This window comes from Triticum urartu, chromosome 4 (genome assembly GCF_003073215.2).
Source record: "Triticum urartu cultivar G1812 chromosome 4, Tu2.1, whole genome shotgun sequence".
NCBI classification, from domain to species: domain Eukaryota; kingdom Viridiplantae; phylum Streptophyta; class Magnoliopsida; order Poales; family Poaceae; genus Triticum; species Triticum urartu.
The window spans coordinates 472,258,681-472,330,769 of NC_053025.1; the positions used below are offsets into that span (position 1 = coordinate 472,258,681).

Consider the following 72,089-nt stretch of genomic DNA (forward strand, 5'->3'; position numbering starts at 1 on the left):
CTGCTTACCAGCAATGTCTTACTTTGATTCGGCGGTATTGTTGGATGAAGCGGCCTAGACCGACATTACATGACCACGTTCATGAGACTGGTTCTACCGACGTACTTCGCACACATGTGGCTAGTGGGTGTCTGTTTCTCCAGTTTTAGTTGAATCGAGTTTGACTACGCCCGGTCCTTGTTGAAGGTTAAAACAGCACACTTGACGAAAAATCATTGTGCTTTTGATGCGTAGGTAAGAACGGTTCTTGCTAGAAGCCTGTAGTAGCCACGTAAAACTTGCAACAACAAAGTAGAGGGCGTCTAACTTGTTTTTGCAGGGCATATTGTGATGTGATATGGTCAAGACGTGATGATATAAATTGTTGTATGAGATGATCATGTTTTGTAACAGTTATCGGCAACTAGCCGGAGCCATATGGTTGTCGCTTTATTGTATGAAATGCAAGCACCATGTAATTGCTTTACTTTGTCACTAAGCGGTAGCGATAGTCGTAGAAGCAATAGTTGGCGAGACGACAACGATGCTACGATGGAGATCAAGGTGTCAAGCCGGTGACGATGGTGATCATAACGGTGCTTTGGAGATGGAGATCAAAGGCACAAGATGATCATGGCCATATCATATCACTTATATTGATTGCATGTGATGTTTACCCATTATGCATCTTATTTTGCTTAGTACGACGGTAGCATTATAAGATGATCTCTCACTAAATTTCAAGGTATAAGTGCTCTCCCTGTGTATGCACCGTTGTTACAGTTCATCGTGCCGAGACACCGCGTGGTGATCGAGTGTGATAAGCTCTACGTTCACATACAATGGGTGCAAGCCAGTTTTGCACACGCAGAATACTCTGGTTAAACTTGACGAGCCTAGCATTTGCAGATATGGCCTCGGGACACTGAGACCGAAAGTTCGAGCATGAATCATATAGTAGATATGATTGTTGGAAATATGCCCTAGAGGCAATAATAAAATGATTATTATATTTCCTTGTTCATGATAATTGTCTATTATTCATGCTATAATTGTATTATCCGGAAATCATAATACATGTGTGAATACATAGACCACAATGTGTCCCTAGTGAGCCTCTAGTTGACTAGCTCGTTGATCAACAGATAGTCATGGTTTCCTGGCTATGGACATGGGGATGTCATTGATAACGGGATCACATCATTAGGAGAATGATGTGATGGACAAGACCCAAACCTAAGCATAGCATAAAGATCATGTAGTTCGTTTGCTGTAGCTTTTCTGGATGTCAAGTATCATTTCCTTAGACCATGAGATTGTGCAACTCCCTGATACCGTAGGAGTGCCTTGGGTGTGCCAAACGTCACAACGTAACTGGGTGACTATAAAGGTACATTACAGGTATCTCCAAAAGTGTCTGTTGGGTTGGCACAAATCGAGACTGGGATTTGTCACTCCGTATGACGGAGAGGTATCTCTGGGCCCACTCGGTAATGCATCATCATAATGAGCTCAATGTGATCAAGTGGTTGATCATGGGATCATGCATTATGGTACGAGTAAAGTGACTTGCCGGTTACGAGACTGAACAAGGTATTGGGATACCGACGATCGAGTCTCGGGCAAGTAACGTACCGATTGACAAAGGGAATTGAGTACGGGATTGATTAGGTCCTCGACATCGTGGTTCATCCGATGAGATCATCGAGGAGCATGTGGGAGCCAACATGGGTATCCAGATCTCGCTGTTGGTTATTGACCAGAGAGTCATCTCGGTCATGTCTGCTTGTCTCCCGAACCCGTAGGGTCTACACACTTAAGGTTCGGTGACGCTAGGGTTGTATAGATATGAGTATGCAGTAATCCGAAAGTTGTTTGGAGTCCCGGATGAGATCCTGGACGTCACGAGGAGTTCCGGAATTGTCCGGAGGTGAAGAATTATATATAGGAAGTGTAGTTTCGGCCATCGGGAAAGTTTCGGGGTCACCGGTATTGTACCGGGACCACCGGATGGGTCCCGGGGGTCCACCGGGTGGGGCCACCCATCCCGGAGGGCCCCATGGGCTGAAGTGGGGAGGGCAACCAGCCCACAGTGGGCTGGTGCGCCCCCCCCCTTGGGCCCCCCATGCGCCTAGGGTTGGGACCCCTAGGGGAGGGGGCGCCTCCACTTGCCTTGGGGGGTACTCCACCCCCTTGGCCGCCGCCCCCCTAGGAGATCCCATCTCCTAGGGCCGGCGCACCCCCCTAGGGGGCCTATATAAAGGGGGAGGGAGGGCAGCCGCACCTCAAGTCTTGGCGCCTCCCTCTCCCCTGCTACACCTCTCCCTCTCGCAGAAGCTCGGCGAAGCCCTGCTGTGATCACTGCTGTATCAATCACCACGCCATCGTGCTGCTGGATCTTCATCAACCTCTCCTTCCCCTTGCTGGATCAAGAAGGAGGAGACGTCATCCGCTCCGTACGTGTGTTGAACGCAGAGGTGCCGTCCGTTCGGCACTTGGTCATCGGTGATTTGGATCACGGCGAGTACGACTCCATCATCCCCGTTCTCTTGAACGCTTCCGGTCGCGATCTACAAGGGTATGTAGATGCACTCTCCTCTTGTTGCTAGTTGACTCCATAGATTGATCTTGGTGAAACGTAGGAAAAAAATTTGTTTTCTGCATCGTTCCCCAACAATGATTAACATAGTGATGTTCACTATTGAAAACTACTCCATCTCACGTGATGATCGGACATGGTTTAGTTGATTTGGATCACGTGATCATTTAGATGACTAGAGGGATGTCTATCTAAGTGGGAGTTATTAAGTAATACAATTAATGAACTTTAATTTATCATGAACTTAGTACCTGATAGTATTTTGCATGTCGATGTTGTTGTAGATAAATGGCCCGTGCAACTGTTCCTTTGAATTTTAATGCATTCCTGGAGAAAGCTAAGTTGAAAGATGATGGTAGAAACTGTTGGAAATATGCCCTAGAGGCAATAATAAATTAGTTATTATTATATTTCCTTGTTCATGACAATCGTTTATTATCCATGCTAGAATTGTATTGATAGGAAACTCAGATACATGTGTGGATACATAGACAACACCATGTCCCTAGTAAGCCTCTAGTTGACTAGCTCGTTGATCAATAGATGGTTACGGTTTCCTGACCATGGACATTGGATGTCATTGATAACGGGATCACATCATTAGGAGAATGATGCGATGGACAAAGACCCAATCCTAAGCCTAGCACAAGATCATGTAGTTCGTATGCTAAAGCTTTTCTAATGTCAAGTATCATTTCCTTAGACCATGAGATTGTGCAACTCCCGGATACCGTAGGAGTGCTTTGGGTGTGCTAAACGTCACAACGTAACTGGGTGGCTATAAAGGTACACTACAGGTATCTCCAAAAGTGTCTGTTGGGTTGGCACGAATCGAGACTGGGATTTGTCACTCCGTGTAAACGGAGAGGTATCTCTGGGCCGACTCGGTAGGACATCATCATAATGTGCACAATGTGATCAAGGAGTTGATCACAGGATGATGTGTTACGAAACGAGTAAAGAGACTTGCCGGTAACGAGATTGAACAAGGTATCGGGATACCGACGATCGAATCTCGGGCAAGTATCGTACCGCTAGACAAAGGGAATTGTATACGGGATTGCTTAAGTCCTTGACATCGTGGTTCATCCGATGAGATCATCGTGGAACATGTGGGAGCCAACATGGGTATCCAGATCCCGCTGTTGGTTATTAACCGGAGAGTCATCTCGGTCATGTCTGCATGTCTCCCGAACCCGTAGGGTCTACACACTTAAGGTTCGGTGACGCTAGGGTTGTAGGGATATGTATATGCAGTAACCCAAATGTTGTTCGGAGTCCCGGATGAGATCCCAGACGTCACGAGGAGTTCCGGAATGGTCCGGAGGTAAAGAATTATATATAGGAAGTGCTATTTCGGCCATCAGGACAAGTTTCGGGGTCACCGGTATTGTACCGGGACCACCGGAAGGGTCCCGGGGGTCCACCGGGTGGGGCCACCTGCCCCGGGGGGCCACATGGGCTGTAGGGGGTGTGCCTTGTCCCATATGGGCCAAGGGCACCAGCCCCAAGAGGCCCATGCGCCAAGAGATAAGGAAGGGAAGAGTCCCAAAAGGGGAAGGCACCTCCTAGGTGCCTTGGGGAGGAGGGATTCCTCCCTTGGCCGCCGCCCCCCTAGGAGATTGGATCTCCTAGGGCCGGCGCCCCCCCCCCCCTTAGGCTCCCTATATATAGTGGGGGAAGGAGGGCCTCTCAAGACACGCCTTTGGTGCCTCCCTCTCCCTCTCCAACACATCCTTCTCCTCCATAGTGCTTGGTGAAGCCCTGCCGGAGTACTGCAGCTCCACCACCACCACACCATCGTGCTGCTCCTCAACCTCTCCTTTCCCCTTGATGGATCAACAAGAAGGAGACGTTACGCTGACCGTACGTGTGTTGAACACGGAGGTGCCGTCCGTTCGGCGCTAGGATCATCGGTGATTTGGATCACGACGAGTACGACTCCATCAACCCCGTTCTCTTGAACGCTTGCGCGCGCGATCTACAAGGGTATGTAGATCCACTCCTCCCTCGTTGCTAGATGACTCCATAGATAGATCTTGGTTACACGTAGGAAAATTTTGAATTTATGCTACGTTCCCCAACAGTGGCATCATGAGCTAGGTCTATGCGTAGTTTCTATGCACGAGTAGAACACAAAGTAGTTGTGGGCATTGATTTTGTTCAATATGCTTGCCGTTACTAGTCCAATCTTGATTCGGTGGCATTGTGGGATGAAGCGGCCCGGACCGACCTTACACGTACTCTTACGTGAGACTGGTTCCACCGACTGACATGCACTAGTTGCATAAGGTGGCTAGCGGGTGTCTGTCTCTCCCACTTTAGTCAGATCGGATTCGATGAAAAGGGTCCTTATGAAGGGTAAATAGCAATTGGCATATCACGTTGTGGTTTTTGCGTAGGTAAGAAACGTTCTTGCTAGAAACCCATAGCAGCCACGTAAAACATGCAAACAACAATTAGAGGACGTCTAACTTGTTTTTGCAGGGTATGCTATGTGATGTGATATGGCCAAAAGGATGTGATGAATGATATATGTGATTATGTGATGTATGAGATTGATCATGTTCTTGTAATAGGAATCACGACTTGCATGTCGATGAGTATGACAACCGGCAGGAGCCATAGGAGTTGTCTTAATTTATTTATGACCTGCGTGTCAACACAAACGTCATGTAATTACTTTACTTTATTGCTAACCGGTAGCCATAGTAGTAGAAGTAATAGTTGGCGAGAAACTTCATGGAGACACGATGATGGAGATCATGATGATGGAGATCATGGTGTCATGCCGGTGACAAGATGATCATGGAGCCCCAAGATGGAGATCAAAGGAGCTATATGATATTGGCCATATCATGTCACTATTATTTGATTGCATGTGATGTTTATCATGTTTATGCATCTTATTTGCTTAGAACGACGGTAGTAAATAAGATGATCCCTCATTAAAATTTCAAGAAAGTGTTCCCCCTAACTGTGCACCGTTGCAAAAGTTCGTCGTTTCGAAGCACCACGTGATGATCGGGTGTGATAGATTCTTACGTTCGAATACAACGGGTGTTGACGAGCCTAGCATGTACAGACATGGCCTCGGAACACATGCAAAACACTTAGGTTGACTTGACGAGCCTAGCATGTACAGACATGGCCTCGGAACACAAGAGACCGAAAGGTCGAGCATGAGTCGTATGGTAGATACGATCAACATGAAGATGTTCACCGATGTTGACTAGTCCGTCTCACGTGATGATCGGACACGGCCTAGTTGACTCGGATCATGTAATCACTTAGATGACTAGAGGGATGTCTATCTGAGTGGGAGTTCATAAGATGAACTTAATTATCCTGAACATATTCAAAAGGTCTTCGCAAATTATGTCATAGCTCGCGCTTCAGTTCTACTGTTTAGATATGTTCCTAGAGAAAAATTTAGTTGAAAGATGATAGTAGCAATTATGCGGACTAGGTCCGTAAACTGAGGATTGTCCTCATTGCTTCATAGAAGGCTTATGTCCTTAATGCACCGCTTAGTGTGCTGAACCTCGAATGTCGTCTGTTGATGTTGCGAACATCTGACATACACATTTTGATAACTACATGATAGTTCAGTGCTAATGCTAAATGGTTTAGAATTGAGGCACCAAAGACGTTTTGAAACGTCGCGAAACATATGAGATGTTTCGAGGGCTGAAATTGGGATTTCAGGCTCGTGCCCACGTCAAGAGGTATAAGACCTCCAACGATTTTCTTAGCCTGCAAACTAAGGGAGAAAAGCTCAATCATTGAGCATGTGCTCAGATTGTCTGAGTACTACAATCGCTTGAATCGAGTGGGAGTTAATCTTCCAGATGAGACAGTGATGGTTCTCCATAGTCACTGTCACCAAGCTATTAGAGCTTCGTGATGAACTATAACATATCAGAGGGATAGACATGATGATCCTTGAGCAACTCGCGATGTTTGACACCGCGAATGTAGAAATCACGAAGGAGCATCAATTGTTGATGGTTGGTGAAACCACTAGTTTCAAGAAGGGCAAGGGCAAAAAGGGATGCTTCATGAAACGGCAAATCAGCTGCTGCTCTAGTGAAGAAACCCAAGGTTGAGCCCAAACCCGAGACTAAGTGCTTCTGTAATAAGGGGAACAGCCACTGGAGCAGAATTACCCTAGATACTTGGTAGATAAGAAGGCTGGCAAGGTCGATAGAAGTATATTGGATGTATTATGTTAATGTGTACTTTACTAGTACTCCTAGTAGCACCAGGGTATTAGATACCGGTTCGGTTGCTAAGTGTTAGTAACTCGAAATAAAAGCTACGGAATAAACGGAGACTAGCTAAAGGTGAGCTGACGATATGTGTTGGAAGTGTTTCCAATGTTGATATGATCAAGCATCGCACGCTCCCTCTACCATCGAGATTGGTGTTTGCGTTGAGCATAGACATGATTGGATTATGTCTATCGCAATACGGTTATTCATTTAAGGAGAATAATGGTTACTCTGTTTATTTGAATAATACCTTCAATGGTCTTGCACCTAAAATGAATGGTTCATTGAATCTCGATCATAGTGATACACATGTTCATGCCAAAAGATATAAGATAGTAATGATAGTACCACCTACTGTGCACTGCCACTAAGTTCATATCGGTATAAACGCATGAAGAAGCTCCATGTTGATGGATCTTTTTGAGCTCACTCGTTTTTGAAAAGTTTGGAGACATGCGAACCATGTCTATTGTGTATATGCATGAAGAAACTCCATGCAAATGACCGTTTTGACTTCACTGATTTTGAATCACTTGAGACATGCAAATCATAACCACATGGGCAAGATGACTGGAAAGCCTCGTTTTCAGTAAATGAACTAGAAAGCACTTGTGAAGTAATACATTTTGATGTGTGCAGTCCAATGAGTGCTGAGGCGTGTAGTGGAATATCGTTATGTTTACTTCCACAGATGATTTGAGTAGATGTTGAGTATATTACTTGATGAATCACGAGTCTGAATTATTGAAAGGTTTAAGTAATTTCAGGGTGAAGTTGAAAGATCCTCGTGACAAGAGGATAAAATATCTATGATATGTCATAGAGATGAATATCTGAAATTTACGAGTTTGGCACAGAATTAAAGACATGTGGAAATGTTCACAACTAATACAGCCTGGAACACCATAGTGTGATGGTGTGTCCGAACATCATAACTGCACCCTATTGGATATGATGCATACCATGATGTCTCTTATCGAATTACCACAATAGTTTATGGGTTAGGCATTAGAGACAACCACATTCACTTTAAATAGGGCACCACATAATTCCGATGAGATGACACCGTATGAACTATGGTTTAGAGAAACCTAAGCTCATTTCTTAAAAGTTTGGGGCTGCGACGCTTTATGTGAAAAAAATTTCGCTGATAAGCTCGAACCAAAGCGGATAATGCATCTTCATGGGACACCCAAAACAGTTGGGTTATACTCCTGTCTCAGATCGAAGCAATAAGGGATGTTTCTAGAATCGTCCTTTCTCGAGGAAAAGTTTATCTCGAAAGAATTGAGTGGGAGGATGGTGGACTTGATGAGGTTATGAACCGTCTCTTCAACTAGTGTGTGGCAGGCAACAGAAGTTGTTCCTGGCAACCTACACAATTGAAGTGGAAGCTTATGATAGTGATCATGAAACTTCAGATCAAGTCACTACAAACCTCGTGGGATTGACAAGGATGCGTTACTACTTCAGAGTTGGTACCGTAATCCTGTCTTGGAAGTCATGTTGCTAGACAACAATGAACCTACGAGCTATGGAGAAGCGATGTGGGCCCGATTCGATAAATGGCTCGAGGCCATAAAATCCGAGAGAGGATCCATGTATGTAAACAAGGTAGACTTTGCAGAACGGCTCGAATGTCGTGAGGCTTGTTGAGTACAGATGGATTTTAAAAGGAGACGGACAATGATGGTAAATCACCATTAAGAAAGCTCGACTTGTCGTTAAGATGTTTCCCAACAAGTTCAAGGAGTTGACTACGTGAGACTTTCTCACTCGTAGCGATGCTAAGAGTCTGTTGGAATTATATTAGCAGATTACTGCATTATTTATGAAATCTTGCAGATAGGATGTCAAAACATTGTTTCCTCGACGATTTTCTTGAGGAAAGGTTGTATGTGATACAACCGGAAGGTTTTGTCAATCCTGAAAGATGCTAATAAGTATGCAAAGCTCCAGCAATCCTTCTAAGGACTGGAGTAAGCATCTCGGAGTTGGAATGTACGCTTTGATGAGATGATCAAAGATTTTGGGTTTATACAAAGTTTATGAGAAACTTGTATTTCCAAAGAAGTGAGTGGGAGCACTATAGAATTTCTGATGAATATATGTTGTTGACATATTGTTGATCAGAAATGACGTAGAATTTCTGGAAAGCATATAGGGTTATTTGGAAAGTGTTTTCAATGGAAAGCCTGGATTAAGCTACTTGAACATTGAGCATCAAGATCTATAAGGATAGATCAAAACGCTTAATGGTACTTTCAAATGAGCACATACCTTGACATGATCTTGAAGGTGTTCAAGATGGATCCAGTCAAAGAAGGAGTTCTTGCCTGAGTTGTAAGGTATGAAGTTAAGACTTAAAGCTCGACCACGGCAGAAGAAAGAGGAAGGACGAAGGTCGTCCCCTATGCTTTTGTCATAGGCTCTATACGGTATGCCATGCTGAGTACCGCACCTGATGTGTGCCTTGCCACATATCTGGCAAGAGGGTACAAAGGTAATCTAGGAGTAGATCACCAGATAGCGGTCTAAATTATCCTTAGAGGAATAAGGATATGTTTCTCGGTTATGGAGGTGATAAAGAGTTCGACGTAAAGAGTTACGTCGATGCAAGCTTAACACCTATCCGGATAGCTCTGAGTAGAGATACCGGATACGTATAATGGAGCAACAATTTAGAATAGCTCCAAGTAGAACAGTTATTTGAAATGGCTCCAAATATAGCGTAGTAGCTGCATCTACAAGATGACATAGAGATTTGCGAAGTACATACGGATCTGAAATTCAGACCCGTTGACTATAACATCTCTCACAAGCATAACATGATCAAACCCAGAACTCTTCGGGTGTTAGTCACATGGGGATGTGACCTTGAGTGTTAATCACATACGATGTGAACTGGATTATTGACTCTAGTGCAAGTGGGAGACTGTTGGAAATATGCCCTAGAGGCAATAATAAATTATTATTATTATATTTCCTTGTTCATGATAATCGTTTATTATCCATGCTAGAATTGTATTGATAGGAAACTCAGATACATGTGTGGATACATAGACAACACTATGTCCCTAGTAAGCCTCTAGTTGACTAGCTCGTTGATCAATAGATGGTTACGGTTTCCTGACCATGGACATTGGATGTCATTGATAACGGGATCACATCATTAGAGAATGATTGTGATGGACAAAGACCCAATCCTAAGCCTATAGCACAAGATCGTGTAGTTCGTATGCTAAAGCTTTTCTAATGTCAAGTATCATTTCCTTAGACCATGAGATTGTGCAACTCCCGGATACCGTAGGAGTGCTTTGGGTGTGCCAAACGTCACAACGTAACTGGGTGGCTATAAAGGTACACTACAGGTATCTCCGAAAGTGTCTGTTGGGTTGGCACGAATCGAGACTGGGATTTGCCACTCCGTGTAAACGGAGAGGTATCTCTGGGCCCACTCGGTAGGACATCATCATAATGTGCACAATGTGATCAAGGAGTTGATCACGGGGTGATGTGTTACGAAACGAGTAAAGAGACTTGCCGGTAACGAGATTGAACAAGGTATCGGGATACCGACGATCGAATCTCGGGAAAGTATCGTACCGCTAGACAAAGGGAATTGTATACGGGATTGCTTAAGTCCTTGACATCGTGGTTCATCCGATGAGATCATCGTGGAACATGTGGGAGCCAACATGGGTATCCAGATCCCGCTGTTGGTTATTAACCGGAGAGTCATCTCGGTCATGTCTGCATGTCTCCCGAACCCGTAGGGTCTACACACTTAAGGTTCGGTGACGCTAGGGTTGTAGGGATATGTATATGCAGTAACCCAAATGTTGTTCGGAGTCCCGGATGAGATCCCAGACGTCACGAGGAGTTCCGGAATGGTCCGGGAGGTAAAGAATTATATATAGGAAGTGCTATTTCGGCCATCAGGACAAGTTTCGGGGTCACCGGTATTGTACCGGGACCACCGGAAGGGTCCCGGGGGTCCACCGGGTGGGGCCACCTGCCCCGGGGGGCCACATGGGCTGTAGGGGGTGTGCCTTGTCCCATATGGGCCAAGGGCACCAGCCCCAAGAGGCCCATGCGCCAAGAGATAAGGAAGGGAAGAGTCCCAAAAGGGGAAGGCACCTCCTAGGTGCCTTGGGGAGGAGGGATTCCTCCCTTGGCCGCCGCCCCCCTAGGAGATTGGATCTCCTAGGGCCGGCGCCCCCCCCCTTAGGCTCCCTATATATAGTGGGGGAAGGAGGGCCTCTCAAGACACGCCTTTGGTGCCTCCCTCTCCCTCTCCAACACATCCTCCTCCTCCATAGTGCTTGGCGAAGCCCTGCCGGAGTACTGCAGCTCCACCACCACCACGCTGTCGTGCTGCTGTTGGAGCCATCTTCCTCAACCTCTCCTTCCCCCTTGCTGGATCAAGAAGAAGGAGACGTTACGCTGACCGTATGTGTGTTGAACGCGAAGGTGTCGTCCGTTCGGCGCTAGGATCATTGGTGATTTGGATCACGACGAGTACGACTCCATCACCCCCGTTCTCTTGAACGCTTCCGCGCGTGATCTACAAGGGTATGTAGATCCACTCCTCCCTCGTTGCTAGATGACTCCATAGATAGATCTTGGTGACACGTAGGAAAATTTTGAATTTATGCTTCGTTCCCCAACAGAAACTACACGGACTGGATCCATAACTTGAGGATTATCCTCATTGCTGCATAGAAGAATTACGTCCTGGAAGCACCGCTAGGTGCAAGACCCGCTGCAGGAGCAACTCCAGATGTTATGAACATCTGGCAGAGCAAAGCTTATGACTACTCAGTAGTTCGGTGTGCCATGCTTTATGGCTTAGAATCGGGACTTCAACGACGTTTTGAACGTCATGGAGCATATGAGATGTTCCAAGAGTTGAAGTTAATATTTCAAGAAAATGCCCGAATTGAGAGATATAAAGTCTCCAATAAGTTCTACAGCTACAAAATGGCAGAGAATAGTTCTGCCAGTGAACATATACTCTGAATGTCTGGGTACCACAACCACTTGACTCAACTGGGAGTTAATCTTCCTGATGATAGTGTCATTGACAGAGTTTTTCAATCACTGCCACAAGCTACAAAAGCTTCGTGATGAACTATAATATGCAAGGGATGGTTGATGACCCACAAGTGTAGGGGATCTATCGTAGCTTTTCGATAAGTAAGAGTGTCGAACTCAACGAGGATCAGAAGGAACTGATAAGCAGTTTTCAGTAAGGTATTCTCTGCAAGCACTGAAATTATCGGTAACAGATAGTTTTGTGATAAGGTAATTTGTAACGAGTAGCAAGTAATAAAAGTAAATAAGGTGCAGCAAGATGGCCCAATCCTTTTTGTAGCAAAGGACAAGCCTGGACAAACTCTTATATGAAGGAAAGCGCTCCCGAGGACACATGGGAATTATCCTCAAGCTAGTTTTCATCACGTTCATATGATTCGCGTTTGGTACTTTGATAATTTGATATGTGGGTGGACCGGTGCTTGGGTACTGTCCTTACTTAGACAAGCATCCCACTTATGATTAACCCCTATTGCAAGCATCCGCAACTACAACAGAAGTATTAAGGTAAACCTGACCATAGCATGAAACATATGGATCCAAATCAGCCCCTTACGAAGCAACGCATAAGCTAGGGTTTAAGCTTCTGTCACTCTAGCAACCCATCATCCAATTATCACTTCCCAATGCCTCCCTCTAGGCCCAAACAATGGTGAATTGTCATGTAGTCGATGTTCACATGACACCACTAGAGGGATGACAATATACATCTCATCAAAATATTGAACGAATACCAAATTCACATGACTACTTATAGCAAGACTTCTCCCATGTCCTCAGGAACAAATGTAACTACTCACAAAGCATATTCATGTTCATAATCAGAGGGGTATTAATATGCATAATGGATCTGAACATATGATCTTCCACCAAATAAACCAACTAGCATCAACTACAAGGAGTGATCAACACTACTAGCAACCCACAGGTGCCAATCTGAGGTTTGGATACAAAGATTGGACACAAGAGATGAACTAGGGTTTAAGATGAGATGGTGCTGGTGAAGATGTTGATGGAGATTGACCCCCTACCGATGAGAGGATCATTGGTGATGACGATGGCGATGATTTCCCCCTCCCGGAGGGAAGTTTCCCCAGCATAACAGCTCTGCCGGAGCCCTAGATTGGTTCCGCCAAGGTTCCGCCTCGTGGCGACGGAGTTTCTTCCCGAAAGCTTGCTTGTGATTTTTTCTCGGACGAAAGACCTCATATAGCAGAAGATGGGCATCGAAGGTCCACCAGGGAGTCCACGAGGCAGGGGGCGTGCCCACACCCTCGTGGCCAGGGTGTGGGCCCCCTCTGGAACTTCTTTCGCCCAATATTTTTTATATATTCTGGAAATAACTTCCGTGAAGTTTCAGGACTTTTGGAGCTGTGCAGAATAGGTCTCTAATATTTGCTCCTTTTCCAGCCTAGAATCCCAGCTGCCGGCATTCCCCCTCTCCATGTAAACCTTGTAAAATAAGGGAGAATAGGCATAAGTATTGTGACATAATGTGTAATAACATCCCATAATGCAATAAATATCAATATAAAAGCATGATGCAAAATGGATGTATCAATGAATAAGACAATTCCCGAGCTATGCTAAAGGCCGTGGAGGTAGAAATCAAGAAGGAGCATCAAGTGTTGATGGTTAACAAGACCACCAGTTTCAAGAAGAAGGCAAAGGGAAGGAGGGGAACTTCAAGAAGAACGGCAAGCAAGTTGCTGCTCAAGTGAAGAAGCCCAAGTCTGGACCTAAGCCTGAGACTGAGTGCTTCTACTCCAAAGGGACTGGTCACTGGAAGCGGAACTTCCCCAAGTATTTGGCGGATAAGAAGGATGGCAAAGTGAAAGGTATATTTGATATACATGTTATTGATGTGTACCTTACTAATGCTCATAGTAGAACCTGGGTATTTGATACTAGTTCTATTGCTCATATTTGCAACTCGAAACAGGGGCTACGGATTAAGCGAAGATTGACTAAGGACGAGGTGACGATGCGCGTGGGAAATGGTTCCAAAGTCGATGTGATCGTCGTCGGCACGCTACCTCTACATCTACCTTCGGGATTAGTTTTAGACCTGAATAATTGTTATTTGGTGCCAGCGTTAAGCATGAACATTATATCTAGATCTTGTTTGATGCGAGACGGTTATTCATTTAAATCAGAGAATAGTGGTTGTTCTATTTATATGAGTAATATCTTTTGTGGGCATGCACCCTTGATGAATGGTCTATTTTTGTTGAATCTCCATACTAGTGATACACATATTCATAGTATTGAAGCGAAAAGATATAAGTTTAATAATGATACTGCAACTTATTTCTGGCACTGCCATTTAGGTCATATTGGTGTAAAGCGCATGAAGAAACTCCATGCTGATGGGCTTTTGGAATCACTTGATTATGAATCACTTGATGCTTGCGAACCATGCCTCATGGGCAAGATAACTAAGACTCCGTTCTCTGGAACAATGGAGCGAGCAACAGACTTGTTGGAAATAATACATACTGATGTATGCTGTCCGATGAGTGTTGAGGCTCGCGGCGGGTATCGTTATTTTCTGACCTTCAAAGATGAAACATAAGTATGAAACATTTGAAAAGTTCAAAGAATTTCAGAGTGAAGTGGAAAATCATCATAACAAGAAAGTTAAGTTTCTATGATCTGATCGTGGAGGTGAATAAGTTATGAGTTTGGTCTTAATTTGAAACAATGCGGAATAGTTTCGAAACTCACGCCACCTAGAACACCAGAACGTAATGGTGTGTCTGAACGTCGTAACCGCACTTTATTAGATATGGTGGGATGTATGATGTCTCTTACTGATTTACCGCTATCATTTTGGGGTTATGCTTTAGAGATAGCTACATTCACGTTAAATAGGGCACCATCGAAATCCGTTGAGACGACACCATATGAACTGTGGTTTGGCAAGAAACCCAAGTTGTCGTTTCTTAAAGTTTGGGGTTGCGATGCTTATGTGAAAAAGCTTCAACCTGATAAGCTCGGACCCAAATCGGAGAAATGTGTCTTCATAGAATACCCAAAGGAGACTGTTGGTACACCTTCTATCACAGATCCGAAGGCAGGATATTCGTTGCTAAGAATGGATCCTTTCTAGAGAATGAGTTTCTCTCGAGAGAAGTGAGTTGGAAGAAAGTAGAACTTGATGAGTTAACTGTACCTTCTCCCTTATTGGAAAGTAGTTCATCACAGAAATCAGTTCCAGTGACTCCTACACCAATTAGTGAGGGAGCTAATGATGATGATCATGAAAAATCTGATCAAGTTACTACCGAACCTCGTAGGTCAACCAGAGTAAGATCCGCACCAGAGTAGTGCGGTAATCCTGTTCCGGAGGTCATGTTACTTGACCATGACGAACCTATGAACTATGAGGAAGCGATGATGAGCCCAGATTCCGCAAAATGGCTAGAGGCCATGAAATCTAAGATGGGATCCATGTATGAGAACAAAGTGTCGACTTTGGTTGACTTGCCCGATGATCGGCAAGCCATAGAGAATAAATGGATCATCGAGAAAAGACTGACGCCGACGGTAATATTACTGTCTACAAAGCTCGACTTGTTGCGAAAGGTTTTCGACAAGTTCAAGGAGTTGACTATGATGAGACCTTCTCACCCACAGTGATGCTTAAGTCTGTCCGAATCATGTTAGCAATTGCCGCATTTTATGATTATGAAATTTGGCAAATGGATGTCAAAACTGCATTCCTTAATGGATATCCCAAAGAAGAGTTGTATATGATGCAACCAGAAGGTTTTGTCGATCCAAAAGGTGCTAACAAAGTGTGCAAGCTCCAGCGATCCATTTATGGACTGGTGCAAGCCTCTCGGAGTTGGACTACACGCTTTGATAGTGTGATCAAAGCACATGGTTTTATACAAACTTTTGGAGAAGCTTGTATTTACAAGAAAGTGAGTGGGAGCTCCGTAGCATTTCTGATATTATATGTGGATGTCATATTGTTGATTGGAAATGATACTGAATTTCCGAATAGCATAAAAGGATGCTTCAATAAGAATTCAATGAAAGACCTCGATGAAGCTGCTTATATATTGGGCATCAAGAGCTATAGAGATAGATCAAGACGCTTAATTGGACTTTCACAAAGCACATACCTTGATAAAGTTTTGAAGAAGTTCAAAATGGATCAGGCAAATAAAGGGTTCTTGCCTGTGTTACAAGGCGTGAAGTTGAGTCAGACTCAATGCCCGACCATTGGAGAAGATAGAGAGAAACTGAAAGTCATTCCCTATGCCCCAGCCATAGGTTCTATCATGTATGCAATGCTTTGTACCAAACCTGATGTGTGCCTTGTTATTAGTTTAGCAGGGAGGTACCAAAGTAATCTAGGAGTGGATCACTAGACAACGGTCAAGAACATCCTGAAATACCTGAAAAGGACTAAGGACATGTTTCTCGTTTATGGAGGTGACAAAGAGCTCGTCGTAAACGATTACATCGATACAAGCTTTGACACCGATCCGGATGACTCTAAGTCACAAACCGGATACGTATTTTTAATGAATGGTGGAGCTGTCAGTTGGTGCAGTTCTAAGCAGAGCGTCGTGGCGGGAACTACGTGTGAAGCGGAGTACATAGCTGCTTCATGATACGTCTCCAACGTATCTATAATTTTTTATTGTTCCATGCTATATTATATCCTGTTCTGGACATTATTGGGCTTTATTATACACTTTTATATTATTTTTGGGACTAACCTATTAACCGGAGGCCCAGCCCAGAATTGTTGTTTTTTCCTATTTCAGGGTTTCGCAGAAAAAGAATATCAAACGGAGTCCAAACGGAATGAAACCTTCGGGAATGTGATTTTCGGAACGAACATGATCTAGAGGACTTGGACCCTACGTCAAGAAAGCAACCAGGAGGGCACGAGGTAGGGGGCGCGCCTGCCCCCACCAGGCGCGCCCTCCACCCTCGTGGGGCCCACGTTGCTCCATCGACGTACTTCTTCCTCCTACATATACCTACGTACCCCCAAACTACCAGATACAGAGCCAAAACCCTAATTTCACCACCGTAACTTTCTGTATCCGTGAGATCCCATCTTGGGGCCTTTTCCGGAGCTCCGCCGGAGGGGGCATCGATCACGGAGGGCTTCTACATCAACACCATAGCCTCTCCGATGAAGTGTGAGTAGTTTACTTCAGACCTTCGGGTCCATAGTTATTAGCTAGATGGCTTCTTCTCTCTTTTTGGATCTCGATACAAAGTTCTCCCCCTCTCTTGTGGAGATCTATTCGATGTAATCTTGTTTTGCGGTGTGTTTGTTGAGACAGATGAATTGTGGGTTTATGATCAAGTTTATCTATGAACAATATTTGAATCTTCTCTGAATTCTTTTATGTATGACTGGATATCTTTGCAAGTCTCTTCGAATTATCAGTTTGGTTTGGCCTACTAGATTGATCTTTCTTGCAATGGGAGAAGTGCTTAGCTTTGGGTTCAATCTTGCGATGTCCTTTACCAGTGACAGTAGGGGCAGCAAGGCACGTATTGTATTGTTGCCATCGAGGATAACAAGATGGGGTTTATTTCATATTGCATGAGTTTATCCCTCTACATCATGTCATCTTGCTTAAAGCGTTACTCTGTTCTTTTGAACTTAATACTCTAGATGCATGCTGGATAGCAGTCGATGTGTGGAGTAATAGTAGTAGATGCAGGCAGGAGTCGGTCTACTTGTCTCGGACGTGATGCCTATATACATGATCATACCTAGATATTATCATAACTATGCTCAATTCTGTCAATTGCTCAACAGTAATTTGTTTACCCACCATAATACTTATGCTCTCGAGAGAAGACTAGTGAAACCTATGGCCCCCGGGTCTATTTTCATTAATCTTCCGTCAACAAGCTATTTCCTTTTCCGTTTATTTTGCTTTCTTTACTTTGCATCTTTATCATAAAAATACCAAAAATATTATCTTATCATATCTATCAGATCTCACTTTCGTAAGTGACCTTGAAGGGATTGACAATCCCTTTATTGTGTTGGTTGCGAGGAGTTTATTTGTTTGTGTGGGTGTGAGGGACTCGCGCGTGGCCTCCTACTGGATTGATACCTTGGTTCTCAAAAACTGAGGGAAACACTTACGCTACTTTGCTGCATCACCCTTTCCTCTTCAAGGGAAAACCAACGCAGTGCTCAAGAGGTAGCAAGAAGGATTTCTGGCGCCGTTGCCGGGGAGTCTACGCAAAAGTCAATATACCAAGTACCCATCACAAACCCTTATCTCTCGCATTACATTATTTGCCATTTGCCTCTCGTTTTCCTCTCCCCCACTTCACCCTTGCCGTTTTATTCGCCCCCTCTTTCCGTTCGCCTTGCTCCTTCTTTTTACCCCTTGCACTTTCTTCTGTTATGTCTGAAATTGGGGAAACTATTGTCGATATGGACAATAATAATATCATGGAAAATTCTGATGCTCCTGCTGAAGAACCCCCTATCTTACATACAAAAAAGTTCCAAATTGGTAGTGTAATATTATTGGAAAAGGAGTTATCCAAGATTTCTTTACTTGTGTCGGTGCTTTGCCTTCTATGGGTAGTTCTATTCTTCATAGAACTAGTAGTATTGCAGACACTATTGCCATGCTTGTAGTTGAACTTGAAAGACAATTTATGCACATGCATCCTTGCATACAAAGGATTTTCCTAGAATTTTCTAATATTGAGCATTCTTCTGTTAAGCGTGCCGCTACTATCTTTTTAGCTCATGAGTTTAGATTTATAATAAAAGAGGCCAAAGAAATCTTTGCGCATTATAGGGTGGACGCCGGCTGTCCTCCCATAGAGGCTATCCTTTTTGATCAAGAAGAAATAATGCGTTTCAATCTCTAGACTTTGTTGCTTTCAATGAAAATCTTAGAAAAAGGGTTCCTACCAATGTTCTAGTTGATAGAATTTCTGAACTTAATAATTATTTGGCTATTCGAAATAATGAGTTAGGATATTCTCTCGAGTATAGGCTCACAAAGTTCTGTTGAAAGAATGCTTATAATGATGAATTGGTTGTGCAATACGAAGGGCCAAAGGAGGAACGTATACCTCCTAAAGTTGATCTTGGGGACTTTGGTCCCATTAAATTTAGCCATTTTGATTACTTTTGCTTTCCTCAAAGAAAACTTGTTTCCGAACATAGAGAATATGAAATGAGTTTTAATAATCTATCCTATTATGGCAATACCTAGATCTATCCTTGCTTTTATGTCTAGCTAGGGGCGTTAAACGATAGCGCTTGTTGGGAGGCAACCCAAATTTTTTTATTCCTTGCTTTTTGCTACTGTTTAGTAATAAATAATTTATCTATCCTCTATTTTGGTTATGTTTTTTGTGTTTAATAGTGTTTGTGCCAAGTAGAAGCGTTGGGAAGACTTGGGGAAAGTCTTTTTAATCTTGCTGTAAAAAACAGAAACTTTAGCACTCACGAGAATTGCTGCCATTTTTATTTGCAAAGTTCTATTTAGTTAATTATTTTTGCATATGATTAATAGATAAATTCCTCACGTCCAGAAATTTATTTTAGAATTTTTGGGGTTCCAGAACTTGCGTTAGCTACAGATTACTACATACTGTTCTGTTTTTGACAGATTCTGTTTTTCGTGTGTTGTTTGCTTATTTTGATGAATCTATGGCTAGTAAAAGAGTTTATAAACCATAGAGAAGTTGGAATACATTAGGTTTAACACCAATATAAATAAAGAATGTGTTCATTACAGTACCTTGAAGTGGTGTTTTGTTTTCTTTCGCTAACGGAGCTCACGAGATTTTCTACTTTAAGTTTTGGGTTGTGAAGTTTTCAAGTTTTGGGTGAAAGATTTGATGGATTATGGAATAAGGAGTGGCAAGGGCCTAAGCTTGGGGATGCCCATGGCACCCCAAGATAATCTAAGGACACCTAAAATCCCAAGCTTGGGGATGCCCCGGAAGGCATCCCCTCTTTCGTCTACTTCCATCGGTAACTTTACTTGGAGCTATATTTTTATTTACCACATGATATGTGTTTTGCTTGGAGCGTCTTGTATTATTTGAGTCTTTATTTTTTAGTTTTCCACAATCATCCTTGCTGTACACACCTTTTGAGAGAGACACGCATGATTCGGAAATTGTTAGAATACTCTATGTGCTTCACTTATATCTTTTGAGTTATATAGTTTTTGCTCTAATGCTTCATTTATATCTTTTAGGGCACGATGGTGGATTTGTTTTATAAAAACTATTGTTCTCTCATGCTTTACTTAGATTATTTTGAGAGTCCTACAAAACAGCATGGTAATTTGCTTTAATTATGTTAGGCATTCAAGATTAATAAAAAAATTCTTATGAGTGTGTTGAATACTATGAGAAGTTTGATACTTGATAATTGTTTTGAGATTTGGAGATGGTAATACTAGAGTCGTGCTAGTTGAGTAGTTGTGAATTTGAGAAAATCTTGTGTTGAAGTTCGTGATTCCCGTAGCATGCACGTATGGTGAACCGTTATGTGATGAAGTCGGAGCATGATTTATTTATTGATTGTCTTCCTTATGAGTGGCGGTCGGGGACGAGCGATGGTCTTTTCCTACCAATCTATCCCCCTAGGAGCATGCGCGTAGTACTTTGTTTCGATAACTAATAGATTTTTGCAATAAATATATGAGTTCTTTATGACTAATGTTGAGTCCATGGATTATACGCACTCTCACCCTTTCACCATTGCTAGCCTCTCTAATACCGCACACCTTTCACCGGTATCATACACCCACCATATACCTTCCTCAAAACAGCCACCATACCTACCTATTATGGCATTTCCATAGCCATTCCGAGATATATTGCCATGCAACTTTCCACCATTCCGTTATTATGACACGCTCCATCATTGTCATATTGCTTTGCATGATCATGTAGTTGACATCGTATTTGTGGCAAAGCCACCATTCATAATTCTTTCATACATGTCACTCATGCATCATTGCACATCCCGGTACACCGCTGGAGGCATTCATATAGAGTCATATCTTGTTCTAAGTATCGAGTTGTAATTCTTGAGTTGTAAGTAAATAAAGTGTGATGATCATCATTATAGAGCATTGTCCCAAGTGATGAAAGGATGATGGAGACTCTGATTCCCCCACAAGTCGGGATGAGACTTCGGACGAAAAAAAAGAGGCCATAAAAAAAGAGAAAAGGCCCAAATAATATATATATGTGTGTGTGAGAGAGAGAAAAAGAGATAAGGGACAATGCTACTATCCTTTTACCACACTTGTGCTTCAAAGTAGCACCATGATCTTCATGATAGAGAGTCTCCTATGTTATCACTTTCATATACTAGTGGGAATTTTTCATTATAGAACTTGGCTTGTATATTCCAATGATGGGCTTCCTCAAAATGCCCTAGGTCTTCGTGAGCAAGCGAGTTGGATGCACACCCACTTAGTTCTTTTTGTTGAGCTTTCATATACTTATAGCTCTAGTGCATCCGTTGCATGGCAATCCCTACTCACTCACATTGATATCTATTAATGGGCATCTCCATAGCCCGTTGATACGCCTAGTTGATGTGAGACTATCTTCTCCCTTTTTATCTTCTCCACAACCACCATTCTATTCCACATGTAGTGCTATGTCCATGGCTCACGCTCATGTATTGCGTGAAGATTGAAAAAGTTTGAGAACACCAAAAGTATGAGACAATTGCTTGGCTTGCCATCGAGGTTGTGCATGATTTAAATACTTTGTGTGGTGAAGATAGAGCATAGCCAGACTATATGATTTTGTAGGGATAACTTTCTTTGGCAATGTTATTTTGAGAAGACATAATTGCTTAGTTAGTATGCTTGAAGTATTATTATTTCTGTGTCAATATTAAACTTTTGTCTTGAATCTTTCGGATCTGAATATTCATACCACAATTAAGAGAATTACATTGAAATTATGCCAAGTAGCATTCCACATCAAAAATTCTGTTTTTATCATTTACCTACTCGAGGACGAGCATGAATTAAGCTTGGGGATGCTTGATACGTCTCCAATGTATCTATAATTTTTTATTGTTACATGCTATATTATATCCTGTTTTGGACATTATTGGGCTTTATTATACACTTTTATATTATTTTTGGGACTAACCTATTGACCGGAGGCCCAGCCCAGAATTGATGTTTTTTTCCTATTTCAGGGTTTCGCAAAAAAAGAATATCAAATGGAGTCCAAACGGAATGAAACCTTCGGGAACGTGATTTTCAGAACGAACATGATCTAGAGGACTTGGACCCTACGTCAAGAAGCAACCAGGAGGGCACGAGGTAGGGGGTGCGCCTACCCCCCCCCCAGGCACGCCCTCCACCCTCATGGGGCCCACGTTGCTCCACCGACATACTTCTTCCTCCTATATATACCTACGTACCCCCAAACTACCAGATACGGAGCCAAAACCCTAATTCCACCACCGTAACTTTCTGTATCCGTGAGATCCCATCTTGGGGCCTTTTCCGGAGTTCCGCCGGAGGGGGCATCGATCACAGAAGGCTTCTACATCAACACCATAGCCTCTCTGATGAAGTGTGAGTAGTTTACTTCAGACCTTCAGGTCCATAGTTATTAGCTAGATGGCTTCTTCTCTCTTTTTGGATCTCAATACAAAGTTCTCCCCCTCTCTTGTGGAGATCTATTCGATGTAATCTTCTTTTGCAGTGTGATTGTTGAGATAGATGAATTGTGGGTTTATGATCAAGTTTATCTATGAACAATATTTGAATCTTCTCTGAATTCTTTTATGTATGACTAGATATCTTTGCAAGTCTCTTCGAATTATCAGTTTGGTTTGGCCTACTAGATTGATCTTTCTTGCAATGGGAGAAGTGCTTGGCTTTGGGTTCAATCTTGCGGTGTCCTTTACCAGTGACAGTAGGGGCAGTAAGGCACGTATTGTATTGTTGCCATCGAGGATAACAAGATGGGGTTTATTTCATATTGCATGAGTTTATCCCTCTACATCATGTCATCTTGCTTAAAGCGTTACTCTGTTCTTTTGAACTTAATACTCTAGATGCATGCTGGATAGCAGTCGATGTGTGGAGTAATAGTAGTAGATGCAGGCAGGAGTCGGTCTACTTGTCTCGGACGTGATGCCTATATACATGATCATACCTAGATATTATCATAACTATGCTCAATTTTATCAATTGCTCAACAGTAATTTGTTTACCCACCATAATACTTATGCTCTCGAGAGAAGACTAGTGAAACCTATGGCCCCCGGGTCTATTTTCATTAATCTTCCGTAAACAAGCTATTTCCTTTTCCGTTTATTTTGCTTTCTTTACTTTGCATCTTTATCATAAAAATACCAAAAATATTATCTTATCATATCTATCAGATCTCACTTTCGTAAGTGACCGTGAAGGGATTGACAACCCCTTTATTGTGTTGGTTGCGAGGAGTTTATTTGTTTGTGTAGGTGCGAGGGACTCGTGCGTGGCCTCCTACTAGATTGATACCTTGGTTCTCAAAAACTGAGGGAAATACTTACGCTACTTTGCTGCATCACCCTTTCCTCTCCAAGGGAAAACCAACGCAGTGCTCAAGAGGTAGCACTTTGGAAGTAGCAAATGAAGGAATCTGGATGAAGGAGTTCATATCCGATCTAGGTGTAATACCTAGTGCATCGGGTCCAATGAAAATCTTTTGGGACAATACTGGTGCAATTGCCTTGGCAAAGGTATCCAGATTTCACAACAGAACCAAGCACATCAAGAGACGCTTCAATTCCATCCGTGATCAAGTCAAGGAGGGAGACATAGAGATTTGCAAGATACATACGGATCTGAATGTTGCAGACCCGTTGACTAAGCCTCTCTCACGAGCAAAACATGATCAACACCAAGACTCCATGGGTGTTAGAATCATTACTATGTAATCTAGATTACTGACTCTAGTGCAAGTGGGAGACTGAAGGAAATATGCCCTAGAGGCAATAATAAAGTTGTTATTTTTATTTCCTTATATCATGATAAATGTTTATTATTCATGCTAGAATTTTATTAACTGGAAACTTAGTACATGTGTGGATAAATAGACAAACAGAGTGTCCCTAGTGTGCCTCTACTTGACTAGCTCGTTAATCAAAGATGGTTAAGTTTCCTAGCCATAGACATGTGTTGTCATTTGATGAATGGGATCACATCGTTAGAGAATGATGTGATGGACAAGACCCATCTGTTAGCTTAGCATAATGATCATTTAGTTTTTCTATTGCTTTCTTCATGACATATACATGTTCCTCGGACTATGAGATTATGCAACTCCTGAATACCAGAGGAACGCCTTGTGTGCTATCAAACGTCACAACATAACTGGGTGATTATAAAGATGCTCTACAGGTGTCTACGATGGTGTTTGTTGACTTGGCATAGATCGAGATTAGGATTTGTCACTCGAATGTCGGAGAGGTATCTCTGGGCCCTCTCGGTAATGCTCATCGCTATAAGCCTTGCAAGAAATGTGACTAATGAGTTAGTTATGGGATGATACATTACGGAATGAGTAAAGAGGCTTGTCGTTAACGAGATTGAACTAGGTATGATGATACCGATGATCGAATCTCGGGCAAGTAACATACCGATGACAAAGGGAACAATGTATGTTGTTTTGCAGTTTGACTGATAAAGATCTTCGTAGAATATGTAGGAGCCAATATGAGCATCCAGGTTCCGCTATTGGTTATTGACCGAAGATGTGTCTCGGTCATGTCTACATTGTTCTCGAACCCGTAGGGTCCGCACGCTTAACGTTCGATGACGATTTGTATTATGAGTTTATGTGATTTGATGACCAAAGGTTGTTCGGAGTCCCGCACGAGATCACGGACATGACGAGGAGTCTCGAAATGGTCGAGACATAAAGATTGATATATTGGACCATGTTATTCGTACACCGGAAGTGTTCCAGATAGTTTCGGGTAAAAATGGAGTGCCGGAGGGGTTACCGGAACCCCCCGGGGTTACTAATGGGCCACAATGGGACTTGTTGGAGAGAGAGGAGGGCAGCCAGGGTAGGCCGTGCGCCCCCCCTTGCAGTCCGAATTGAACAAGGGAAGGGGGCGGCGCCCCCCTTTCCTAGTCCCTCTCCTTCCTCCCCCCCCCTTCCTTGTGGAGGAATCCTACTAGGATTGGTAATCCTAGTAGGACTCCCTCTCCTTGGGCGCGCCCCTAGGGCCGGCCGGCCTCCCCCTCCCTCCTTTATATACGGGGCAGGGGGCACCCTAGAACACACAAGTTGATCTTTTAGCCATGTGCGGTGCCCCCCTCCACAGTTACACACCTCGGTCATATTGTTGTAGTGCTTAGGCGAAGCCCTGCGTTGGTAACTTCATCATCACCGTCACCATGTCGTTGTGCTGACGGAACTCTCCCTCGGCCTCAATTGGATCAAGAGTTCGAGGGGCGTCATCTGAAGGAAATATGACCTAGAGGCAATAATAAAGTTTTTATTTATATTTCCTTATATCATGATGAATGTTTATTATTCAAGCTAGAATTGTATTAACCGGAAACTTAGTACATGTGAGAATACATAGACAAACAGAGTGTCACTAGTATGCCTTTACTTGACTAGCTCGTTAATCAAAGATGGTTAAAGTTTCCTAACCATATACATGAGTTGTCATTTGATAAACGGGATCACATCATTAGATAATGATGTGATTGACATGACCCATTCATTAGCTTAGCACTATGATCTTTTACTTTATTGCTATTGCTTTCTTCATAACTTATACATGTTCCTATGACTATGAGATTACGCAACTCCCGAATGCCGGAGGAACACCTTGTGTGCTATCAAACGTCACAACGTAATTGGGTGTTTATAAAGATGCTCTACAGGTGTCTCCAATGGTGTTTGTTGAGTTGGCATAGATCGAGATTATGATTTGTCACTCCGATTGTCGGAGAGGTATCTCTGGGCCCTCTCGGTAATGCACATCACTATAAGCCTTGCAAGCAATGTGACTACCTGCGAGATGATGCATTACGGAACGAGTAAAGAGACTTGTCGGTAACGAGATTGAACTAGGTATGAGGATACCGACGACCGAATCTCGGGCAAGTAACATATCGATGACAAAGGGAACAACGTATACTGTTATGCGGTTTGACCGTAAAGATCTTCGTAGAATATGTAGGAGCCAATATGAGCATCTAGGTTCCGCTATTGGTTATTGACCGGAGATGTGTCTCGGTCATGTCTACATGGTTCTCGAACCCGTAGGGCCCGCACACTTAACGTTCGATGATGATTTGTATTATGAGTTATGTGATTTGATGTACCGAAGGTTGTTCGGAGTCTCGGATGAGATCATGGACATGACGAGGAGTCTCGAAATGGTCAAGACGTAAAGACTGATATATTGGAAGGCTATATTCGGACATCGGAAAGGTTCTGAGTGATTTGGGTATTTTTCGGAGTACCGGAGAGTTACGGGAATTCTCCGGGGGAAGTAGTGGGCCTTAATGGGCCATACGGGAAAGGAGAGAAGGGCCTCAAGGGGTGGCCCCCCCATGGCAAGTCCGAATTGGACTAGGGAAGGGGCGGCACCCCCCTCTCTTTCCTTCTCCCTCTCCTACTCCTTCCCTCTCTCCTCTCTTGGAAAAGGAAGAGGACTCCCAACTAGGATTGGGAATCCTAGTTGGACTCCCCCTATGAGTGCGCCCCTCCTAGGCGGGCCTTCTCTTCCTCCCTCCTTTATATACGCGGGCAAGGGGGCACCCATAGACACACAACTTGATTTCTTAGCCGTGTGTGGTGCCCCCCTCCACAGATTTCCACCTCGGTCATATTGTTGTAGTGCTTAGGTGAAGCCCTGCATCGGTAACTTCATCATCACCGTCAACACGCGGTCATACTGATGAAACTCTCCCTTGTCCTCAGCTTGATCTAGAGTTCGAGGGATGTCACCGAGCTGAATGTGTGCAGCTCGCGGAGGTGCCGTGCATTCAATACTTGATCGGTTGGATCACGAAGACGTTCGACTACATCAACCGCGTTACTTAACCCTTCCGCTTTCGGTCTACGAGGGTATGTATACACACTCTCCCTTCTCGTTGCTATGCATCTCTTAGATAGATCTTGCATGATCGTGGGATTTTTTTTGAAATACTGCGTTCCCCAACAGTGGCATGTGAGCTAGGTCTATGCGTAGATGTTATATGCACGAGTAGAACACAAAGAGTTGTGGGCGATAATAGTCATACTGCTTACCAGCATATCATAATTTGATTCGGCGATATTGTTGGATGAAGCGGCCCAGACCGACATTACATGACCGCATTCATGAGACTAGTTCTACCGCCGTGCTTCACACACAGGTGGCTAGTGGGTGTCTGTTTCTCCAACTTTAGTTGAATCGAGTGTGACTACGCCCGGTCCTTATTGAAGGTTAAAATAGCACACTTGACGAAAACTCATTGTGGTTTTGATGCATAGGTAAGAATGCTTCTTGCTAAGCCCGTGGCAGCCACGTAAAACTTGCAACAACAAAGTAGAGGACGTCTAACTTGTTTTTGCAGGGCATGTTGTGATGTGATATGGTCAAGACGTGATGAGATATAAATTGTTGTATGAGATGATCATGTTTTGTTAAAGTTATCGGCAACTGGCAGGAGCCTTATGGTTGTCTCTTTATTGCATAAGATGCAAGCGCCATATAATTGCTTTACTTTATCGCTATGCGATAGCAATAGTTGCAAAAGCAATAGTTGGCAAGACGACCATGTGATGACACGTTGATAAATATCAAGATGATGGAGATCATGGTGTCATGCCGGTGACGATGGAGATCATGAGGATACTTTGGAGATGAAGATCAAAAGCACAAGATGATGATGGCCATATCATGTCACATATTTTGATTGCATGTGATGTTTATCTTTTATGCATCTTATTTTGCTTAGTACGACGGTAGCGTTATGAGATGATCCCTTACTAAAATTTCAAGGTATAAGTGTTCTCCCTGAGTATGCACCGTTGCGACAGTTCTTCGTGCTGACACACCACGTGATGATCGGGTGTGATAAGCTCTACGTTCACATACAACGGGTGCAAGCCAGTTTTGCACAAGCAGAATACTCGGGTTAAACTTGACTAGCCTAGCATATGCAGATATGGCCTCGGAGCACTGAGACCGAAAGGTCGAGCTTGAATCATATAGTAGATATGATCAACATAGTGATGTTCACCATTGAAAACTACTCCATCTCACGTGATGATCGGACATGGTTTAGTTGATGTGGATCACATGATCACTTAGATGATTAGAGGTATGTCTATCTAAGTGGGAGTTCTTAAGTAATATGATTAATTGAACTTTAATTTATCATGAACTTAGTACCTGATAGTATTTTGCATATCTATGTTGTAGATCAATAGCTCGCGTATAGCTCCCTGATTTATTCTTTGATATGTTCCTAGAGAAAAATAAGTTGAAAGATGATAGTAGCAATGATGCGGACTAGGTCCGTGATCTGAGGATTATCCTCATTGCTGCACAGAAGAATTGTGTCCTTGATGCACCGCTAGGTGACAGACCTATTGCAGGAGCAGATGCAGACGTTATGAACGTTTGGCAAAGCTCGGTATGATGACTACTTGATAGTTTAGTGCACCATGCTTTACGGCTTAGAACCGGGACTTCAAAAACGTTTTGAACGCCATGGAACATATAAGATGTTCCAAGAGCTGAAATTTGTATTACAGACTCATGCCCAAGTCAAGAGGTATGAGACCTCCGACAAATACTTTGCCTACAAGATGGAGGAGAATAGCTCAACCAATGAGCATGTGCTCAGAATGTCTGGGCACTAAAATCGCTTGAATCAAGTGGGAGTTAATCTTCCAGATAAGATAGTGATTGACAGAGTTCTCTAGTCACTATCACCAAGTTACTGGAACTTTGTGATGAACTATAATATGCAAGGGATGACGAAAACGATTCCCCGAGCTCTTCGCGATGCTGAAATCGGCGAAGGTAGAAATCAAGAAAAGCATCAAGTGTTGATGGTTGACAAGACCACTAGTTTCAAGTATAAGGGCAAGGGAAAGAAAGGGAACTTCAAGAAGAATGGTAAGCAAATTGCCACTCCCATGAAGAAGCCCAAAGCTAGACTCGAGCCTGAAACTAAGTGCTTCTACTGCAAAGGAAATGGTCACTGGAAGCGGAACTACCCCAAATACTTGACGGATAAGAAGGATGGCAAAGTGAACAAAGGTATATTTGATATACAGATTATTGATGTGCACTTTACTAGTGTTCATAGTAACCCCTAGGTATTTGATACCGATTCAGTTGCTAAGATTAGTAACTCGAAACAGGAGTTACAAAATGAACAGAGACTAGTTGAGGGCAAAGTGACGATGTGTGTTGGAAGAGATTCCAAGGTTGATAAGATCACCATCGCATACTACCTCTACCTTCGAGATTAGTGTTGAACCTAAATAAATGTTATTTAGTGTTTGCGTTGAGCATAATATGATTGGATCATGCTTATTGCAATACGGTTATTCATTTAAGTCAAAGAATAATTGTTGTTCTGTTTACATGAATAAAACCTTCTATGGTCATATACTTAAAATAAATGGTTTATTGAATCTCGATCGTAGCGATACACATATTCATAATATTGAAGGCAAAAGATGCAAAGTTAATAATGATAGTGCAACTTATTTGTGGCACCGCCGTTTAGGTCATATTGGTGTAAAGCGCATGAAGAAACTCCATGCCGATGGGCTTTTGGAATCACTTGATTATGAATCACTTGATACTTGCGAACCATGCCTCATGGGCAAGATGACTAAGACTATGTTCTCTGGAACAATGGAGCGAGCCACTAACTTATTGGAAATAATACATACTGATGTATATGTTCCGATGAATGTTGAGGCTCGCGACGCATATCATTATTTTCTGAGCTTCACAGATGATTTGAGCAGATATGGGTATATCTACTTAATGAAACATAAATCTGAAACATTTGAAAAGTTCAAAGAATTTCAGAGTAAAGTGGAAAATCATCGTAACAAGAAAATAAAGTTTCTACGATCTGATCACAAAGGCAAATATTTGAGTTACGAGTTTGGTCTTCATTTGAAACAATGTAGAATGGTTTCGCAACTCACGCCACCTGGAACACCACAGCGTAAAGGTGTGTTCGAACGTCATAACCGTAGTTTATTAGATATGGTGTGATCTATGATGTCTCTTACCGATTTACCACTATCGTTTTGGGGTTATGCATAGACACAGCTGCATTCACGTTTAATAGGGCACCGTCTAAATCTGTTGAGACAACACTGTATGAACTGTGGTTTGGCAAGAAATCTAAGTTGTCGTTTATTAAAGTTTGGGGCGGCGATGCTTATGTGAAAAAGCTTCAACCTGATAATCTCGAACCCAAATCGAAGAAATGTGTCTTCATAGGATACCCAAAGGAAACTGTTGGGTACACCTTCTATCACAGATCCGAAGGCAAAATATTCGTTGCTAAGAATGGATCCTTTCTAAAGAAGGAGTTTCTCTCAAAATAAGTGAGTGGGAGGAAAGTAGAACTTGATAAGGTAATTGTACCTTCCCCCGAATTGGAAAGTAGTTCATCACATAAATGAGTTCCAGTGATTCCTGCATCAATTAGTGAGGAAGCTAATGATGATGATCATGAAACTTCAGATCAAGTTACTACCGAACCTCGCAGGTCAACCAGAGTACGGTCCGCACCAGAGTGGTGCGGTAATCCTGTTCTGGAAGTCATGCTACTAGACCATAATGAACCTACGAACTATGAGGAAGCGATGATGAGCCCAGATTCCGTGAAATGGCTTGAGGCCATGAAATCTGAGACATGATCCATGTATGAAAACAAGGTATGGACTTTGATTGACTTGCCCGATGATCGGTGAGCCATAGAGAATAAATGGATCTGCAAGAAGAAGACTGACGATGACGGTAATATTACTGTCTACAAAGCTCGACTTGTTGCGAAAGGTTTTCGACAAGTTCAAGGAGTTGACTACGATGAGACCTTATCACCCGTAGCGATGCTTAAGTCTGTCCGAATCATGTTAGCAATTACCGCATTTTATGATTTTGAAATTGGGCAAATGGATGTCAAAACTGTATTCCTTCATGGATATCTTAAAGAAGAGTTGTATATGATGCAACCAGAAGGTTTTGTCGATCCAAGAGGTACTAACAAAGTGTGCAAGCTCCAGCGATCCATTTATGGACTGGTGCAAGCCTCTCGGAGTTGGAATATACGCTTTGATAGTGTGATCAAAGCATATGGTTTTATACAGACTTTTGGAGAAGTCTGTATTTACAAGAAAGTGAGTGGGAGCTCTGTAGCATTTCTGATATTATATGTGGATGACATATTGTTGATCGGAAATGATGTAGAATTTTCTGAAAAGCATACAGGAGTGTTTGAAAGGAGTTTTTCAAAGAAAGACCTCGGTGAAGGTGCTTACATATTGGGCATCAAGATCTATAGAGATAGATCAAGATGCTTGATAAGATTTTTCAATGAGTACATACCTTGACATGATTTTGAAGTAGTTCAAAATGGAACAGTCAAAGAAGGAGTTCTTGCTTGTATTGCAAGGTGTAAAGTTGAGTAAGACTCAAAACACGACCACGGCAGAAAATAGAAAGAGAATGAAGTCATTCCCTATGCCTCAGCCATAGGTTCTATAAAGTATGCTATGTTGTGTACCAAACCTATTGTGTACCTTGCCATGAGTTTGGCAAGGGGGTACGATATTGATCCAGGAGTGGATCACTTGATAGCGGCCAAAATTATCCTTAGAAGACTAAGGAGATATTTCTCGGTTATGGAGGTGATAAAGAGTTCATTGTAAAGCGTTACGCCGATGCAAGCTATTACACCGATTCGGTTAACTCTGAGTCTCAATCTGGATAATATTGAAAGTGGGAGTAATTAGCTAGAGTAGCTCCATGCAGAGCATTGTAGACATAGACAAATTGCAAAATACATGCGGCTCTGAATGTGTTAGACCCATTGACTAAGCTTCTCTCACAAGCAAAACATGATCACACCTTAGTGCTCTTTGGGTGTTAATCACATAGCGATGTGAACTAGATTATTGACACTAGTAAAACCCTTTGGTTATTAGTCACATGGCGATGTGAACTAATCACATGGTGATGTGAACTATTGATGTTAAATCACATGGCGATGTGAACTAGATTATTGACTCTAGTGCAAGTGGGAGACTGAAGGAAATATGCCCTAGAGGCGATAATAAAGTTGTTATTTATATTTCCTTATATCATGATGAATGTTTATTATTCATGCTAGAATTGTATTAACCGGAAACTTAGTACATGTGTGAATACATAGACAAACAGAGTGTCACTAGTATGCCTCTACTTGACTAGCTCGTTAATCAAAGATGGTTAAAGTTTCGTAACCATAGACATGAGTTGTCATTTGATAAACGAGATCACATCATTAGAGAATGATGTGATTGAGATGACCCATCCGTTAGCTTAGCACTATGATCGTTTAGTTTATTGTTATTGCTTTCTTCATAACTTATACATGTTTCTATGACTATGAGATTATGCAACTCCCGAATACCGAAGGAACACCTTGTGTGCTATCAAACGTCACAACGTAACTGGGTGATTATAAATATGATCTACAGGTGTCTCCAATGGTGTTTGTTGAGTTGGCATAGATCGAGATTAGGATTTGTCACTTCGATTGTCGGAGAGGTATCTCTGGGCCCTCTCGGTAATACACATAACTATAAGCCTTGCAAGCAATGTGACTAATGAGTTAGTTGCGGGATGATGCATTATGGAACGAGTAAAGAGACTTGCCGGTAATGAGATTGAACTAGGTATGAGGATACCGACGATCGAATCTCGGGCAAATAACATATCGATGACAAAGGGAACAACGTATACTGTTATGCGGTTTGACCGATAAAGATCTTCTTAGAATATATAGGAGCCAATATGAGCATCCAGGTTCCGCTATTGGTTATTGACCGGAGATGTGTCTCGGTCATGTCTACATGGTTCTCGAACCCGCAGGGTCCGCATGCTTAACGTTCGATGACGATTTGTATTATGAGTTATGTGATTTGATGTACCGAAGGTTATTCGGAGTCCCGGATGAGATCAGGACATGATGAGGAGTCTCAAAATGGTCGAGACGTAAAGATCAATATATTGAAAGGCTATATTCGGACATCAGAAAGGTTCCAAGTGATGCAGGTATTTTTCGGAGTACCGGAGAGTTACGGGAATTCGACGGGGGAAATAGTGGGCCTTAATGGGCCATACGGGAAAGGAGAGAAGGGCCTCAAGGGTGGCCGCGCCCCCCCCATGGCAAGTCCGAATTGGACTAGGGAGGGGATGGCGCCCCTCTCTTTCCTTCTCCTTCTCCTACTCCTCCCCTCTCTCCTCTCTTGGAAAAGGAAGGGGACTCCAAGTAGGATTGGGAATCCTAGTCGGACTCCCCCTATAGGCGCGCCCCTCCTAGGCCGACCTCCTCTTCCTCCCTCCTTTATATACGTGGGCAGGGGGCACCCACAGACACACAAGTTGATTTCTTAGCCGTGCGCGGTGCCCTCTCCACAGATTTCCACCTCGGTCGTATTGTCGTAGTGCTTAGGCGAAGCCCTGCATTGGTAACTTCATCATCACCATCGTGCTGACGAAACTCTCCCCCGGCCTCAGCTGGATCTAGAGTTCGAGGGACATCACCGAGCTCAATGTGTGCAGATCACGGAGGTGTCGTGCGTTCGGTACTTGATCGGTTGGATCGCGAAGATGTTCGACTACATCAACCGCGTTACTTAACATTTCCGCTTTCGGTCCACGAAGGTATGTAGACACACTCTACTTTCTCGTTGCCATGCATCTCCTAGATAGATCTTGCGTGATCGTATGATTTTTTAAATAGTGCGCTCCTCAATATCATCGAGCTGAACGTGTGCTGATCGCGGAGGTGCCGTGCATTCGGTACTTGATCGGTTGGATCGCGAAGACGTTCGACTACATCAACCGCGTTACTAAACGCCTCCGCTTTCGCTCTACGAGAGTACGTAGACACACTCTCCCCGCTCGTTGCTATGCTTCTCCTAGATAGATATTGCGTTATTGTAGGCAATTTTTTTGAAATACTACGTTCCCCAACAGCGTCGCCGCTGACGCCCCACAACGCGCACAAGCGGGAGTGCAGCGCGGCCAAGCGCCTGTCATCGTTGTCCTACCACCACGCGCACCACCGGCGGATGGTCATGGCCGGCCTGCCGCTCGAGGCACACGACGCCGAGGCTCCACGAAGACTTGGTTGGCTCGCGGTGCTTCCAGGAGGACGCGGGGGCCGCGGCGCAGGTGCCGGTCAGGAGCCTCCACACTCGCCATGGTGCGGTCTACGACGTCGTCCACACTTGAGGATGAGCCTTGGTCTGGCTGCGGCGCGTACATCCGTACCCAGCCGCTCCTCCCCGTCGCAAAGGTGCTTTAGTCTGGTCTGGCTCGAGTGGACGGCGTTGGGAGCACGCGAGCGCGCAAGCAAGGTGGCTTCGTTGCCGACACGGGGCTCGACCAGGTAGGGCTGTGAGCGCGGGAGCTCGAGGCAGTTCAAGGAAAGACTGAGCCACCAGTAGACGTTCGACAGAATGCCGGCCCCGTTAGACGGGTCAACGGACCCAGATAAAAAAGGAAACACAGACGAACGGACGAGCGACCCAAACAGATAAAAAACAAACAAAACGCGGGTCAGTTTAGTCGGTCGGTTGGAATTGCTAAAAAGCTATAGCTTAGGGGTGCGTTTAGAAAACAGAAAGAAAGCAAAAATACGACGAGCGGGGCCGCCATCAATTTTGTCACCCCGCCCCTTCCGAGTTTGGAAACCATGCGAGCCTGCGGGAAATTAAGGCACGCCCATCTCCACCGTGCACAGCCCGCTCCCGGGATCCGATGGCCTACACAAGTGCCACCTCACGGATCCGCGCCCCGCCCCTCTCCACCAATCCCCTCCCACCGCGCGCCTCTATATTAATCCCCTCCCCTGCTCCACCACAACACACCAAAGAAAAGTCTCCCTCGCAACAACTCGCCCATTTCCCTCCACACCAGCCCGACACCTCAAGCTCCATCCCGATCGATGGCGCCCAAGGCCGAGAAGAAGCCCGCGGAGAAGAAGCCGGCCGCCGAGGTCGCCGAGAAGGCCGAGAAGACCCCCGCCGGCAAGAAGCCCAAGGCGGAGAAGCGGCTGCCGGCGTCCAAGTCCGCCAAGGAGGGCGGCGACAAGAAGGGCCGCAAGAAGAACAAGAAGAGCGTCGAGACCTACAAGATCTACATCTTCAAGGTGCTCAAGCAGGTGCACCCGGACATCGGCATCTCCTCCAAGGCCATGTCCATCATGAACTCCTTCATCAACGACATCTTCGAGAAGCTCGCCGGCGAGGCGGCCAAGCTGGCCAGGTACAACAAGAAGCCCACCATCACGTCCAGGGAGATCCAGACCTCCGTCCGCCTCGTCCTCCCCGGCGAGCTCGCCAAGCACGCCGTCTCCGAGGGCACCAAGGCCGTCACCAAGTTCACCAGCAACTAGGGTTACGTCGCGGTGTCTCTAGGGTTCCGTCCCCGTGTTCTCTTCTAGTAGCTTTTGTGTCGCCGTCGGTCGTGTCCATGTGTATCGTTATAGGTAGGTAGCGCGCCTGCTTTGTAAATCGTGTCAGGTTGTGATGGACGGCTTTGATTTCAATTAATGGAAGAGGTTGTGTGTGACTTCTCAATCTGCTAGCTGTTGCGTCATTCTGCCAAAATAATTGGGGATCTAGGGTTTGAGGAGCTGGGTGCTCGAGCTGCCGCTGCCGCCACTGCTGCCGGTGATGTTTCGAGGAGGGACGGTGATGCGTTTGGCCTCTCGGCACCTGGGTTCCCATGGCTTCAGCACCGAGATATTTGTGAGCAGTAAGCAATCGTCCTCTGTATTCTCCCCGTTCCTGTGCTTGCATAAATGCTTGGCACTTGTATGCGATGAATTGGTGCTGCGTGATTAGGTATGGTGATGATTATTGTCTGCGACCTCTGGTTCATGCTCGAGTGTTGTTCGCCTATGACTGGGGTTGTTTGGGTGTGGATGGATTGAGCACTGGTTGGTGTGGTGACGGTCTCCTTTGCTTTCCTTTTTTCCTTATGAACATGAACATCAGCTTTAGGGCTCATTCGGTTGGGAGGAAATCAAAACGTAGGAATTAGTAGTATAGAAATTTGATAGGATGGCACTTGCCATCCTAAGGATTTGACTTGCCTCGTTCCTACGTGCAAAATAAGCTTTGAGGCCTCTTTTGGTTCATAGGATAGGATTATCGTAGGAATAAGAATTTTGTAAGAAATGAGATGACATGTATCTCAAATCCTATGATTAGGAATAGGAAACGAGATGTCATTTGGTTGACACCAAAGGAATTTTTTCATTGAGTCTAGGCTCATTTTTATTTTCCTATGAAATGTGAAGGATAGGAATCAATCCTATGTAGGAATAGAAATCTATTCCTATGAACCAAAGTGCTCTAAAGAAAAAAATCCTATAAGAATCCTATCCTCTAGAATTCCTATGAAATTCCTCCAAACCAAAGCAGGCCTGAGTGGATGTGTAGTTTTCTCCAAAAACACTGGAAATGAGTAGTATTCCTATGAAATTCCTGTACGCATTTCCTACACACCGAATGCATATATAGGAAAATTTCCTCCGGACTCCTTGTTCCTATGTTTTTCCTACAAAAATCCTTCAAACCGAATGAGGCCTTAGCATGCCAGGGAATGTTTCGAGCCTGCTACTGATATAGGAGCTTTAGAATATGATTCCTTTGACAGTTACATAGCAACACCACGGATGCTTCATACCATCTTTTGAGAACTTTATCACGGGCTGGATGGGTTTGCCTAACGTTATCTTTTCCTTGTTCTAGTGCTGACGATGTTTCACACATGCCGACTGATTATGTGTGTCGATGAAAACTAATTGTTGCTCTATGGCTAGTACAATTTGTAGCCGCAAGTTGCTTCTGCCAAAAACTTGTTGCCATTTTAGCACCTGAAATTTGGTATCTATTCTACTTGGGGGGCACTTTATCATCTTGGACGAAATGTTTGCGATGGACAATTTTAGTTTTCATCTCTAGTTTGTCTTGCTGCAAATTGTTGTGGTTGAGGGGTGCACATTGTTGACATGGACCTGAGATACACATACACAACAAAGATAGTGATAGTGATGCAGTTTGCCTCTTCATTTTAATTTGTAAGATCACCATATATGTTCGACCCCATCTGTACCAAAATACTCCCTCCGTTCCGAATTACTTGTCTTGGATCTGTCTAGATACGGATGTATCTAGACTCATTTTAGTGCTAGATACCTCCGTATCTAGACAGATCTAAGACAAGTAATTCGGAACGGAGGGAGTATAAGACGTTTTTTGACGCTGTCATAGTGTCAAAAAACGTCGTATATTTTGGAACAGAGGGAGTACCATTTATGAAATGATTTTCTACATATTCTGCTCACAGGGAATTATGCGCCAAGAATTTAACTCATTGCTGCCTTTTAAATCTGTAAATGCAGATATAACATGTAACATTTATTCATCCTTCTAGATTCTTTTGTCAGGGTTATCATTTTACACAACGGAGGAAGAATTTAAAAAGGTCTTCTCACCATTTGGCGCCATTGAGGAAGGTATCTATGCCATTTTTGAACTTGTGTGACGCTGCCACATGGAATTGTAAATCTTTGTCATTGTTTCCTACTGATACTTGAAGTTCTTATTATGTTAGTTGCATGGAAATATTTTGGTTTAATGCTGCTATCTGTTTCTATCAAATATAGTTCGGTTAGTGAGAGACAACCAAACTGGAAGGCTGAAGGGATTTGGTTTTGTAAGATATTCATCACAAGAGGAGGCACAGAAAGCTATCAAGGCAATGGATGGAAGGGTATGCACACTGCTCACCTACTATCTTGGGTGTAACCTTCAAACATCATTTGCTGGTGCTGACACATTGATAATTTTATAAACTGAGAATTCATGGTTGCCATTTACCCTAGAGGAAACTCTGCTGAAGTTCCACTGGAGAAAAAAATGGAGCCATAACTCTTTGCCGCTGATACTCCTTCCTTTGTCAACTGAAACTACCTTGTGAAGACACCTTGTTAATAGAGTAAAGTGCACAGAAACACACCTTAGGGATAATGTGATAAACCACAACTCTTGGTGACATTGCTTTTATCAAATAACCAGGACCTTTGAGGTCATTCATAAAAAAAAACTAATCTCTCATGTTTAGTCATTTGTCGCCAAAACTGACAATGCTGGTGTACTCAAGAAAACCATAGGTCATTCTTCTGAATACTGCTTAAGGGTATTGACTTCTGTAACAAAATAATTAGACCTGCAATGTGTTAAGAGGTACCTACATTATTTCTAAATTCACTAAATATGTACAGTGGTCTTATGTCAGCCTTCCTTTACCATCTTCCATCTTCCAATGATGACAAGAAGTGTACATACAGCATTTGGGCCACGTCGGTCCACCAGTCAGGTCGACTGGTAGAAGCCATGTTTCTGTGTTTACTCTTGTTAACAATGTTTTCAACATAATGTAAGGTTAATACATTCTTGTTGTAACAGAGTTGGCTCTTTATCTAAAGCATTTTCTAGTTTATTCACATGAAGCATGCGTTGGTTTTTCTCTGTTGACTAGTGAGAACGCCTTTTCAGGTAGATTTGGTTAAACTAACTTGTTTTGTGATTCATGGTTATTTTGTCTTTTCATCTACTATTTCACATATTAAGTGGCGCAATTTCCCTCAGCTGTTTTGTCGCTACATTTTACCGCTTTCTATTCATAGGCACTTAAACTAAGAACTGCATTAGACAAGGCATTTACCTGGAGAATTCTCCAAAGAGAGAAGTGGCCATCTCTAGAGCCTTAGTTGTAGAAATTACACCCCATGTATAACCACAACACGAGTTTGCAAACTTACTATGTGAACAGACCACGAAAGTCATAATCAAAGGTGTTTTAAGTAGTGTCGTAGACTGGTTTCTACCATTCGCTACTAAAATGCATTTTTTTAGGCCTTTTGTGACCAAGTCAGGAAATGCTGCAAATTAGGTAGTTTATCTTTTCGATGCAATTGTGAGGAACACATTTTCTTGGAAATAGCATCAGAATAGTCAGGAATTGCTCTGTTCAGTGTTCAGATTCTTGTCTTTACATTTGCCAAATTGACAGCCATCTTGGATCTTGTCATTTTTCCATTAGGTGATGCTTTTATCTTGACATTACCATCATCTCACTCCAAACTATTTGGATTTGAGCAGTGAAAGCCATTTGTTGTAATGACAACCGTGTGCAAATTTCATTGTTCGAGCATGATGCTAACCGGCATCGGCTTCAATATTACCTGATTTGGTGTGTTTGCAGCACCGTTTGCTTGGACTTTAAATTTCTAAACTGATTTTATCTTTTTTTTTTCAGATTCTACGCGGCAGACTGATTTTTGCAGAGATGGCAAAGGAACACGGCACCGGATAGTCAATAGGTCAGATTTTTATTTGCACCGTTGCTGAACTACATGTGTCTTTGGGCCGAACCGCCGAAGGCACTTCTCTCTTTGCATCTTGCTATCAAGAACAGGACCGAATAGTGACGGCATGCCTAGCATGTTATCCAAACAGCCATCTGTTTTTTTGTTGTTGTTGCTAGAAGCAGTTATGTTTCATGAACATATTCATTTGCTACAAAGCGGAACTGTGTAAGCTAAATTTGTTTGTGTTGGTACTTAAATTCAGCACGCCGGAGTAATGTGAACTGAAGTACGGTTATTACAGTCAAATCTGGTTTCAATAAGCTCAAGGTCTTCATCTCTGCCTTGACTCTGATTGCTCAGCTTTCATTGGGCGAGCACATGCCACAACTGCACCAGGGCAACTGTACAGTTCTAGTGCTCCAGTATCAGTTTTTTTGCTGTCTTTTGCTTCGTTTTGTATGCTTGTAAAACCTTCCGCCACGTTGGTGATTGACTGCTCTGGTAACAGCAGAAGGAACTCGGGTAGTTGTTAAGCACTTAGAAAATATTAGCCGAGCTTCCGTTTGGGGGAGACATTTGGCGCTTTGGCTTCGTTTGAATTTTGTTGAGAGTTGGGTGGGCAACTGAAAAGTGTCTCCAAAACCTGGAGTGTAATGGAGCTCGCTCCGTATCCCATATGGCGATCGGAGATATGATGACTCTACTAGAGTTGCTCTAAAGACGCAACTACAATCAAGTCCATGGAAAATTTTGCCTACCGTCACGAGACGTCAGATTTGTTCGAAAGGTGGCGTGCTTGGGAGATCGGAATGGTTGAGAGAGAGAGAGAGAGAGAGGGGGAGGGGGGGGGGGGGGGGGGCAGAGAAAGAGACGATTTACTTAGTTTCGCCTGTTGCAGCACCACGGAGTTTCGACGGCCTGTTGCAACACTGGCTGAGCTCAACGCCCTGTCTCCAAAACCCGAAGTGTAATGGAGCGCCTTCCACATCTCATATGGCGATTGGAGATATAATGACTTTGCTAGAGTTGCTCTAAAGACGCAACTACAATCAAGTCCATGAATTTTTTTTGCATGTCATGTCACGAGGGATTTGTTTGAAAGGCGGGTGCACTTGGGAGATTAGAATGGTTGGGCGGGGGAGGAGGAGGGGGGGGGGGGGGGGGGGGGGGGGGGGGGGGGGGAGAATCGATTTACTTAGTTTCGCCTGGTGCAGCACCAGGAGCTCCGACGGCCTGTTGCAGCATGACCTAGCTCAATGCCACCCCCAATGCGTGTTTTTTTTGAGAGTACGCAAATTGCGTACCATAGCTTGATAGAAGATAGAAAGCGTATGTACAAGAGTTTAGATGCATCAGAGCCACAAGTCGTCTGAGGCATGAAGGACACTCCACTCCTACTCCTGCTATCTCACACTACTACTCACACCACACGCTAACTCCTTTTCCTCCTGCGAGCGTCCACAAATGTAGCTCTTCGAAAATCCTTGTGACTAGCTCCGTGGCACTCATCCAACTGGAATTATCGCGGAACACTCGGTTGTTTCTTTGTTTCCATATGCTCCAGCAAACTAGGCTCACAAGTGAGTCGAAAGCACGACGGTGTGTTTTGTGGATGTGTTTGCGAGCAGCACCCCACCAAGTCTCCAGAGTGTTGTTGCCATCGGGTATGATTAGTGTATCTATCCTCCTCCTGGAGAAGGTCGTGAACCATACTTGCTTAGAGTAGGCACATTGAGTCATAATGTGGACTACGTTGTCCTCTTCTTGGTCGCAAAGAAAGCAAGATGAAGTTTGTTCTTGCAGACCATGTCGCAGCCTACGGTCAGAAGTCCAGACACGGTATTGCAAAGCTAGCCACATGAAGATTTTGATGGGTAAAGGCGCCCAGCACTTCCAGATCCAGCAGGCAAAAGCGGCCTTAATTGCTCCCATGAAGAGCATCTTATAAGCCGAAGCAGAAGTGTAGACTCCGCGTTTGTTCCATGGCCAGATCGCCTCATCTTGCTGGTTGGGGATGAGCTGCGTGTTCAACATGATCTCCCAAAGTCGGATCAGCTGGATTAGGCCATCAGTGGACAACTCTCCTGCTATGTCCGATGCCCATCTATGATTCAGCAATCCATCCTTCACCAATCTCTTGTTGACGGTTTGGGTGCGAATCAGTTTCTTGACATCAGGTGCAATATCATCGATCGAGGCCGCATCGATCCATCTGTCCTTCCAAAATAGCACCTTATCCCCAGATCCTAATCTCCAATGCACCAAGCTGTTGAAAGCTATCTGAACTTGCGGGTCGCAAGTCATCGGCAGACCGTGCCATGGTTTAGAAGGATCGGTGCGTCGCATCCACTCCCAGCGCAGTCTTAAAGCTAGACCGTGTCTCTTTAGGTCCATGATGCCGAGGCCGCCGAGCTCTTTAGGTCTACATACCTTTTGCCAAGAGACTAAGCACTGCCCTCCATGAATCTGCTATGTTCCTTCCCAGAAGAAGGCTCGACATCTCTTGTTCACACACTCAACAGCCCATTTTGGTGCATCCGCCACAAGAAGATGATGCGTCGGCCTAGCCATAACGACGTCATGAACGAGAACCAGCCGGCCCGCGCGAGTAATAAGTCCTCGTTGCCATCCAGGGAGGAAGTTCAAAACGTTGTCCATGATCGGTTGCCACTCCGCTCGAGTTAGTTGCCAAATAGATAGCTGCAGCCCGAGGTATTTGCATGGGAATTTGTCCATCTTCCATGGTAGGGCTGCTGCTACAAGTTCCTTGTCTCCCTCCTCCTCGCCGATCAGAATTGCCGCAGGTTTAGCAAAGTTAATTTTTAGTCCCGATGCTGTCCCAAAGATGAGCATGGCCTCTTTGACGAACCGGAGATCAGGCAGAGAAGGCCGGATAAATAGCACCACATCATCAACATATATCGAGATTCTTTGCATCGAGGAGCAGCCTGGCATCGTACTGAGGACTCCCATCTCCTGGCCTTTAGACACGATCGATGTCAGGACATCCATGGCGATGACAAAGAGAAGGGGAGAGATCGGATCGCCTTGTTTGAGGCCTTGGGCATGCATGAATTTCGGCCCAGCATATCCATTTACTACCACTCTAGACGAAGCTGTGGTGAGTAGGGTTGCAATCCATGAAAGCCAAAGATCAGGGAATCCCTTGGCCCTGAGAACTTCAAAAAGGAAGGGCCATGCTATGGTGTCGAAAGCACGAGATATGTCCAACTTAAGCATAACTCCCTTGGCCTTCCTACGGTGAAGGGATCTGGCCACTTGTCGAACTAGCACGAAGTTGTCATGCAAGTTTCTCCCTTTTATGAAAGCCGATTGGTTTGCTTGCATAAGTTCACACATGCGAGGGCATAGCCTTTTGGACAGAAGTTTCGAGCAGATTTTGGGCAAACTGTGCACCAACGTTATGGGTCTGAAGTCTCCAACGTGGCAGGCGTCCGGCCTCTTGGGAATGAGATTAATCAAGGTCTGGTTGAGCGGGCCAAAGCCATGCCCATTATCCATGAAGATCTTGTGAATCACTGCCATAATATCATCCTTGATGATGCTCCAAGCTTTCTGGAAGAAAATACCAATAAATCCGTCCGGACCCGGGGCACGGTCCGAGGGCATCTCCTTGATGGTTGCCCACACCTCCTCCTCTGTAAATATCATGGTCTGATCCTCCAAGTTCAAGGGTGTGATGCCTAGAAAGTCTAGGTCCAAAGTGTGCTCGCGGACAGTGATCGTACCCAGCAACTCCTTGTAAGTATCGTAGAAGATGTGTTCCTTGCCAATTTGATCCGTGATCAGGTTTCCCTCATGTGAGAGAGCAGGGATGAAATTCTTAACTTTTCTACCGTTGGCCACGAGGTAGAACAGTTTGGAGCTAGCGTCACCATCCTGGAGCCATATAATTCTAGACCTCTGCCGTGCAATTGTCCTCTCTAGCGAAGCTAGACCCCCCATGCGTGTTGCATTGTAGTATCCGACCTTGTATGCAGCGCTGGCGCGGATGATGTTGCTAGCCCGTGAGCTTGCTACACTAGTGCCGCTGCCATCGCAATGCCTTGTCGTCGAAGCACTCAAACCCCCCTCCTGCCCCGTCGCAGCAGACCTCGTCCGACAGAAGCACCACCATTGCATCACTGCCCATGTTACAACAGGGCCGCCATGGCAGAAGCAGCCATGCTGTCGCAACAACACGAACAGTGCTGCAGACTGTGTTTACTCTTGTTAACAACTGATTTAACCAATGTGGGCCATGCTACGATTTAACCAAAATAGCCCTACTAGCCCATGCAGTCATCCTATACGTTTGGTTTTTGGGTTTATCTACATTATATATGAAAAAAATAATTAAATAAAAAATCAAAATTTTCTGAAATATTTTTTTGAAATAAAGCTACCTTTCATTGTACTTGTAAGAAAAATTCCACAAAAAGAAAAACCCTTCTTAACAAAACAAATTTTCGGCCAAAATAGTGTGAATAGTGAACTATAATGGCAAATATTTTTTCCCTGAAGTCAACACTGTTTTTTAGTCATGAAAAATTATATACTAGTGCAAAAGAAAGTCAAGTTTATTCTAAAAAGACTTCTGATTTTTTTTGTATTTTTTTCATATAGGGTGTAGATACATGCCTAACTAGAATAGCTTTCGCTACAGATCCCAAGATAATAAACTTGGTGAGATTGCAACGAGCAGCGGTCGGCTTGTCCAGGACGGCTGCCCTGTGTAAGATACCCATACATACGTAGAGAATATGAAAATGATACACAACGAACATGTAGGAGGGGAAATGAAAGCGAAAGCACAAGAAAATCCCCAAAATAGTGTTTCCGTAACTATGTACTATCCAAAATAGATGACTCAACTTTGTACTAAAGTTAGTATAAAAGTGGGTCATCTATTTTGGAACAGAGGGAATAGCTGAGAATGAGAGTGTTAAATTTCAACATGGCTGAGATCGTCATCTGAATTTTCACGGCAGACTGAAAAGAACACGAGGATCGATAGTCAGAGGCCTTCAAATTTCAGAAATATCCGTAACAATCGTGAACTGCACCAACTTGCAGCACCGCCGCCTTTAATAGATCGAGCACGAACGATCACAGTAACAAGAAGAGCTACCGCACAAGGTGGCAAGCACCGACAAACCAAGATTCCTTGGAACTGGGGATGGGAGGAGGGGGATCACGCAGGAAAAGCCAAAGAGACCTTGTCCACAGTGCACGTGACGGACAGTGAGACGGCCACACCCAGTACAGTTGGAACGGTGGGCGAGCGGGGGCCCACATCCATGCATCTGGCCATGAGTGCTTCCCAAATCCGGCGCAGTACCGAGGAGGATCCTGTTGGCAGGAGTACCGAGGCCATGCAAGAAACCATGCAGATCGACGTACACTCTGGGTCAAGCCATGACGTAGTTGTGGAGGGGGATCACGGTCAGAAGGAGGGTTTGGGACACAAGAACAAAACTTTCATGAGGAAGGCATGGAAAAATAATGGAGACAGAGTAGTGATGACCCAGAAGTATAGGGGATCAATTGTAGCTCTTTTCGATAAGTAAGAGTGTCAAACCCAACGAGGAGCAGAAGAAAATGACAAGTAGTTTCCGGTAAAATATTGTCTACAAGTGCTGAAATTGTAAATAGCGGAGTAGTTCGATAGGAAGATAAATTGTAACGAGCAAGTAATGATAATTGTAACAAAAATGCAGCAAGGTGTTCGCACACGAACACGTCACGTGTACCCTCGACGCCGGGGGTGATGCACCGCAGCTCACGTCGAAGGAGTCTCACCAGAAGCGTGATTCGCAAGACAACCGAAGAGAACTTTTGAGGACCCGAAACACCACACTCCCGGGAGGGACCGCGTCGGGGAGTGCGGCGGCTATGGGCTGCCCTAGGTCGGTCCAACCGCCCCTAGAGCCTCGGGATTCGCAGCTCTCCAACATGAAGAACAACGAAGAACGAGGAAGCAAAAACGGTGGAGAGACAAAACATAGATGAAAAAGTAGTATATATATGTGTGTGTGTTTTTTGCGATTGTGTGTTGTTCAATCGGCCGTCACCCTCATCTATATATGAGGCGGTTGGACTTTCCGTACAAGAAAAGGACTAAAAATTCTGTCAAAAATATCAAAAACCCTAACCTAACTCGGACAGGAATCTTTGGCAATTTTATGGATCAATCTCGGTCTCACCGACTGGTTTGCTTCGGTCCCACCGAGTGAACGTGGCCAACTCTCTGTAACTTTCTGTAATTTCTCGGATCAACTCGGTCTCACCGACTGGTTTGCTTCGGTCCCACCGAGTGAACATTGCCAACTCTCTGGTAATTTTCCGGACCAACTCGGTCTCACCGATCAAATCAACTCGGTCGGTCCGAAATGACTTTGCAGCTTCTATTTTTGACCTTGTTTTGTCTCCACAGGTTACATACGACCTCAGATTAAGATGATTTTTATATCAAAATCAACCGGTTCGACTAGATGCACAACTTTATTGTTGAAACATTTCCATTAAAGGCCATCTTAATTGAGTTTCACGCCATTATTTAATCTGATGTCAACATGAGTATCTCTGAACTTGTCATGATTATTGCATCCGAGATCCGCTTTAGACCATCTTCATACCCATCTTGATCTTCTTAAAGAGAGCCATCCGGAGTGACCTTCAATCCTAAGTTTGAATTAGTCTTTATTAGCCTAAGCTAATTTTATGATTGTGCCACTTTTGAGCGTCCACACATATCCCCCTGTTTTTGGCATATCTAGCGTGCCGAAAAATAAGTTGTACCAAGTTTGTTCTAAGGATAATGTCAACACTCCATCGGCCATTTATATGTTCTTAGGACGATAAGTATATATCAACCATGTTTATGCTAAGGGCGATAGTTATTTATCGGCCGTTGCCTATCTAGGCTTCTTGCCACACACTTGGGTGGTATTTCTTTACATATTTTCCATTGAGAGCTCGATGTAACAATGCCCCTTGTATGAATTCCACAAAATATGAGTTTCCAGGAACTACTCTTGTAATCGTAAAAGGACCTTCCCAACTTGGAGACCACTTCCCGAATTTTCTGTCTTTCAAACCAATTGGTAGAATCACCTTCCGCACGAGATCACCAACTTGAAAAGTATTCAACTTGACCTTCTTATTGTAAGCTCTTGCCACCCTCAACTTATCTCTCTCTATGGCCTTCAAAGCAGCCAAACGTTTATCAGCAACTTCATCAATATTGTCCATCATCAAGTTATAGAAGTCCACCGCCGATAAATCATTTTCTTTGGCTATTCTCAAAGCATTCAAATTCACTTCCACTGGTAAAACAACCTCTTGACCATATACGAGCTCATACGGAGTTACCTTTGTAGCACCATGCCTCGAGATTCTGTGAGCCCACAAAGCTTCAGACAATAGCTCATACCATATCCTTGGATTATCCTCAATCTTCTTCTTGATGAGCTTGATTAATATTTTATTGCTAGACTCAGCTTGTCCATTGGCTTGGGCATAATATGGAGAGGAATTGAGCAACTTATCTTATATGATTCAGCAAATTCTCTAAGTTGATGTGACATAAAGGATGAACCTTGGTCTGTAGTTAATGTTTGAGGAATGCCGAATCTATGAATAATGCACTCAATTATGAATTGAATTACCTCTATATGAGTCATATTTTTGAGTGGTATTGCTTTAGATCATTTAATGAAATAATCAGTCTCCACCAACATGAACTGATGCCCCTTTAAAGAAGAAGGATGAATCTCTCCAATAAAGTCTAATCCCCAACCTCTAAAAGGCCATGGCTTGATAATAGGATGTAACATAGTAGCGGGAGCCAACTGAATATCACCAAACTTTTGACAAGCTTCACACCCTTTATAATACCGAAAGCAATCATTAACCATTGTCGGCCAATAAAACCCAACACGTCGTAATAACCATTTCATCTTGGGAGCTGACTGATGAGTGCCACAAATACCTTCATGGACCTCTCCCATAGCAACTGTCGCTTGTTCCTCGTCCAAGCACTTTAAAAGAACATCATCAACCGTCCGGCAATAGAGACCACCGTCTCTCATCATGTATTTGAAAGCCATACGCCGAACAGTCCTGTCCACCCCATTACTAGGATCACACAAATAATAAATAATGGGTTTCCTCCAGTCTTGATTTTCTCCTGCATTAAATATTTCATTAGTGGCCGAAACAGTGGGCTCCGGTTCGGCCTCCCCTATGTTGGCAAGACTAGACATCGGCCTTTGAGAAATATGAAACATGCCACGATCAACATGATAGCCGGATGCTTGTTGTGCCAACTCATTTGCTCTCCAATTTTCATGTCTAGATATATGAGCAATGCTAAAATAATCCAAAGTAGAAATTATATCTAGACATTTATTAAGATAAACATTAAGTGATTCGTCAAAACATTGAAAGACTTTGGATATTTGTTGCACTACTAATAACAAATCACCAAAAGCCTCAATATGTGTAGAACCTATGGCAAGCAACATTTCTAAGACGAATAACAATGCTTCATATTCAGATTGATTATTTGTGCAAAAATATTCTAAGCGGCATGAGGCTTCAAAAACAGCACCATGAGGAGATATATAAACAATACCAACACCTTGGCCATTGCTACAAACTGAACCGTCAAAGTATAATCTCCATGGTACTAACGAGACAAGGTTTATATCAATATCATGCTTGTCATCAATCCGATGCTCAAAAATAAGATTAGCAACGATTTGGCCTTTCATGGATTTCAGAGATTCATAATGTTGGGGAACTTAGTAATTTCAAAAAAAAATCCTACGCACACGCAAGGTCGTGGTGATGCATAGCAACGAGAGGGAAGAGTATCATCCACGTACCCTCGTAGATCATAAGCGGAAGCATTATGAGAACACGGTTGATGTAGTCGAACATCTTCACGACCCGATCGATCCAAGTACCGAACGCACGGCACCTCCGAGTTCAGCACACGTTCAGCTCGATGACGTCCCACGAACTTCGATCCAGCAGAGCTTCACGGGAGAGTTCCCTCAGCACGACGGCGTGATGACGGTGATGATGTTGCTACCGACGCAGGGCTTCGCCTAAGCACCGCTACGATATGATCGAGGTGGATTATGGTGGAGGGCGGCACCGCACACGGCTTGGAACAATCAACTTGTGTGTTCTAGGTGCCCCTGCCCCCGTATATAAAGGAGCAAGGGGGAGGCTGGCCGGCCCCTGTAGGGCGCGCCAGGAGGAGGAGTCCTCCTAGTAGGAGTAGGACTCCCCTTTCCTACTCCTACTAGGAGGAGGAAAGGAAGGAGGAAAGGGAGAAGGAAGGAGAGGGAGGAAAGGAGGAAAGGGGGGCCGCCCCCTAGTCCAATTCGGTTTGGGCTAGGGGGCCGCGTGCCCTGCCTCCTCTCTTCCACCACTTGGCCCATGAGGCCCAATACTTCTTCCCCGTATTCCCGTAACTCCCGGGTACTCCGAAAAATACCTGAATCACTCGGAACCTTTCCGATGTCCGAATATAGTCGTCCAATACATCGATATTTACGCCTCGACCATTTTGAGACTCCTCGTCATGTCCCTGATCTCATCCGGGACTCCGAACTACCTTCGGTACATCAAATCACATGAGCTCGTAATACCGATCGTCACCGAACGTTAAGCATGCGGACCCTACGGGTTTGAGAACTATGTAGACATGACCAAGACACGTCTCCGGTCAATAACCAATAGTGGAACCTAGATGTTCATATCGGCTCCTACATATTCTACGAAGATCTTTATCAGTCAAACCACATAACAACATACGTTGTTCCCTTTGTCATCGGTATGTTACTTGCCCCAGATTCGATCGTCGGTATCTCAATACCTAGTTCAATCTCATTACCGAAAGTCTCTTTACTCGTTCCATAATGCACTATCCCGCAACTAACTCATTAGTTGCATATCTTGCAAGGCTTATAGTGATGTGCATTACCGAGAGGGCCCAGAGGTACCTCTCCGACAATCGGAGTGACAAATCCTAATCTTGATTCATGCCAACTCAACAAGTACCATCGAAGACACCTGTAGAGCACCTTTATAATCACCCAGTTACGTTGTGATGTTTGGTAGCACACAAAGTGTTCCTCCGGTAATCGGGAGTTGCATAATCTCATAGTCATAGGAACATGTATAAGTCATGAAGAAAGCAATAGCAGTAAACTAAAACGATCAAGTGCTAAGCTAACGGAATGGGTCAAGTCAATCACATCATTATCTAATGATGTGATCCCGTTAATCAAATGACAACTCATGTCTATGGCTAGGAAACTTAACCATCTTTGATTCAACGAGCTAGTCAAGTAGAGGCATACTAGTGACACTTTGTTTGTCTATGTATTCACACATGTACTAAGTTTCCGGTTAATACAATTCTAGCATGAATAATAAACATTTATCATGATATAAGGAAAAAATAATAACTTTATTATTGCCTCTAGGGCATATTTCCTTCACATAAGCCAAATCATATTCAATTAAAGCATAAGCCCACTTGCCAATTCTACCACTAAGAATTGGCCTATGCAACATGTACTTGATGACATCGGTTTGACAAGCTACAATGAAAGTACTAGGCACTAGATAATGTCTCAATTTTGTGCAAGCATAATATAAGCATAAACATAATTTCTCAATAAATGTATACCTTGTCTCAGCGCCCAATAAGCGTCGGCTCAAATAAGTAATAGCAGCTCCTTTCCTTCGGTCTCTTGAATCAAGACAACACCAATAACACCTTCCTCCGCCGCAATATAAAGCTTAAAGGGCTCTCTATGTTTGGGAGATTTCAACACCGGAGGAGTTCACAAATAACTTTTTATCATATCAAATGCTTCTTGTTGTTTTGCCCCCAAGTAAAATTGGCATCGTCCTTTAACCGAAGGATGGGAGTGAATGCATCAACCTTCCCTGACAAGTTGGCTATGAATCTCCTTAAATAATTGAATTTGCCAAGGAAGTTTTGCCTATCTCTCTTGCATGTTGGAGCCTCCACCTTTTGTATAGCTTCTATCATTTTGGGATCAATCTCTATGCCATCTTGATGAATAATGAAACCCGAAAACTTTCCAGCCGATACACCAAAATCACACTTCAAAGGATTCATCTTTAGTCCATATTTTTTCATTCTCTCAAAAGCTAAGCGCAAATCAGCTAGATGAGATTCAAAAGCATCCGATTTGACAACAATATCATCAATATAAACCTCAAGTATAACACCAAGCAGATCATGAAAAAACTAAATTCATAGCCCTTTGATATGTGGCACATGCATTTTTTAATCCAGAGGTCATCACTGTCTACTCAAATAAACCAAGGAAACCGGGACACCGAAAAGCCATTTTGGACATGTCCTCTTCGGCCATAAATATCTGGTTATACCCCGCATTACCATCGAGAAAGCTAATGACCTTATGTCTAGAAGCATCATTGATAAGCATATCGGCTATTGGCATAGGATACTCATCTTTAGGTGTAGCTCTATTCAAATCTCTGAAATCAATGCACACCCTCAACTTGCCGGAGCCTTTCTTCTCTACCGGTACAATGTTAGAAATCCACTCGGCATACCTGCAAGGTCTAATAAAATTAGCTTTAGGCAAACGACCGATCTCTTCCTTGATCCGGTCATACGTTTTTGGATTAAACTTTCTGGTTGATTGCTTGTATGGTCTAAAACCGGCCTTTATAGGTAAAAGATGCTCCACTAGCTCTCGGCTTAAACTTGGCATCTCATGATATTCCCATGCAAAGCAACAAACATATTCTTTCAATAGCTCGATCAACTTAGCTTTATGATCGGCTCTTAATTTTTTTTTACAAATGTCGGCCTAGGAATTGAACCATCTCCTATATCTATCTCTTCTAATGGATCGGGCGATGTAAAACCTTGTCCTAATTTATCCATATCATCTAACTCTTCTATGGACTCATACATATCGTTCTCATTGGACCGATATTCTACAAGACGCTTTTGTAACCACTCTGAGTTAGGATCCATTTAAATACATCATACCTTGGAGCCGATTATTGCTAACCGACTTTAAAGAAATGGGCACGAAACCACTTTTTGTGGCGCTAAGAAAGTCAAATTCTGACAAGTCGCGCCCCGTCAAGCAAGTAGCATTGGGATGTTGCCAATCCACCGATGCATTGGCCAAAGCAACACAAGCCGAATTATCCGCATGAATGACTTCTACTTCATCATCAACCCATTGAATTGAAAACTGGTGCATGATACGTCTCCAACGTATCTATAATTTTTTATTGTTCCATGCTATTATATTATCTGTTTGGATGTTTAATGGGCTTTATAATGCACTTTTATATTATTTTTGGGACTGACCTATTAACCGAAGGCCCAGTGTAAATTGTTGTTTTTTTGCCTATTTCAGTGTTTCGCAGAAAAGGAATATCAAACGGAATCCAAAAGGAATGAAACCTTCGCGAGGATCTTTTTTGGAACAAACGCAATCCACGAGACTTGGAGTGGACATCAAGGAAGCAGCGATGCGGCCACAAGGTAGGGCGGCGCCCCCCACCCTCGTGGGCCCCTCGCAGCTCCACCGACCTACTTCTTTTGCCTATATATACTCTCATACCCTGAAAACATCTAGGGGAGCCATGAAACCACTTTTCCACCGCCGCAACCTTCTGTACCCGTGAGATCCCATCTGGGGACCTTTTCCGACGATCTGCCGGAGGGGGATTCGATCACAGAGGGCTTCTACATCAACACCATAGCCTCTCCGATGATGTGTGAGTAGTTTACCACAGACCTTTCGGTCCATAGTTATTAGCTAGATGGCTTCTTCTCTCTCTTTGGATCTCAATACAAATTTCTCCTCGATGTTCTTGGAGATCTATTCGATGTAATTCTTTTTGCGGTGTGTTTGCCGAGATCCGATGAATTGTGGGTTTATGATTAAGATTATCTATGAACAATATTTGATTCTTCTCTGAATTCTTATATGCATGATTTGATATCTTTACAAGTCTCTTCGAATTATTAGTTTGGTTTGGCCTACTAGATTGATCTTTCTTGCAATGGGAGAAGTGCTTAGCTTTGGGTTCAATATTGCGGTGTCCTTTCCCAGTGACAGCAGGGGCAGCAAGGCACATATTGTATTGTTGCCATCGAGGATAAAAAGATGGGGTTTATATCATATTGCTTGAGTTTATCCCTCTACATCATGTCATCTTGCCTAATGCGTTACTCTGTTCTTCTGAACTTAATACTCTAGATGCATTCTGGATAGCGGTCGATGTGTGGAGTAATAGTAGTAGATGCAGAATCGTTTCGGTCTACTTGACACGGACATGATGCCTATGTTCATGATCATGCCTAGATATCATCATAACTATGCGCTTTTCTATCAATTGCTCATCAGTAATTTGTTCACCCACCGTAATATATGCTATCTTGAGAGAAGCCACTAGTGAAACCTATGGCCCCGGGGTCTACTTTACATCATATTATTTCCCCGTCAACTAGCTATTTCTGTCACCGTTTATTTTGCAATCTTTACTTTTCAATCTATACAACAAAAATACCAAAAATATTTATCTTATTATCTCTATCAGATCTCACTTTCGTAAGTGACCGTGAAGGGATTGACAACCCCTTTATCATGTTGGTTGTGAGGTTCTTGTTTGTTTGTGCAGGTACTAGGCGACTTGTGTGTAGTCTCCTATTGGATTGATACCTTGGTTCTCAAAAACTGAGGGAAATACTTACGCTACTTTGCTGCATCACCATTTCCTCTTCAAGGGAAAACCAACTCATGCTCAAGAGGTAGAAAGAAGGATTTCTGGCACCATTGTCGGGGAGATCTACGCCAAGTCAAGACATACCAAGTACCCATCACAAACTCTTATCCCTCAAATTACATTATTTGCCATTTGCCTCTCGTTTTCCTCTCCCCCACTTCACCTTTGCCGTTTTATTCACCCTCTTCCGTTCGTCCTTCTGTTTGCTCGTGTTACCATGTGCCTTCTATTAGCTTGCATCTTCGCTTGCTAAATATCTATTGTTATGGATCCTCATCCTCTTGCTAATCTTTTTAAAGATCCAATTATGATGAACCAATTGCTAGTGGTTTGAGTGCACTAGATTATCTTTATGGACTTTTGCTTGAAATCCGTGAATCTGAAAATTGTGATGAAGTGCTTTATAAAGTGATTCATGATAGATCTTTGAATAAAATGCATGATTGCAATGATGTTATTATAAATTCTATTGATGTCAATTGTGTTAATGATATGCAAAACCTCAAGCTTGGGGATGCTAGTTTTGCTACGACTACTATTTGTTGCAATGATCATGATTGGGCTGATTCTTCTTATGATCTTGAAATTTTTTTAAGCCCCATGATGAATATGAAATTGATAATAGTGTTTGCAATATTATTGAAAGTGGGTTTGGAAGAGTGTCAACTTTAGATCCCACATATTTGGAGAATGTTCAATCTTATGCAGTTTTTGATAAAAGTGGGTTTGGAGAGGTCATGACTTTAGTTAATGATAATCCCACTATTTTGGAAGAGTGTCAACTTTGCATGCATGTGGATCGTGTTGAAAATATTTTATGTGATAGCTATTTTATTGAATTTTAATATGATCCTACAATTATTATGAGATAGGAAAATATGGTTGTAGAAATTTTCATGTTACTAAACTACCTCTCGTCATGTTGAGATTGCTATTGTTTCTTTCTTCTTCCATGCATATGCTAGTTTTTGCTTGCCTTGATAATTTGTTTGCCTATAAGATGCCTATGCATAGGAAGTATTATAGACTTAGATGTGTTTGTCACGTGTTTTATGATTCTCTCTTTGTGCTTCAATTCTTGTCTTTCATGTGAGCATCATTGAAATCTCTTTGCCTAGCTAAGGGCGTTAAACGATAGCGCTTGTTGGGAGGAAACCCAATTTTTATTTTTGTTCCTTGATTTTTGTTCCTGTTTAGTAATAAATAAATCATCTATCCTCTGTTATTATTGTGTTTTTTATGTTTTAATTAGTGTTTGTGCCAAGTAAAGCCTTTAGGATCTTCTTGGGTGATTGTTATTTGATCTTCCTGTAAAAAACAGAAAGTATGCGCTCACGAGAATAATTTTCATTTTTACCAAAGAGCGATAAAATACTGATTCCAACTGAAGTAGATCAATATAAAAATTATTTAGGATGTCCTAATATCTCAGGATTTTTGAAGTTACAGAAGTATTCGAAACCTACGGATTACTACAGACTGTTCTGTTTTTGACAGATTCTGTTTTTCGTGTGTTGTTTGCTTATTTTGATGAATCTATGGCTAGTATCGGGGGGTATGAACTATAGAGAAGTTAGAATATAGTAGGTTTAACACCAAAATAAATAAATAATGATTTTATTACAGTACCTTAAGGTGGTGATTTGTTTTCTTATGCTAACGGAGCTCATGAGATTTTCTGTTGAGTTTTGTGTTGTGAAGTTTTCAAGTTTTTGGGTAAAGATTTGATGGATTTCAGAACAAGGAGTGGCAAGAGCCTAAGCTTGGGGATGTCTAAGGCACCCCAAGATAAAATTCAAGGACAACCAAAAGCCTAAGCTTGGGGATGCCTCGGAAGGCATCCCCTCTTTTGTCTTCATCTATCGGTAACTTTACTTGAGGCTATATTTTTATTCACCACATGATATGTGTTTTGCTTGGAGCGTCTTGTATGATTTGAGTCTTTGCTTTTTAGTTTACCACAATCATCCTTGCTGTACACACCTTTTGGGAGAGACACACATGAATCAGAATTTATTAGAATACTCTATGTGCTTCACTTATATCTTTTGAGCTAGATAATTTTGCTCTAGTGCTTCACTTGTATCTTTTTAGAGCACAATGGCGGTTTTATTTTATAGAAATTATTGATCTCTAATGCTTCACTTATATTATTTTGAGAGTCTTTGAGAACAGCATGGTAATTTGCTTTGGTTATGAAATTAGTCCTAATATGATAGGCATCCAAGATGGGTATAATAAAAACTTTCATATTGAGTGCATTGAATGTTATGAGAAGCTTGATACTTGACAGTTGTTTTGAGATATAAAGATGGTAATATTAGAGTTGTGCTAGTTGAGTAATTGTGGAATTGAGAAATACTTGTGTTGAAGTTGGCAAGTCCCGTAGCATGCACGTATGGTAAAAGTTGTGTGACAAATTTGAAGCTTGGGGTGTTCTTTGATTGCTTTCCTTATGAGTGGCGGTCGGGGACAAGCTATGGTCTTTTCCTACCAATCTATCCCCCTAGGAGCATGCGCGTAGTGCTTGGTTTTTATGACTTGTAGATTTTTGCAATAAGTATGTGAGTTCTTTATGACTAATGTTGAGTCCATGGATTATATGCACTCTCACCCTTCCATCATTGCTAGCCTGTTCGGTACCGTGCATTGCCCTTTCTCACCTCGAGAGTTGGTGCAAACTTCGCTGGTGCATCCAAACCCCGTGATATGATACGCTCTATCACACATAAACCTCCTTATATCTTCCTCAAAACAGCCACCATACCTACCTATTATGGCATTTCCATAGCCATTCCGAGATATATTGCCATGCAACTTTCCACCGTTCCGTTTATTATGACACGCTCCATCATTGTCATATTGCCTTGCATGATCATGTAGTTGACATCGTATTTGTGGCAAAGCCACCTTCATAATTCTTTCATACATGTCACTCTTGATTCATTGCATATCCCGGTACACCGCCGGAGGCATTCACATAGAGTCATATTTTGTTCTAAGTATCGAGTTGTAATTCTTGAGTTGTAAGTAAATAAAAGTGTGATGATTTTCATTATTAGAGCATTGTCCCATTTAAGGAAAGTTCTTTGAAAAAAAGGAGAAAGGCCATAAAAAAGGGAGAGGCCAAAGAAAAAAATGAGAGAAAAAGAGAGAAGGGGCAATGTTACTATCCTTTTTCCACACTTGTGCTTCAAAGTAGCAGCATGATCTTCATGATAGAGAGTCTCTTATGTTATCACTTTCATATACTAGCGGGAATTTTCATTATAGAACTTGGCTTGTATATTCCAATAATGGGCTTCCTCAAAATGCGCTAGGTCTTCATGAGCAAGCAAGTTGGATGCACACCCACTTAGTTTCTTTTGTTCAGCTTTCATATATTTATATCTCTAGTGCATCTGTTGCATGGCAATCCCTACTCCTTGCATTGACATCAATTGATGGGCATCTCCATAGCCCGTCGATTAGCCGCGTCAATGTGAGACTTTCTCCCTTTTTGTCTTCTCACACAACCTCCATCATCATATTCTATTCCACCCATAGTGCTATGTCCATGGCTCACGCTCATATATTGCGTGAAAGTTGAAAGAGTTTGAAAAGGCTAAAGTATGAAACAATTGCTTGGCTTGTCATCGGGGTTGTGCATGACGGGAGCATTTTGTGTGACGAAAATAAAGCATGGACAAACTATATGATTTTGTAGGGATAAGCTTTCTTTGGCTATGTTATTTTGATAAGACATGATTGCTTAGTTAGCATTGCTTGAAGTATTATTATTTTTATATCAATATTAAACTTCTGTCTAGAATCTTTTGGATCTAAAAATTCATGCCGCAATAAAGAGAAATACATTGAAAATTATGTTAGGTAGAATTCCACACCAAAAATTTTGATTTTATCATTTACCTACTCGAGGACGAGGAGGAATTAAGCTTGGGGATGCTTGATACGTCTCCAATGTATCTATTATTTTTGATTGTTCCATGCTATTATGTTATCTGTTTGGATGTTTAATGGGCTTTATTATGCACTTTCATATTATTTTTTGGACTAACCTATTAACCGAAGGCCTAGTGCAAATTGCTGTTTTTTTGCCTATTTCAGTGTTTCGCAGAAAAGGAATATCAAACGGAATCCAAACGGAATGAAACCTTCACGAGGATCTTTTTTGGAACAAACGCAATCCAGGAGACTTGGAGTGGACGTCAAGGAAGCAGCGAGGCGGCCACGAGGTAGGGCGGCGTGCCCAAGGGAGCTAGGCGCGCCCCACCCTCGTGGGCCCCTCGTAGCTCCACCGACCTACTTCTTTTGCCTATATATACTCTTATACCCTAAAAACATCCAGGGGAGCCACGAAACCACTTTTCCACCGCCCCAACCTTCTGTACCCGTGAGATCCCATCTGGGGACCTTTTCCGGTGATCTACTGGAGGGGGATTCGATCATGGAGGGCTTCTACATCAACACCATAGCCTCTCCGATGATGTGTGAGTAGTTTATCACAGACCTTCGAGTCCATAGTTATTAGCTAGATGGCTCCTTCTCTCTCTTTGGATCTCAATACAAAGTACTCCTCGATGTTCTTGGAGATCTATTCGATGTAATTCTTTTTACGATGTGTTTGCCGAGATCCGATGAATTGTGGGTTTATGATTAAGATTATCTATCAACAATATTTGATTCTTCTCTGAATTCTTATATGCATGATTTGATATGTTTGCAAGTCTCTTCGAATTAACAGTTTGGTTTAGCCTATTAGATTGATCTTTCTTGCAATGGGAGAAGTGCATAGCTTTGGGTTCAATCTTGCGGTGTCCTTTCCCAGTGACAGCAGGGGCAGCAAGGCACGTATTGTATTTTGCCATCGAGGATAAAAAGATGGGGTTTGTATCATATTGCTTGAGTTTATCCCTCTACATCATGTCATCTTGCCTAATGCGTTACTCTGTTCTTCTAAACTTAATACTCTAGATGCATGCTGGATAGCGGCCGATGTGTGGAGTAATAGTAGTAGATGCAGAATCGTTTCGGTCTACTTGACACGGACGTGATGCCTATGTTCATGATTATGCCTAGATATCATCATAACTATGTGCTTTTCTATCAATTGCTCGGCAGTAATTTGTTCACCCACCGTAATATATGCTATCTTGAGAGAAGCCACTAGTGAAACCTATGGGCCCCGGGTCTACTTTACATCATATTATTTTCCCGTCAACTAGCTATTTCTGTCACTGTTTATTTTGCAATCTTTACTTTTCAATCTATACAACAAAAATACCAAAAATATTTATCTTATATCTCTATCAGATCTCACTTTCGTAAGTGACCATGAAGGGATTGACATCCCCTTTATCGCGTTGGTTGTGAGGTTCTTGTTTGTTTGTGCAGGTACTAGGTGACTTGCGTGTAGTCTCCTACTGGATTGATACCTTGGTTCTCAAAAACTAAGGGGAATACTTACGCTACTTTGCTGCATCACCCTTTCCTCTTCAAGGGAAAACCAAAGCATGCTCAAGAGGTAGCAGTGCATAGTAGATGGCACGCCTTGGTTTGCATGAACCCAATCACGGCCTAATATCACATTTTAGTTACCTTGCACCTCAGCGACAAAGAATGCGGTAGCCAAAGTTTTGCTTCCCACCGTAAGCTCCACATACATTACACTTTTGGCTTCAGTTTTCTCTTTGCCTTCAAATCCATTAAGCACCATGTTGGTATTTATTAACTCTTCATCACGCAGCCCCAATTTTTTGAAGACCGAATATGGCATAAGATTCACCACAGCACCACCATCGACAAGCATTCTAGCAATCGGCGATCCATTAATATGACCTTTAAGGAACAATGGCTTCAAGTGCGTCACCGGTTCTTTTGGCTTCTCGAATATAGCATTTTTATGACCAAAATCTAGCTGAGCTACTTCCCCTTCTTCATCTATAGCACGAAATTCAGCGGGTAAGTAATACACCATATTAATATCCATACCTTCATGAACCGGTGTAGACTCATAATCAAGCATTTCATCTCCTTTCGCAAGCATGTTCACTGACTCCGAAATATCTCCAAGGGAAGAGGAAGTAGTAGGCAAAGTGGATGATGTAATAGTAGCCACATCGTACTCCGTTGGTGGTGTAGGTGTTGCTATGATCAATGCAGAAGCTGCTATATTTTCCTTTTGCTTTGGCCCGCACACTTGTTTTGGGGTTACCATGGGACGACTTTCATTGAATAATTTATCCCTTAGCTTTTCTGCTTCTTATTCCTCCTTCTCATGACTCCTCATGCGTTGCAATCTCCTTTTTTGCGCCTTGGTCAGACCAGAAGGACACCACTTAGGCTAAGTATATTTTGGATCCCTCGACTTGGCCTTGCTTGTGCTACCTTCATGATCGTTTGCCATGGGTACTTGCTGGACCGCAGCCATATCTTTATTAGAATCAGCCGGATTATCAACAATAATCGACTCTTTGATTATTAATTCTTTAGTGCCTATCATAATCGGCTTGGGGGGCCTGGCGCGCCCAGGTGGGTTGTGCCCACCTGGTGGCCCCCCTCTGGTGTTTATTGACTCCAATATTTCTCAAATAATCCATGAAAAATCCCCGTGAAGTTTCAGCACATTTGGAGTTGTGCAGAATAGGTAGCCTGACGTAGCTTTTCCAAGTCTAGATTTTCAGCTGCCGGAATTCTCCCTCTTGGTGTGTTCCTTGCAAATTATGAGAGAAAAGGCATTAGAATTACTCCAAAAAGCATTATTATGGATAAAACATTATAAATAACAGTAAGAAAACATGATGCAAAATGGACGTATCAGTAGTTGATGAGAGAGGAGGAGTAGGGTTGGGCGGTAAAAGGGGTGCGGAGCAAATGGAAGTGGATGAAGCTAATGAGGAAGATGCAAAGAAGAGGAAGATGGCAAAGGAGGACAGAGTCATGCAAGGAGGAAATATGAGCGCTGGGCTGCAGGGACGGCCCGGAGGGTCCCAATGAAGATCATCGCATGGAAATGTCGGGGTTTGGGGAATGGCTCGGCAGTTCAAGGGCTTTTGTCTCTGTAGAAGCAGGAGGACCCCAACATTCTGTTCTTGTCGGAAACCAGACTTGACAAGGGCAGGATGGAGTAAACTAGGCCTACATAATATGCTCGTACAAGATAATAAGGGGAAGAGTGGGGTTTTTGCCTTGTTTTGGAGGAGGGGGGGTTGATGTAACCTTGAGATGGATGGGCAGAATGCATATTGATGTAACAGTCAAAGAGAAGGATGGTTTTGAATGGAGGCTAACGGGGATTTATGGTGAATCTAGAACGGAGAAGAAAGTGGATACGTGGAGGCTTTTGAGAACCCTTCACCACCAGTCACCACTGCCCTGGGTCTGTATGGGCGATTTCAATGAGGTATTGTATAACCATGAGAAGCAAGGAGGGGTTCCTCGGGGGCATGCACTACTGCAAAATTTCTGAGGCACCCTACAATTCTGTAATCTAAATGACCTTGGCTTTGGAGGTGATGTTTTCACCTGGAGGAACAACAACTATCGCCTGGACAGATACATCCGTGAACGCCTTGACAGAGTGGTTGCTTCACCCATGTGGTGTGCCCGCTTTCCATATTACAAGGTGATTAATGGCAATCCAGAAAATTCTAACCACAAACCAGTTGTACTCTGGGTGCACGGGGATAGAGCGGCACGGAGAAATCACAGCATGACACAAGCTAAGCGATTTGAAGCCCGCTGGTTATTGGAAGAGGGGTGTGAGGAGTTGGTGCAGCAAGCGTGGGCTGATGCGGCAGACACCTCTGTAACTAGCAAGCTAGCGGCAATTCAAGAGGCCCTCCATATATGGAACCATGACGTCCTGGGTGACCTACAAAAATGAGCTAGGAAACTTAAAAAGGAGTTGGAAGAAATTAGAAGACAACCCCTGTCTCAAAGCCAGATCAGGTGGGAGTTAACCATTAAAGGCCAGCAAAACAAACTGGAAGACCAAATTGATCTGGCGGGTGTCGACTGGTTGGAGAAGGGAGACTGAAACAAAAAAATCCCAAGCCTTTGCCTCTGAACGGAGAAGGAAGAACACTATAATAAAACTAAAGAGGGAGGATGGTGTGGAGGTAACCGAGGAGGAGGGTTTAAAGGCCCTCGTAACTAACTATTTCTCTAGCTTGTTTACCCCCGTGATAGGTTCAGATGTGGCGGATATCCTTGATCATATCGCACCAAAAGTCACACCCGAGATGAATGAGTTCCTAACAAAAGAGTTTACCACATCAGAGGTAAAGGTGGCCCTGGATTCCATTGGGGACCTGAAAGCACCAGGAGTGGATGGCCTCCCCGCTATCTTCTACAAGCATTTCTAGCAGCTGATTGGTGATGAAGTGGTACACAAAGTTTTCCAAGTTTTACAAGGCGGCAGTATACCGGAGGGATGGAATGACACACTACTGGTGCTTATCCCAAAGGTTTAGAACCCTGAAAGTCTCAAAGACCTACGCCCGATTAGCCTATGTAATGTTGTTTACAAACTCGTGTCAAAAGTTCTTGCCAACCGACTGAAGGATATCTTGGGGAGATAATATCGCCAAACCCGAGTGCGTTCGTCCCGGGACGACTCATCTCCGACAACACAATCCTGGCATATGAGATGACACTTTACCTGAAGAGGAAGAGAGCTGGAGGTACTAGCTTTGCGGCGCTGAAACTTGACATGAGCAAGGCCTACGACCGTGTGGAGTGGTCGTTCCTGGAGAAGATTATGGGCCAGCTCGGCTTTGCACCGACCTTCATAAACCAAATCAGCAAGTGCATGTGTACTTTCAAGTTCCACTTTAAGATCAATGACACATGCATTGATACGGTGATCCTAGGGCGGGGGCTGCGGCAGGGCTGCCCTATCTCTCTGTATCTCTTCCTGCTTTGTGCGGAAGGGCTGTCGGCTCTCATGCATCAAGCGGAGGAAACGAGTTCTCTCAAAGGCATAAAGATTGCTCCAGCGGCCCCACTAGTAATGCACTTGTTGTTCGCCGACGACTCTTTTTTTGCTCATGGAGGCCACGGAGGAGAGCATGAACGCGGTCAAGGACATTTTGGAGGTATATGATGGGGCTCGGGCCAGACGACCAGTCGAGGCAAGTCAGCCATCCTTTTCAGCAAGAACACGTCGCGTCATAGAAAGGATCACCTGATTCAATTGTTAGGTCTCCGGACCGAGGGTCATCACGGGAAATACCTTGGACTCCCAGCCTATGTGGGCAAGTCATGCCAGGCATGCTTTGAATATTTGCGTGACCAGATTTGGGAGCTTCTGCAGGGGTATAAGATCAAACTTCTGTCAAATAAAGGGAAGGAGATCCTAATCAAAACAATGCTCCAAGCCATACCAGCCTATGCCATGGCCTGTTTTGATTTGACCAAATCATTGTGCGAGAGCATTAGCCAGATGATCTGCCGCTTCTGGTGGGCCAACCAAGATGATGACAAGAAGCATCACTAGGTCGGATGGGAGAAGATGACACTACCAAAGGAGGAGGGAGGTTTGGGCTTTAGGGACCTGTACTCCTTCAATATGGCCATGTTGTCTCACCAAGTCTGGAGGTTACTGCAAGCCCCAGATTCTTTGTGTGCCCAAGTGCTTAAAGCAAATTACTATCCCACTGGCGACCTCCTAGCAGCTCAAGCTTCCCCTGGCATTAGCTATGTCTGGCGCAGCATTCTCCAAGGAGTGGAGGTAATCAAGGAGGGCATGGTCTGGAGAGTTGGGAATGACGAGCAGGTCTAGATATGGCAGGACCCATCACTCCCTTCAGGCCTCGTGAGATTCCCAAGATCACCACACGTGAACAACTTGTTAACCAGCGTTACGGAACTGATTGACCCGACCACACACACATGGGACCAACAACTGGTACGACAAACCTTCCTTGGCGATGAGGCCATCACTATCCTGGGGATTCCCATTTTTGAACATCATGAGGACTTTATTGCGTGGCAATTCGATAGCAAAGGCATGTTCTCTGTCAGATCAGCCTACAGAGTGCATGTCGACCTTGAAAAGCGCCATAGAACCCACGCCGGGCGACAACTCCATAGGAGAGGTCGGAGACATGAAGTTGTGGATGAAGCTCTGGAATATCCACTGCCCAGGCAGGGTCCATCATTTCATGTGGCGAGTGGCACACAATAGTCACACTATGCTCAGGAATGTTCAACGCATCGGCGTGGAATTGGACACGGACTGTATCATGTGCAAGCGCCTCCCTGAAGACAGAGGCCATCTGTTCTTGAGGTGCAAGGAAGTGAAGCAGATGTGGTGTAGTGATGTCTACTACACAACTTTATTCTTGTAGACACGTGTTGGGCCTCCAAGCGTAGAGTTCTGTAGGACAGTAGCAATTTTCCCTCAAGTGGATGAGGTTTATCAATCCGTGAGAGGTGTAGGGTGAAGATGGTCTCTCTCAAATGACCCTGCAATCAAATACAAGAAATCTCTTGTGTCCCCAACACACCCAATACAATGGCAAATTGTATATCTGCACTAGTTTGGCGAAGAGATGGTGATAAAAGTGTAATATGGATGGTAGAAATATATTTTTATAATATGAATAAATAAAAACAGCAAGGTAGCAAATAGTAAACAGGCACAAAAACGGTATTTCAATGCTTAAAAACAAGGCCTAGGGTCAATACTTTCGCTAGTGCAATCTCTCAACAGTGCTAACATAGTTGGATCATATGATTATCCCTCAAAGTGTAATAAAGAATCACTCCTGAGTTCCTATTAGCGGAGAACAAAAGATAGTAATTGTTTGTAGGGTACGAAACCACCTCAAAGTTATTCTTTCTGTTTGATCTATTCAAGAGTTCGTACTAAAATAACACAAAGCTATTTTTTCGTTCGATCTATCCTAGAGTTCGTACTAGAATAACACCAAAGCATATTCATATTCACAATACTCAATCCACACAAAGAACTACAAGGAGACCCCAAAGTTTCCGTCGGAGAAAAGATAATAAAAACGTGCATCAACGCCTATGCATAGATTACCCCAATATCACCACGGGAATCCACGAGTTGAATGTCATAACATATATCAAGTGAATCAATAAGATACCCCAATTGTCACCTCAAGTATTCATACCACAAGACATATATCATGTGTTCTCAAATCTGAACATTCAATCCGACATGACAAAACTTCAAAGGGTAAAGATCCAATTCATCACAACAAGAATATAGAGGGGAGAAACATCATATGATCCGACTATATTAACAAAGCCCATGATATAGATCACGAGAGAGAGAGAGAGAGATTAAACACATAGCTACTGGTACAAACCCTTAGCCCCGAGGGTGGACTACTCCCTCCTCATCGTGGTGGACGCCGGGATGATGAAGATGGCCACCGGAGATGATTCCCCCCCGGCAGGGTGCTAGAACGGGTCTAGATTGGTTTTCAGTGGCTACGGAGCCCTGCGGCGACGGAACTTTTGATCTAGGTTAACCCCGAGGGGTTTCAAAATATTTGGGAATTTATAGTGCAAAGAATGGGTACGGGAGGCCACCGAGGTGGGCACAACCCACTTGGGCGCGCCAGGGGGCCCTGGCGTGCCCTGGTGGGTTGTTCCCCCTCGAGGCACCCCCAGGTGCAGCTCTGGCCCATTGGGTTCCTTCTGTTCCAAAAAAATCTCCGTAAAGTTTCACGGTGTTTGGACTCTGTTTGATATTGTTCTGCGATGTAAAAAACAAGCATAAAACAACAACTGGCACTGGGCACTGGGTCAATAGGTTAGTCCCAAAAAATGATATAAAGTTGTTATAAAAAGATTGTAAAACATCCAAGAATGATAAAATAACAGCATGAATACTTCATAAATTATAGACACATTGGAGACGTATCAGCATCCCCAAGCTTAATTCCTACTCGTCCTCGAGTAGGTAAATGATAAAGGAAATAATTTATGAAGTGTGAATGCTAGCAAAGTGCATAAGTTTGATCAATGATAATTTCAATCACTTTTCCTAGCATCATAACAACAATTCTTTCTTATGAAACTTCTCATGTTATAGTAGCAACAAATTCACATGTTAAGGTTCAAACAATGAATTCTCTTAAAACTCAACAACCTATGTTCACAGTCACCAAGCAATTGCAATTCAACTTATTCAACGGAGTTTAAGTAAGAGCTCCACATACTCAACCATCATATAGTCTTCTATGAATGCTAACACTCACCTTGTACGCATGAGCAAAACGTTTCAACCAGACACATAGAAAGATAGGGGCTTATAATTTTGCCTCCCAACGTATTCACCTCAAGGGTGATGTCAACAATAATAACTCATGCTACCCATATTCAACCGAACATATGTGCCTAGATCTTTCCTCACCACATGATGCTTGCCAAAGGAAAAAAGGAATAGAGAGAGAAACTTTGACTCTTTGCATAAAAGTAAATACTGGAAAGTAAAAGAGATGCCCTTCACAGAGGGAAGTAGGGATTTCTAGAGGTGCCAGAGCTCAAAGCAAAAATTGAGAGATAAAAACATTTTGAGAGGCATACTTTTCCCACCAATGAAAACGACTTAGAGCTCACAACACTTTTCATGCTAGATATATCATGGGCGGTTCCCAAACAGAAAATAAAGTTTATTCCTTTTTCCACCACACTTTCACTTTCCATGGCTAACCGTATCCACGGGTGCCGTCCATACCAACACTTTCCAAGGAATTTATTGTTTGACAACATAAAGTAAATTCATTTTTCATTTCAGGACTGGGCATCCCTAATACCTTTGCCTTACTCTCATGCAATGACAAGTGAATAAACACTCATCATAAGAATAACACATCTAGCATGGAAAATATTGGCCACCCCTCATCGCCTCGCGAGCGGTATGAGTACACAAAAGAGAAATTTATTTTGAATATTAGAGATGGCACATACAAATTTGCTTAGAACGGAAAAAGAATACCGCATATAGGTAGGTATAGTGGACTCTTGAAAATAAGATTTGGGTTTCAGGGTTTTTGGATGCACAAGTAGTATCTCTACTTGGTGCGGAATTTTTGGCTAGCAAAGATGGGGGCAAGCACCACATGTTGAAGGATCTATGACAATATAACTATGAACAAACATAAACCATTACGTTGTCTTCCTTGTCCAACGTCAACAATTTTGGCATATAATATTTTGATGGGGGCTCACAATCACAAAAGATTTCCATGATAGTGTATTTGCATGTGAAAGTTCTCTTCCTTATACTAATTATTCGTGAATTGCTTGTATGACCAATATTGTGATTGTCAAGCCTCAAAAGATTTCACTTTCTAAACCCAATGTGAAGCTACCACTAGGCATGATATGATTTCAAATTCATGACATTCAATTTATTCAACAATTTACTCATAGGATATAAGTGAAGCACAAGAGTAAATGACATAGAAAAGAGCTTCATTGACGGGATGTGAATGCCACTTACTTAGCCTCCTTGGCAACTATTTGAGGACTCTATTTTATTTAAAAACTTTCAGATCCAAATACTTTATTAAAACATCAAGCAAAACAAAACAAAATGACAATCCAAGGATAGAAAACATCATGTGAAGAAGCAAAAACTTAGGCTCAACTGATACTAACCGATAATTGTTGAAGAAAAAAGGTGGGATGCCTACCGGGGCATCCCCAAGCTTAGATGCTTGGGACCTCTTGAAATATTATCTTGGGATGCCTTGGGCATCCCCAAGCTTGAGCTTTTGTGTCTCCTTAATTCCTTTTATATCACGGTTTCCCTAAATCTCAAAAGCTTCATCCACACAAAACTCAACAAGAACTCGTGAGATAAGTTAGTATAAACCAATGCAAAACCCTTATCATTCTATACTGTAGCAAATCACTAAAATTATTATTCAACATTGCATACTAAATTTATCTTCATATTTAATACTCCTATCCTCAAATAGAATCATTAAACAAGCAAACATATGCAAACATAACAGCAATCTGCCAAAACAGTACAATCTGTAAAGAATGCAAGAGTATCAATACTTCCCTAACTCCAAAAGTTATGAAAATTTACCAACTGTAGAAAATTTATCAGAGATCATTTTGCAAAAAAGTTTCAACATTTTATCACATTCTGAATTTTCTAGGGAATTTTTGCAACAGCGGTAAACTTTCTGTTTTCAAACAGCAACATGTATACTTGCAAAATAAGCATGACAAAGGCTATCATTGCCACTTTTATTGAAATAAAAGGTGCAAAACATTATTCCAAATAACAGCAAGCAAATCCTAACAAAATAAATTGACGCTCCAAGCAAAACACATATCATGTGACGAATGAAAACATAGCTCCAAGTGAGGTTACCAATAATGTTGGAGACGAAAGAGGGGATGCCTTCCGGGGCATCCCCAAGCTTAGTTGCTTGGATCTTCCTTGAATATTTTCCTTGGGGGTGCCTTGGGAATCCCCAAGCTTAGGTTCCTATCACTCCTTATTCTCCTCATATTGATATCTCACCCAAAACTTGAAAACTGCAATCACACAAAACTTAACGGATCTTTGTGAGATAGGTTAGTATGATAAAGAGCAAACCATTTCACTTTTGGTACTGTCAAAGACAATATTAACAATTGTTTCCACACAATGCTTATTGCATCATATCATATCATTTTTACAATTTATATTGAGCAATATAAGCCATAGAAACTAGAAAACAAGCAAACTATGCATTGAAAACAGAATATGTCAAAAACAGATCAGTTTGTAGTAATCTGCACTCAAACCATACTTCTGCTACTCCAAAAATTCTGAAAATTTAGTACCACGTGAGAAATTTGTATATTAATCTTCTAAAAAAGAATCAACTCAATATCACTCTTCTGTTAAAAATAAAAATTATTTTTGTGAGCGCATAAGTTTCTGTTTTTCAGCAAGATCAAATCAACTATCACCCAACAAGATCCTAAAGGCTTTACTTGGCACTTTATTGAAACAAAAGCAATAAAAAATTATTACCACAGTAGCATAATCATGTGAACACATAAAAACAGTAGGTAAAAGTGTTGGGTTGTCTCCCAACAAGCGCTTTTCTTTTATTCATTTAAGCTCACTACAAAAAAAGACACATCCGTGACATTTTAGGCCGAACGAATTTTTTTTCTGTCATACTTATGACACTTCTATGACAATAATTGTGAAAAAACACGGTATCATCATAGATGTGGTGGCGTCCTACTTCTATGACAAAAAATTATGATAGAAAATGGGCTTTTCGTCCTGGGCGGGCCGGAGACGCAGCTGCATGACATTCTTTGGGCCGTCCATGACGGAAAAAACCGTGGTAGAAGCGAGGGCGAGGGAAATATCAGGGTGTTCCCGGTTACGGTGGGTGGTCGGGGCCGAGCGATTCACGTTTCTCTCATACTCGCACGCACGTGGGTGCGAGGCGTTGGGCTCTAACTGAACCCGAGTGATTGCACTTCAGGCTACACGTTACTGAACCCGAGCGATCGATCGATGGTTGTTAACCGAACTCGATCGAGCGATTCCTTCGCTACTGCTGCTAACTGAAGCTGATCGATGTTGCCTCTAGATGAACAGTGAGCGTTGCTGGGGGGGGGGGGGTTGGATGAACAGTTCCCGGTGGGGTGGATGAATAGGACCCCGTGGTGTTGCCTCTGGATGAATAGTGAGCGTTGCTGGGGGGTTTGGATGAACAGTTCCCAGTGGGGGTGGATGAGCAGGACCCCGTGGTGTTGCCTTTGGATGAACAGGACCCCGATCGATCGAGCCGGTTGGGGCTGGATGAACAGGACCCCGTGGAGGGCTGGATGAACAGGACCACCCCGTGGAGGGCAGGATGAATAGTAGATGGTGGATGGCTGGATGAACAGTAGCCCGTGGAGGGGTGGTTGAACAGGAGCCCGTGGAGAGGGCTAGTTGAACAGTAGCCGGTGGAGTAGCGCGCGGTGGAGGCTGGATGAACAGGAGCCCGTGGATGAACAATCGTAGGTGGAGGCTGGAGGAGGTCGACGATGGATGAGCACTAGCCCGTGGAGGCTGGAGGGGGTCGACAGTGGAGATGAACAATATCCCATGGAGTCCCATTTTGCGGTACGCCACACCCCTCCCGATGAACATGACCCCTGTTTCGACAGTAGCGCACCAACACAAGTCTGTTTCCTCCATTTTGCGGTACGCCACACCCCTCTCGATCAACAGGACCCCCGTTTCGACCGTAGGAGGTCCGTTTCCTCCGTTTTGCAGTACGTCAGACCCCTCCCGATGAACAAGATCTCGTTTCGACCATGGCCGGACGAACACAAGGCCGTTTCCTCCGTTCTGCGGTACGCCAGGCCTCGTTTCCATTAGTTGTTCCGTCCAAGCCCTCCCGATGAACACGATGACGCATTCCATTCCGACCCAGCCGGTTGGCTCCCCATGAACACGACGATGACGTTGTTTCTCCGTTCCAACCCAACCATGTATCCGAGCCCTGGCCGTACGTATGTGCGAGTAGGCGTTCGAGACCCTGCCCGTATGTACGTATGTGGCCGTATTTTCTTTCTTGCACACTGGCCGCTGTACTTACGTGTACATGCTACGTGCGCGTCTCTACTCCGACACATGCGCGCCTCTACATCGACCAATATGTACGTACACGTTCGCGACCAGAATGACAACACTACATATGCTTCGACCAGGTGGCTCCCGACTGTCAGGCACTTCCTTGCATGTGAAGATGTAGCTGGTGGGTCCCAGCAGTCAGGGGGCGAATCGTTTTTTTCTAGACGCACTTCCTTGCATGCGAAGATGTAGCTGGTGGGTCCCAGCAGTCAGGGGGAAACATTTTTTTCGCGAAATACGGTGGCCCGTCTGGTGGGTCCCTGCTGTCAGGTGGAGGAATAATTATTTTGCGCGTAATAAGGAGGCACTTCCTTGCTACGGTCGTGGACCCAGCTGTCAGCCTCTCCACGTACAGTCCACGTCCGATGGAAGCCGTTCCTTGACCATGTTGACCACGCCGCGCCGAGAGCACCATGGCGGTGGACGATGGTGAGGCCTAGGAAGGGGACGACACGACAGTGGATGCCCATGCAGAGAGGAGTACGAGGGTTCACTGGTTCGGCTGCGGTGTGAGGCTGCCGTCGCCGCAGAATAACAGGGGGTGTGGGTGAGTGGAGGAATGGCCTGGCTAGCGATGGGAGTAGTATGGGGCCGGTGAGGCCTCCGCGGCAGCACAGCCGGCCACGAGAGGCAGGAGCAGGCGGCACGACCGGTGCTGCTTTGGGCGGCTGGAGCAAGAAGACCAGAGGTTGAAGAAGCACTAAGGCCGTTGGATGGACATCGTATGGTCACTTGAGCTAGAATCGTTCATATTGACTAAGTTGACAAAGCCCTTCGTCCCCGTCAACTTAGTAGGCCCACAAGTCAGCCTCCCACTGTGGTGGGTCCCAGCTGGCAGGGGGGTATTCATTTTTTTTGTGCGCAATAAGGAGGCACTTCCTTGCGTGTGAAGATATAGTTGGTGGGTCCGACCTGTCAGCGGAGGGAATTTTTTTCATGAAATACAGAGGCCCTTCCGGCGGGTCCCAGATGTCAGGTTGAGGAATCATTATTTTGCGCGTAATAAGGAGGCATTTCCTTGTGTGCGGCCATGGACCCAGCTGTCAGCCTTTCCACGTACAGTCCACTTCCGATGGATGTCGTTTGTTGACCATGTTGACCACGCCACGCCGAGAGCACCAGGGTGGTGGACGACGACGATGCCTATGAAGGGAACGACATGGAGCCGGGGAAGACACGACAGTGGCTGCCCACGCGCTGGAGAGTACGAGGGTTGACTGGTTCGGCTATCATCGCCGGAAAATAACATGAGGTGTGGGTGAGTAGAGGGATAGACATGCCAGGGATGCGAGTATATGATGGGTCCGTGAGGCCTGCCCGGTAGCACAGCCGGCCATGGGAGGCGGGAGCAGGCAGTTCCGACGATGCTGGTTTGGGCGGCTGGGGCAGGAAGATTAGAGACTGAAGAAGCACGATTGCCGTTAGATTGACATCTAACGGTCTGATGCTGGTAGAGTTGATTGTTGACTAAGTTTCTTTTTTGATAAAACTTTTGTACGCATGAACTTAGTAGGCCCACAAGTCATCCTCCAAATCCGTGGTAGACAACATAGAGCCCATTTGCTCTTTTTTAATAATTTGCAGCCCATTCGCTAATTCTAAAGTAATTTATTACAACCCATTTTCTGCCCAGGACCACGATCGAAAAGTTCAACCTTATTTTACATATTTCGGTGGAGTCTGAACTTTTATAATCCCGAAATGATAATTTTTTTAAAAAAACTTATTGATTTGACAAAAAATCGTTTTGTTTTTGTAATCAAATAAGACGTGGGACAATTGAGTTGGTTTAAGGGAAAACCAGTGGTAAAAAAAATCAGCGTTGGGAGGGAAAACAACAACAAAAATAAGTATGTAAATATGAAAAGGGAATTTTATATATTTTTAATATAATGATACGTGTATATGAACTAGTAAAACTATAGGTAGAGATTAGAAAACGGATGTAGGACATGCGTTTCAAGAGGAAAATAGAACTAGGCTGTGTGTTTGATTCAGTAAAAAAAAGTGCCTGT

General features: G+C 43.5%; 2 protein-coding genes across 2 annotated transcripts; both read left to right on the forward strand.

The window, feature by feature from the left end:
* The first annotated feature begins 35,077 nt into the window (after nucleotides 1-35,077).
* Nucleotides 35,078-35,920, forward strand: LOC125552115 (histone H2B.1-like). Its single transcript, XM_048715594.1, has 2 exons — nucleotides 35,078-35,619; nucleotides 35,909-35,920. Exon 1 carries the CDS (start codon nucleotides 35,169-35,171, stop codon nucleotides 35,616-35,618), a length of 450 nt encoding a protein of 149 aa, XP_048571551.1. The 5' UTR covers nucleotides 35,078-35,168; the 3' UTR covers nucleotide 35,619; nucleotides 35,909-35,920.
* LOC125552116 (organelle RRM domain-containing protein 6, chloroplastic-like) lies at nucleotides 35,909-39,911 on the forward strand. The gene is made up of 4 exons (XM_048715595.1): nucleotides 35,909-35,980; nucleotides 37,680-37,748; nucleotides 37,899-38,005; nucleotides 39,554-39,911. The coding sequence occupies exons 1-4, from the start codon at nucleotides 35,920-35,922 to the stop codon at nucleotides 39,608-39,610; spliced, it is 294 nt and encodes a 97-aa protein (XP_048571552.1). The 5' UTR covers nucleotides 35,909-35,919; the 3' UTR covers nucleotides 39,611-39,911.
* Nucleotides 39,912-72,089: the final 32,178 nt, after the last annotated feature.

Bases quoted from the DNA above. Each gene is read 5' to 3' on its own strand.
- LOC125552115 (XM_048715594.1), top strand. From the start codon at position 35,169: ATGGCGCCCAAGGCCGAGAAGAAGCCCGCGGAGAAGAAGCCGGCCGCC.
- LOC125552116 (XM_048715595.1), top strand. From the start codon at position 35,920: ATGCGTTTGGCCTCTCGGCACCTGGGTTCCCATGGCTTCAGCACCGAG. The intron at 37,749-37,898 runs GTATCTATGCCA...TATCAAATATAG, and splicing joins ATTTGGCGCCATTGAGGAAG to TTCGGTTAGTGAGAGACAAC. The intron at 38,006-39,553 runs GTATGCACACTG...TTTTTTTTTCAG, and splicing joins TCAAGGCAATGGATGGAAGG to ATTCTACGCGGCAGACTGAT.